General features: G+C 40.5%; 3 protein-coding genes across 6 annotated transcripts; 1 reads left to right on the plus strand and 2 right to left on the minus strand.

Moving 5' to 3' along the window:
- Positions 1-1905: 1905 nt before the first annotated feature.
- LOC106093733 (uncharacterized) lies at positions 1906-44554 on the minus strand. Of its 3 annotated transcripts, none has more exons than XM_013260878.2 (15): positions 44296-44554; positions 23190-23815; positions 19234-19400; positions 18904-19164; positions 14258-14445; positions 13893-14161; positions 13650-13815; positions 10020-10202; positions 9572-9925; positions 9315-9501; positions 8834-9060; positions 8448-8769; positions 8128-8389; positions 4389-4509; positions 1906-4327 (listed from the first exon to the last, which is right to left on the minus strand). In XM_013260878.2, the coding sequence occupies exons 2-15, from the start codon at positions 23751-23753 to the stop codon at positions 2211-2213; spliced, it is 5388 nt and encodes a 1795-aa protein (XP_013116332.2). In that variant the 5' UTR covers positions 23754-23815; positions 44296-44554; the 3' UTR covers positions 1906-2210. The 3 variants fall into 3 exon arrangements, with proteins under 3 accessions (XP_013116332.2, XP_013116340.2, XP_013116324.2); XM_013260886.2 differs by having other exon boundaries at positions 14267-14445; positions 44270-44554; XM_013260870.2 differs by having other exon boundaries at positions 44270-44554.
- A 14784-nt stretch (positions 44555-59338) lies between these two features.
- On the plus strand, positions 59339-62952 carry LOC106093801 (large ribosomal subunit protein uL1m). The gene is made up of 3 exons (XM_013260962.2): positions 59339-59651; positions 59723-60032; positions 61967-62952. Exons 1-3 carry the CDS (start codon positions 59455-59457, stop codon positions 62549-62551), a joined length of 1092 nt encoding a protein of 363 aa, XP_013116416.2. The 5' UTR covers positions 59339-59454; the 3' UTR covers positions 62552-62952.
- LOC106093793 (uncharacterized) lies at positions 62938-70742 on the minus strand. Of its 2 annotated transcripts, XM_059362902.1 has the most exons (5): positions 70616-70742; positions 69961-70534; positions 68193-68346; positions 63291-63495; positions 62938-63211 (listed from the first exon to the last, which is right to left on the minus strand). In XM_059362902.1, exons 2-5 carry the CDS (start codon positions 70502-70504, stop codon positions 63002-63004), a joined length of 1113 nt encoding a protein of 370 aa, XP_059218885.1. In that variant the 5' UTR covers positions 70505-70534; positions 70616-70742; the 3' UTR covers positions 62938-63001. The 2 variants fall into 2 exon arrangements, with proteins under 2 accessions (XP_059218885.1, XP_013116405.2); XM_013260951.2 differs by lacking the exon at positions 70616-70742 and having other exon boundaries at positions 69961-70609.
- Positions 70743-72089: the final 1347 nt, after the last annotated feature.

A 72089-nucleotide genomic window follows, 5' to 3' on the forward strand; every position in this document is an offset into this window, starting at 1 on the left:
CGATTTTACTTCTTGAGCCCCTAAAGGAGGCTACCTTGGTGCATGTCTGTATATGATGCCGAATGCCTGGGTTCAAATCCCGGTGAGAACATGATAACAATTTTCAGCGGTGGTTATACCCTTACTAATGCTGGCTACATTTGTGAGGTGTCCTGGCATGTTAAAACTTCTCGACCAAGTGGTGGCGCTATGCGGCACGCCGTTCGGACTTGGCATTAATAAGGAGGCCTCTTAACATTGAGCTTAAACCTTAAACGAACTGCACCCATTGGGAGGTATGAAATAAGGCCCCAATGTAATAAAGCCCCAAACGAAAAATTAAATAAGACCCCAAACTTTTATACATGAAACAAAAACAACGATAATTCGGGCTTTATTTCTTTTTATGAGGCTTTATTTCATTTTAAAAATTAGGGCTTAATGTCGTATGAAATAAGATCCCGAATTTGGAAATGACATTAAGCCCCAATCTTATTTTTAGGGCTGTATTTTATTTTACCAGCATTTAAAAGAAAACGGAGAGCAGCTCATTTCCAAAGACTTCCCGAACATTAGTCAATCGTCAACTTATTGGGGCACTATTTAATTTTGAAACTGGGAAAAATCTCCCAAGTTTTCGGGCCTTATTTCGTTTTAGTTCAGGATGTTTTTTTTTCATTTCGTTAAGGCCTTATTTCATTTTTACAGTTTTTGGGTTTTTATTGCATTTCCCGTTTGGTGCTTTATTGCATTGAGGCCTTATTTCATACCGCCCACTCATTGATACGAGAGAAGTATCCCCTGTTCCTAAATGGAATGGCCATGGGAAATTAGTAAAGTACTTAGTAGGGCAAAGAGCACGACAAATGCGATCCACGATGAAGGGTATCTAAGATTCGGCCCGGCCAAACTTAGTACCCTTTTACTTGTTTTTACTTTATATGTCCCCCAAACACATGCAAAAAATATTTTGCACCAAACAATATTTGAAGCATCCACAGCCAATTTACTACAAAATGACGTCTTTAAAATCATCTTTGCCTGGCATGGGTATTTTGGGGATTTTTTTGAGAAAATTCTGTTAGAATTCTGTCTGCAAAATTTTTAATTTGAATTTTTGTTTTCAGAAAAAAGGCTCTGGAGTTCTGTAGAGGCCTGAATTGGAGAACTGGATTATACTCTCGACGGTGAGTTTTGCTTCTAGTATTATGCTTTAGTTTCGTTTTTCTGTCCTTATTTGCTGTCTTTTATCGATCTGTGGTGTATGTTTATTTATTTTGCGAATAACACAATGGACCTAAGGTCTCCGAGTGAAGCGGCTAGTAACCGAGGTTGCTAGTCCCTCCGATATAGCTTAACCTAAATATGTAAAAGTAAATATTAGAAATTAAGTATAAATAGCTATGGAAATGAAAAGAAAAAGATTAGACACTCTAAGATCTTATGGCGATTTGTGGAGAATTTCGTGGTAATTGGATCCGAATCCGAACGGCGTGCCGCACAGTGCGACATCTCTTTATGGGAGAAGTATTTCACAAATATCGCCAGCACTAGAAGGGTATAACCACAGCTGACAATTTTGTTGATATTTTCCCCAGGCGTTCAGGGTTACAGGCGAACATACTAACCTATGCGCTACGGTACACAACTTACTGTCCGTAAAGATATAAAATCTCGACGTCCTCAGGTTAATACCGTACGACCTTATGAATTCTGTGATTGCCCGGATTATCGCCAGCAAGCGAAAATCTGGGTTAGAATGCAAGGTCTTACGGTGTATAGGGTACAAGTCAAGATAAGAGAGACAAAGCTTGGGTGAAAAATCTTACCTAATATGCTCAGTGAAATCGATTCATATGGGACCTAAATTCGTCAATAGACCACGCGAAGCATATCTTTTCTTGGTATGAATTCAAAAGACAAAACTTAAAACCGTATGTTTTGCGTTTATTCCTGTTTTTTTTTATAAAAATATTCAATAAATTAACAACAGATTACAAAATTTACAGAATAAAAATCTTTGGACCGTTTTTGTTGATTTGGTTTTGTATTATGGGGTTTATGGGGTATGTGGAACAATAGTTTTTGTAAAATTTTACAGACTATATTAAAAAAAATCATTATATATTTTTATACATATATATGGGTGTATGTATGTATGTTTGCATGTAAATGTGGTAAGAGATACATAAATAATAAATATTTCGAAACACTGAGTTGACTTGACTAGACTATACATAACTCTCTTTGTGACGTTTCACATACTGCTCACTCTGTGATTTGTTCAGACGCTCGGTGTTTGCTTGCAAACGCGCCATTTCATTGGGTGCCCCTCTAAAAATGGCATGTGGTGAGGACTGGGACTTCATGACATTATCACCCAAGGGTCCTGGTCTGCCATATGGGGGTTTACTCTCGTCTCCAGCTGCCAATTGCTGAGGTACAGCAATAATATCGGCAAATAGACTTTGTCTACAAAGTGCACTGAGGGCACTGCCCCCAACTGCACCGCCCATGGCTGTTGCCACTGCTCTTTTGGGCTCTTTGGGCTTTTTACCCTTCACCCTTCGCAATTTGGAGGCTAAGGTGGCAAAACCCAGTTTGCTGGATATTTTGCCGGAACGCGTCACTTGTCGCGGCAATGAGTCATAAATGCCTCCAAAATCTTGATCGGTGCCAGTATCCGATTGAGTGGGTGGTGATTCAGCGCGTATGGTGTCGGCACTAAGACTCTTCTGTACATCCGAGTCCAAGTGATCCAAATGCATACCTCTCATGGAACTCTCATCGGCGGTGGTCGAACTCAAACTCAAATCGCTTTGGCGATTTTCAAACCATTTCTCTGTTTTGGGAACGCTTTCTCTTAGTTTCACCACCGCTTTGGGACAAGGCTTGGAACGCAGGAATTCTTCTTTGGCCTTTTGCAAACGCAGCGCTCTTTGCGTTAGTGGGGTCAAAGGTCGATTATATTGTTCAAATACTGGGGTAGTGGGTTCGGATACATTGGGTGGTGGGAAGTCGAATTTGATGTGCTGTGTAGTGGGCGTTAGGGATTTGCGCTCCAATTTGCGCGCTATGCGTGGCATGGTATTGTCAAATTTGTCCGGAGACAAGAATGCTGATTCACTGACTTGAGAACTCGATTGGGTTTTGGCAATTCTGCTTGATTCGATTTTCTTAAAAGTGGCGCCTTTGTTTACAAAGCTGTGAGGTACGAATGGCTTTTCGGGATGTTTCTTAAAGAGATGATCCTTTTTCTTGGCGGTTCCCAAAAGGGATTGTATTCGAGATATGTTCGAAAGCCGGGAGGTGCTTTCTGCGCTGCAAGCGATTTTCCGAAAACTATCCGAAGCCAGTGGGGCACGTGGCTCTTTGGAACTCCACTTTTTATCGCCCTGTTTCAGGCTTTCCATGCTGTGCGATTTTCGCTTTGTATCTTCAGAGTCCATTTCTGCCCTCATATCTTCCAGACTTATGGACTTGTGCACCAGTAGAATACGAGGCTTTATATCATTTATAAGATTGTTTATTAAATTCTCCGAATCAGAGGCTTTGAGCGTATCTTCACGCTGCAGAGTTCCCCTTCGGGGATTTTGAGACATTTGAAACTCCTGAAATTTCCCGGAGTCTTCTTCAATACTTTTGTGGGGTGATTTACCATCAGTTTCTGTGGGCGAGTGAATGACTTCCTGCTCAATTACGGCTAGACCATCTATTGCTGAAGGCTTTTGAACGGTGGTGAATAATTTTCGCTTGGTCTTCACAAAAACACTGGGCAAGGAAGTCGAAGTAGCCAAAGGGAGGTTCATTGGGCGCGTCATTTTGGTTTCGGTATCCTTGAGAACACATTCGCCTACCTCTTCGGCAATTGTGGCAGAACTGGGATCCTCGTCAAAGGATCTTTGCTTCAGGCGATAATTTTTACGCTTCAAACGTCTTGGTGTCTCTAAGACATTCAAATTATCCTCATCACTGCTGTCGCTTTCCGTCTTGCTATTCTGCCTTGATCCCATTTTACGCAAACGCACCTTCTTTTTGGTACCACAGCCACCGCTGCTGCCACCATTACTATTACCATTCGCGCTAGTAGCAACAAAGCGTATTGTTGCTGTAGTTGTTGCTACTGCATCTGCAGTGGCATTGGCATTAGTAGGTGCAACGGGCTCCATTCCCTCTGTATCATTTTCAACCATGGATGTGCTTAATTCATCGGTGGCCTCCAATGTGGTGGACAAGTTATCGTTGCGATTATTGTCACTGGACTGTACAAAGGAGGAATTGAAACCTTCATCGGTGATTATATTGATATCGGGTACAATATCCTTGGAGTAACGCGGCATACCACCTTCTGCAATGCAAAGATCACAAGCTGTTAGACTTAATTCTATGTAGCTGGATGACAAACTTACGTATATTTTGCTTTAAAATATCCAAAGTCTCGTGCAATCCTTCGAACTCCTCGTTATATTCGGTATTACGTTCCTCCATGACTTCCTGACAGCAGGCCTCGTCCAGAGGGCTTTTCTCACACTGCAATCAAAGAAAATTCTAAATTTAGGGTTTCAAACAGAATGTCGAAATTAGTACACCCCCATTCTATGGGGAGGGTTAAATCTCTCATGACTTTATGAAGGTGCAACTGATAAAACATATTGTCTCTGAGGAAATACTCCAAGCACTGCACTTGAGATTTCGCTCAAGTAGCAGAAGGCGAGAGGAAAAACAAAAACGGTAGGCATGCTTTAAGGGCTCGTTGCAGCTTTTTCATCACAATTATGAATGATTTTTTTTTTTTTAATTTTCAATTAAAAAATTAATTGAATCAATCATTTAATTGAATCGACAAATGTTCGAATTACCAATTATCCCTTCTTTTATAATATCTGCAATATAGCCTTCGATTGATTTTATTTAAGCATCTTATAACATATTGTTCCCCACGATATAACTAGAAGCAGATTTCAAAGGTCCATACGACCCACATTTAGGTAAATTTATAGCAATCCCATGGCAGTCTATTCTACGAACCCGATTTAAAAAATAAGTTTCAAAATATTTTAATAGTTTTTGTTATTTGGATCAATCATAAAATCAAAAAAAAAATATTTTTCTATTATTTTTTAAATGAATCAATTCAAAAATTAATTGAAAATTTAAACATCTTAAATCATTTTATTTTAATATTTTTTTATATTTTTTTAATGTTTTTTAAGTGATTTATTTTTCAATGACTTCTTCCAAAACGGCGATTGATATTATCTTTTTCGTGATTGAAGCAGATTTTTATTTTTTCGGTGTACCTTAACGCTAAAGAATTTGAATATGACAGAAGTCGAATTCCTGAATAAAGTCCCAAATCTGTATTTGGGCACTCTTAAAGCTCCCTGTGTCTCAAAATGGGAAGAGTGATACTGTTACCGGGAGGCCTACGTGGCGCAGAGGTTAGCATGTCCGCCTAAGACAGCGAACGCCTGGGTTCAAATCCAGGCGTATACCTCAGCAACATTTTCAGAGGTAGTGATCCCCTTACTAATGCTAATGCGCTATGCGACACGCCGTTCAGATTCGGCATAAAAAAGAAGGCCACTTGTCATTGAGCTAAAACTTTAATCGGACTGCACTTTTTAATATGAGATAACTATCCCCTGTTCCGTAATGAAATGTTCATGGGATATTTAGAAGTAGTAGTTGACACCGCTATTAAAGCTAGGAAAAGTTTCTTAAAAGAATGAGGAATCTGTCAAGATTGGCTACGAGTAATGGGAAGACGCAGCTAGGGCTCTCCACTGAAATTCCAGACTGCCCAGTCTTTGGACGGGCAATCTGTAGTTGTCGAATGAGGCGAAATAACTAGGCCTAGTCCTTGTTTTGAAACGGTACTGAAAGAGAAATATGAACGAAAAATGCCGGAAGGCGCTATGCGCCTGTGGTTAGGTTAGGTTGAAAAGAGAGTCCGGATATTTATCATCCACTATGGACATACACCTAAGCCAGCGATCGGCTTTTTGTGCGATCCAAATATTTTCAAGTGACCTCGAAAAATAAAATAATGTTAGGAATTCTGTGCTTCTATTAAAATCCCTAATTGTTTTTCATACCTCGCCCCTAAGTTGGTTCATATCTAGTATTGTGTTCCCACCTAAGTACCAGTGTTATGTTAGCCGCGAAAGCCGGGCAAGGACATAGAAAATGTGCCAACGTCTCATCATCTTCCCCACATGCCCTACACATGCTAAAACTTGGCGCATTTTACATAAGTGAGCTCGTAGTCCTATGTATCCTGTTATTGTTGTTGTTATACCACAAGCAATAGTGACCTCCTTCTTACTTCCTTTCAGTAATAAACTCAATCCATATAATCCCCATTTCGCCGTTCCACAGTCTAACATGGGCATTTGCATCCCACGCCCTTAACATGGACTGCGCCGACCCGAAAGACTTCGGATTAACCAAATTTATTGATGCCAGTCCTCTGGCCTTCACTTCCAATTCGTCGTCTCTTTCATTTCCCCTTACTTCGCTATGGCCCGGCACTCAAACAAGGCAGATCGTGGCATCTTCAGATAAGGCGTTAATCTCCTTCTTATACTCCAAGTATGTTCGTAAACTTACCGTCCTGGTTGTTATAGCCCTGATGGCCAGTTTACTGTCCGCAAAGATGTTCACAATGCAGGCCATCGTAGCGCAGAGTTTAGGGTGTCCGCCTATGACGCTGAACCCCTGGATTCGAGTCCTGGCAATAACATCTGAAAAAATGTTCAGCGGTGGTTATCCCCTCCTAATGCTGGCGACATTTGTGAGGTACTCTACCATTTGGTATAACAGCCATGTAATAACTTCTCCACAAGGAGTATCGCACCGAGGCACGCCCTTCCGACTCGGGTATAAAAAGGAGGTCCCTTAAGCTCTATGTCTAAACTTGAGTCGGACGGCTCTCATTACTATGTGAGAAGTTTGCCCCTGTTCCTCAATGTAATGTTCATGCGCAAATTTCCATTTGCAACTTGGTACATGGACAAATAAACATTTGACCTGCCATTGGAGAGATTAACCGAATTTCTAACTTACCGAGCTGGAATCTTCCTCCAAGGTATATCAGGCAGCGACCTTAACGTTCTACTTGCAACCTCCGCATACAGATAGGGCTTGCAGAATATACACCACTATCGTGTGGTCAATTCCATGCCATCATGGACGCCCCCACCCGTTAGAGAAAGAATATCTGGATGCTTAGAAAAGTGATGCGACAACACCTTACCGATCTGCTTACAATTTCCTCATACAGGAAGTGCTTGCTGTGAGCAATTTCATTTCATCATACCAACCGTATATATACCTTAGTAGATGCCCCCATCCGTTGGTCTGGAGGTTTAGAATAGCGACTCGAAAACGCGTCACGATCTGCCAAAAACCTTCTTATAGTGGAAGTGCTTGCAGAATATTCACCACGATCCTGTAGCCAACTCCATTTCATATACCAACCGAATATAGTCCTTAGTGTACGCCCCCAACCATTGGAGGTGATGAGAAAGCCCTACCTAGAAAAATCATTTCCGACTCGGATTGTGTAGCAAACATAACCCTTATCGATCTAAATAAGACGATACCATCCCAGATATCTGCCGCTGCATGCACGGAATCTGACTGCAGAATAACTATGGACCGCATCAATTGAAGTTGCCTGATTGCTGGATCAAGATCTGGAGACTATAGCCGAGTCCCGGCTTGGGATAGCTGTGAGCACCACACAAGCTGCAACATTGAGGTTCGATCTGTGTGGTGTTCATTGCTGTTACGAGAAGCTTAACTGCGAGCTATCGGGCAGGTTGCGCAGCTATCGGACAGGTCCGCAGGTTGCGGATAGCAGAATGCTCCATACGGAGTAGCTGCAAGGGCCGTCGCGGACAATCAGCGGTATCGAGCGGAGGGTCTCAGTGAAAGGCCGGGCGGCACCAGCTCTTGCACAAATACTGAGTGCCTATGATGCTCGATATGACAAGGAGGGTTATTGGCGCCTTTAAATAACCAATGGCCATCTTATTCCCGCGGAACGAGCTTGCTCATCTACAGGAGCTTGACGAGGATCACCGCCTCTCAGAATAATCTCAAACTCTTACAAATACAACAAAATAAAGTTCAGATACTCACCAAAACTCTTAGACGACTTAATTCATTTTGCACATCCGAAATGGCATTCAAAACATTTGGTTTCATTAAATTCGACGAATAATAGGAATAACTGCTTCGTATCAAGGCCAAAGTACTTTCGCAAAAACGCAAAGCTGTGTTTTCAGCTATTTCGGGGGATTTCTTCTTCAACAACTTCAGGAGCTCTTCGGAATTTTTCAAAACATTCAAGAGTGGAGCCAAATTTGTGTGAGATTCAAAACTTTGTATTTTTCTTGTATTGCTGCAATGAAAATTATAAAAAATTAGAAACTACAAACATATCCAACGGGACAACATACCAAAAATCTTTACAAGCTTTTTCCTCATATTTATAAACGGGTGTTTGTTTCTTCACTATGGGATTGGCCATTACCAGCGGTGAGGCTGTCTCTACTATGTGATCCTCAACTTCAACCATAACTGCCTCGGGCTCATCGTATTTCTTGTAGTCGCTATCGATGGCCAAAGCATCGGTACTACTGACAACACCTTCCATTTCCTTCAGATCATTGACATCATTCAATGAGAGACTGGAAGCTTGCTGTGATATCACCGGCAAGGCAATGCTAGGCGATATGCTGTCCAATGATAGAGAGCGACTTAGCGTAGGAGAATTTTCATCTGTCAAAGAAAATTTAGATGTTTTTCGACTTTGTTATTTGTATAGGTATTGATGTGGACTTACGATTATGTGTCTCTTTGGAAATTCTTTTGACATCAATGGGACAGTAACCAGGGTGTAGGAGAGCAAAAGTTGATGATTCCGGTCCTATGCCACGGGCTTTTTCCCATTCATAAAGTTTACGTGTAAACTTGCGGGAAATACCCTCAAACTTCATAACGCCCGCAGATGTTTTCACTTCGATTTCTTTGGCCGGATGATCACTGACAATTGCCTTAAGCTTGGCCAATCTGAGAAAAAGAAGAATAAAAAAATATCAACAAATAAATCAAAGTTGAGCGTGGAAAACAATTTTTTTTTTGAAAAAAAAGAAAGAATGCCCAATTTTGACGTGCTCACATAAAACGACCTCAGTACATTTGCGAACATGATGTTTAATGTACGTGCCGTATGAGCCATCAAAACGGCTACCTATTCCAACCAATCGCAATGAAATTACCGATTTCGGTACCATTATTGGCCAATCGACTAACTTGTACCTCACCTTTCTGATTTCTCTTTATCATGGTGTTTGTGCTTATCCAAACGCTTATCTTTATCACTGCTGCCCCCACCACCGCCACGATCATCATCCGATTCGCCTTTTTTAGCAAGACCGCCTTGTTTATTACGCTTCATGGAATCGGTACAATTTGTGGCAGAACCTCCACGCTTAATTTTATTCCATTCTTCTGCAAAGTTACAAAAATACCTTCCCTTCAAAAATCTTTCCTTGACGTTTTATTCCACTGCCATTCTCACCCAATTTCTTCTGAAACTCCTCCGGCAAATCTTTTTGATCTGGCAGAGGTTTTAAGCCTTGACCTTCTAATTTCAATTGTCCAGTTTTCCAAAGATTCCAATCGATTTTAGCATCTTTGGGCACATTAGAACACGAAGCATTTGTCTCCTTCGGGGAGAGTGGCGAAACAGGTGCACCATGTATGCCACCTATAGAGGCCTGTTTCTTAACACGCCATTTCTGTAATTTCTTCTTGAAATCGGGTGTAAGATTTTCCTCTAAAAGCTTTGCTGAAAAATTGCTACCCATGCTGGTGGTAGTATGGCTGGGCGATAAAGGTTCCGGAGGTTTGGGTGCGGAAACTAAAGCCAAAGCTGAAATGAAAAGTAAAGCAATTAGAAAAAAAAGGAGAAAGCATAAGTCCTATTTTTAACGCCGTTTTGCATAAACTTTAAATGCGTAATATACCTTTTTTAGACTTTAATTTCTCCCATTCCTTGCGCTTGGACTCGAATTCTTCATCTAATTTGGCTCTTAACACTTGATAGCGACGATTTATCTCCTCCTGCTGTCGTTCAAAACTTTGGCGCGAAGTAAGATGGTTGGGTGAATTGGGTTCTGAAAAATCGCCACTAGACAATTCTTCACTCTCTGTAAGAGTATAAAGACATTATGAGACTAAGGGCGGGTTTCTGGTAGAAAAACTAAAGTTCATGTTATCTAACCGCAATCTTAATTTATCGTGGGTATAAATCTCCGGTTAACAAATTTGGGTTTCTCATACACTTTTAAGGTAAATTAAAAGATATGGCAACACTACGCACCAATCAGCAATTATGGTGTTAGCGTATTCAATAATGTTCGCAAACTTTGGCACCTGCGAGGTCTAAGAGTGAATGCAACACGTCTACCAGTGCCCCGTATGAACCTACATAAGAGTAGAAATTCGACTCCACATAGTTGGACATGTTCACCTCCTTGTTTAGGAGAGGAGTACTATATAGAACTCCGTCCGACATCCGGTTGAAAATTTAGCTTCATGCTTAGTTCAGCGCTATCTATGATTTGGGTCAGTACGTACTCACAATATATGCACAAAGAAAATATTATTCCTGCACGCCAGCAAGAAAGTGACAGAAACAAAAGAATATCAAATTACATCAACATGGGCACAAGTCAATGTCACGGCGACAGCGAGCTATGCTTGAAATACATTTCTGTTATTAATAAACACATTCCACAATTGTGGCCACAGAACTCCCTGTTGACATTGCTACATTTCTTATACACTTTTCGGGAGAATGCAAAGACATTGAGCCTACAATGTAATGGACTTTATAAATGCATTAAATGTATATTTTGTACAAAGAACTAGATGTAAGAAGTATGTGTATGTTTTATGTATAAAAGTATTGAAAATATTGATTTTGGGGAACCATCGACTGGCGCCGGCAGAGCCGATTATTTATTATAAATTCGATGGCTTTTCTCCAAGAAAAACATTCAATAGAGAACCAAGTTGAGCCTTACATCGGCTCCTTCAAACATCATTGAATTTTTACTAGAAGGCACATCTTACAGGTCCTAGTTTCAGCCATATGTGGCCTCACCATTGTCGGAAAAGACTACTATCATTTGGACTCCAAACCGTCCCGAAATGGTCACATGTAAACAGAGAAAAGTGGCCTAAGCCGACCAGCTTACGACAAACAAAACACTAAACAGGATACGGCAGCTTTCACAAGCCATACAATGGAAACCGGCACTGAACTTAAGGTTGATTTATTACGAGTTAGGTTTTCCAAACATGATATGTGAAAGTGAGGAGGCCGCCGTAGCGCAGAGGTTGGGATTACGCCTATGACGCTGAACGTCTGGGTTCAAATCCTGGTGAAAACATCGGAAATTTTTTTCAGCTGTGGTTATCCTAATGTTGGCCACATTTCTGAGGTACTTTGCCATGTAAAAACTTCTCCTCAAGGAGGCGTCGCACTGAGGCCCCTTTTCTATGAGCTTAAAATTGAATCGGACAGCACTCATTGATATGTGAGAAGTTTGCCCCTGTTCCTTAATGGAATGTACATAGGCAAACTGGCATTAGCATCTGTGAAAGTTTTAGTATACAGTGGAGAAACTCACAAACGAGGAACGACTAAAAATCGTTGAAATTTATTATTTATCAAAATTCGTCTGTGACAACAGCTCGATGGAAATCCACTGTTTTATCACAAAACTGTGTTCAACGATGAGGCTCAATTTCGGGATAAGAAAGCAAGCAAAACTGTCACATCTGCCACAAGCCCGATGCATCGCGAAAAAAATGATAGTTTGGTGTGGTTTAGGGCCTGATGGCATCAGCGATCCATTTTTCTTCAAAGACGAGAGTGGAAAAAACTTTTCCGTCTAAGAAATCGCAAAATACCTGGGTGTTTTGCTGGACAGGAAATTGATCTTCAAATCCAACATTTTGTAAACTGCAAGAAAGGCAACTCTTGCCCTGTACATCTGCAAGAGAGCCATTGTCAAAAGTTGGGGGTTTAGACCGCGTGTCATGCATTGGTTATATACTGTAGTTGTCAGACCTATAATGCTATATGGTGTTGTGGTCTAGTGGACGGCGCCTCAAAAGTCCACCTACTACTCAATGCTTAACCGGATCCAATGGATGGCTTGTTTGTGCATCTCAGCCGCACTGAGGACGACACCATCTGATGCACTGAATTTAATGCTACATCTTATGCCTCTGGACATTGTGGCTAGACAAATTGCTGAGACCACTACGGTGAGGTCCGGCTACGGACACTGTGTTATCCTTGAAACATTACATTATTGATAGTGTGCTCAGGATGTGGAAAGTTCATTGCAAGCTGTTGGCTGGTGACAGTTTACCGCCTAGTCACAGTAAGATCAACGTACCAATAACACGGCTGGAGAACAACAGAAAACCAGAAGCCGATGGGTTTGTAGCTGAACGATTTAAGACCGAAGTGTACCCGCTGATTGGTGACATTCATCAGCTCTTCCGCGAGATATATGCCAGAAGAACTCATACCCAATAATGGAAGCCTCACTATATGTTACTATGTTCCGTACACAAAAATAGTATGTGCTAACTACTGAGAAATAAGTCTCCTTCCTATATCATACCATATACATTCGAGCGTACTGTGAGAGATACACTTAAGTATTTCAAGCCATATCAATACTTGACGCTAGCTGACACACGACCCTCGAATAAAATATGAAAGAACTTATCCGCACCGTTTAATAATAAACGATGTATCAGACAAGGAAACAGCTTATCTTATAATCTTTTTAATATTCAGTTGGGGAAGATTATCGGAAATGGAAGTATGAAGTACTAGTACGAAGCACTGTTCGGAGTGTTTGAGAGAAAAATTATTCTTTAAATTTAGAAACCAATGTGCGTTTATGGAGAATATTGGCGTCATGTGAACCATAGAGACCACTGTATCGCAGAGTTTAGCAAGTCGCTTAAGACTCTGAACACTAAAAAAAATGTTCAGCGGTAGTTTTCCTCTAGGTTGGCTAGGTCATACCTACTTGAAAACGCAGAAGGGGAAGAACTAAAACCCGGAGACTTTTCCAAACTAGATGTCAGAAATTGGAAAGAAGCGCACAAGATTACGGTCGGAAATCTATTGTGAATTCGGATAGCGGAACAACAGTTATGTGATAGCAAACTATTGCTCGCAAATAACCCGATTTGACGACTTGAGCCTCAAGAAAACTAATTCACTGCACAACCGTTGGTTATTGGTATAAAAAATACGGTAAAGAAACATAAACTGGACCTTCAACAACTCACAACCCAATACAACTTTGAGGCTCCATGGCATGTTGAATTGCACATATACTCTCGGTAAAATAGATAGAATTAAAATTTTGGTGATTGTACTTGAGAAGTGCAAGACCGACATTCCATGGATTAACTACGATCCGCTTAACAGCCGAATATATGAACATCAGTCTAAAAGGATTCTATTAGCACCCAAAAAGTGCATAGGACGTTGCCTTTGCTCCAAATCTTAACCGAAATTCGTGAATTTTTCTAACATTCCACCAAAAGTTACTTACCGAACTCTGCAAAAAAATCTGAATGTCTGGAGGGACTGGAGGGCACCGAGGAATTAACCGGTGAGCTGACCTTTTTAAGAGCTCGATTCAATGACTGGGTCCCTTCTTGAGGACTGGCCTTTAGCAAATGCGTCGACATGTAATAGTTCTCAGAGTCGTTTAGATCCTACAGCGATATAACCATAAGAACAGACAAATAGAAATGCGGAAGATTAGAAGTATTACATACTTCTCTATACTTACCTGTCTTAGGTTCAAATCCAGTGGTCGTGGAGGATTCTTTCTCTTCGCTTGGGTCTTTATGACAGCCTCCACATCCTCGGGCACCACCTCAAAATCCGATACCAATTTGCTGCGTCTTATAGATTTACTTGACGAGGATTTTGGGGGCATGGTATATTTGGAATCATCCACATTCAAGGTGTCGGCTGATTTGGATTCTTGCACTGTGGACTGTGGCATGGATTTTTCGGTTTGAGTTTCCAATGTTTCACTCTTCGAAGAGTCTCGCCCTGGCACAAGGGAAAAAAATATAATTAACATTTGCAATAATTAGTGGGTATCCATGCGTTTATGTGTATGTAAAAAATAAAAAGCATAATAAATACTCATATTACTGAGGCCTCCGCCACCACCACTAACGCCGCAGCCACTGGTGTTATCAATATCGTCTATTGAACTGGCCGAGCTGATGGTACCAGGAGTACCGGTTTCACTTAGCAAATGACCGGACGATGAACTTAGGATGCTGTCGGCGGAACTGTTGCCGCACGGTGCGGAGGGTACGCGTAAATATCTGCAATGAAATCGATTCGAACAATCAATAAATAAAGGATTTTGGCGGATGCATGCCCATAAAAAATGCATGCATTCACTAACAAAGAACAAATATTGTGTTGTTGTTTTTAATCGACATCACCTCATCTGCTTTGGGTGCCCCATTAACTTTGTCTAAATAAATGATAAAGTATACAATTTAAATTTTGTATGAGATCAACGGAAGTTCGTTTGTTCTCTCGAATGATTGAAGAAGATTTTCGCGTTGGAGTGGTTAAGTTAAACTATTTAGAGTGGGAATCAGCAATGCACATTACCGGTACTTTATCAAAGCAAGTAAATATAGCAGTATATGTAAGAAATATCACGTTAGCAGAGAGACTCAACCCATTTTAGTATATCTAAATATGTACTTACAAACTATCACACTTCTGTAGGAAATTAAGTAACCTTAATAGTAACAAGTAAAAGCGTGATAAGTTCGGCCGGGCCGAATCTTGTATACGCACCATGGAGCGCATTTGTCAAGTTCTTTGAATGACTTGCCATGGCTGTTAGGAGTCATAGAAAAGCACCACCTCGAAAATTTCAGGCAAATCAAGTAATAATTGCGCCCTCCAGATGCTAAGATCTCCCTCAAATTGGGAGATCGGTTTATATGGCAGCTATTTCAGGTTATCAACCGATTTAGACCATATTTGGAACAGCTGGTGAAGGTCATACCAAAACGACTTATGCAAAATCTCAATCAAATTGGATAAGAATTGCGCCCTGTAGAAGCCCAAGAAATCTAATCAGGAGATCGTTTTATATGGCGGCTATATCAGGAAATAGACTGTTTTAGACCATACTTGACACAGTTGTTGGAAGTCGAAATAAAACACTTCATGTTAAATTTCGGCCAAATCGGATAGGAATTGCGTCCTCTAGGAGCATAAGGAGTCAAGATCCAAGATCGGTGTATATGGCAGATATATCAGGATATCAACCGATTTAGACCATACTTGGAACAGTTACTGAAGGTCATACCAAAACGACATATGCACAATCTCAACCAAATTGGTTAAAAATTGCGCCCTGTAGAGGCCCAAGAAGTCTAATCAGGAGATCGGTGAATATGGCGGCTATATCAGAAAATGGACTGATTTAGACCATACTTGACATAGTTGTTGGAAGTCAAAATAAAACACTTCATGCAAAATTTTAGCTAAATCGGATAAGAATTGCACGCTCTAGAGTTCAAGAAGTCAAGACTCAAGATTGGTGTACATGGCAGCTATGTTAGGTTATCAACCGGTTTAGACCATACTTGAAACATTTGCTGGACGTCATACCAAAACAGCATATGCAAAATTTCAACCATATTGAATAAGAATTGCGCCCTCTAGAAGCCCAAGAAGTCTAATCAGGAGATCGGTTTATATGGTGGCTATATCTGGTTATGGACTGATTTAGAACATACTACTCACAGTTGTTGAGAGTCATACCAAAACACTTCACGTAAAATGTCAGCCAAATCGGATATGAATTGCGCCCTCTAAAAGCTCTAAAAGTTAGGACCCAAGGTCGGTTTATATGGCAGCTTTATAAGGTTATCAACCGATTTAGACCATACTTGGCACAGTTGTTGGAAAACAGCACGTGCAAAATTTCAGCCAAATCGGATAAGAATTGCGCCCTCTAGAAGCTCTAATCGGGAGATCGGTTTATATGGTGCCTATGTCAGGTTATGGACTGACTTACAACATACTAGTCGCAGTTGTTGAGAGTTATACCAAAACACTTCACGTGAAATTTCAGCCAAATTGGATAAGAATTGCGCTCTCTAAAAATCGGTTAAATGGCTGCTATATTAAAACATGGACCGATTTGGCTCATTCACAATCCCAACCAACCTACACTAATAAGAAGTATTTGTGCAAAATTTCGAGCGGCTGGCTATACTCCTTCGAAAAGTTAGAGTGTTTTCGACAGACAGACGGACGGACATGGCTAGATCGACTTAAAATGTCATGACCTGCGATCTTGACTTCTTGAGCCTCTAGAGGGCGCAATTATTATCCGATTTGGGTGACATTTTAAACAGCGGCTTACCATGACCTTTAACATATTGTCTGAATCGGTGTCGAATTTGGTCTGAATCGGTCTATAGCCTGCTAAAGCTCCCCTATAAACTGATCTCCCGATTATTCTTCGTGACCCTATAGAGGGAGCTATTCGATTTGGCTGAAATTTTATTTAATGAATTCTACCTTGGGTCTCCAACAGCCAAAACAAGTATGGCCCCAATCGGTTCATAACTTGGTATAGATGAAAAAGCATAGCAATTCTTATCCATTATTCTTTGTTTGCCTAAAAAGAGATACCGGGAAAAGAACTCCACAAATGCGATCCATAGTGGAGAGTATATAAGTTTCGATCTGGCCGAACCTAGTACGCTTTTACTTGTTCACAACTTCACTATCACGACAAGAGTGCATTGATGAACTTCAATCTTTGCATGGCGATGAAGCACCATACTATAGCACTGTGAAAAACTGGTTTAATGAGTTCAGTCGTGGTCGGCGCTCGCTCAAAGTTGAATTCCGTGGCCCAAAAACGGCCGTTAAACCAGAGAACATGCCGTGCGTGAAGTTATAGCGCAAAATCGGCATGGCATATACCGTGAGATCGAGGCATCCTTAGGCATTTTTCCCACCAGCATACATCCGATACACCTTGCTGTAAATAAGGTTTGTTTTCGTTTGATTCCACACAATGGCTCAAAAAAAAGGCACGTCTGAACCTGTTGTATGGTCCGTATGTTGCACTTTTTCTCCATAGCAGTCCACCAAACTACTGAGGCGTAAGTAAGTAATGGTCTCAGTAGTTTGGTGGACTGCTATAGAGAAAAAAAAAACAAAATACGGACCATACAACAGGTGCAGAAAACATATTGTCTTGGCATGGGCAGAGCGATGAGGACCACGACCACAATAATATATTGTTAATAGTTAGATTCCACATGAAGCATTTTTGTCCACAGATCCCAGGCCTGACGTAATGCATCTTTTTGTGGGTAATTTTAATAAAATTTCTGTTGGTAGTATTGATACCTAGAAACTCCAGCACCATCACGACTAGGTCATAAAGGTGTGTTTCTGTGAACCTATCCCTGCTATAGGCGCACTGTTATGGAGAGAAAGGCGATCTACAGGAAGATTCGACCTAAGATATGTATCTACCAACCTTTCGGGAGTCCTTAGCCCAAAGAATTATAGAAAATAAGACTATTTACAGTTTTCTTTCTTTTGGAATGAAAAAAGACCTTTTATATCATCGCACCCATCAGAAATATACGACACTCCGATACAAACAGAGTAAATCTCTTTAAGCCAGGGAGCCAGCCTATAGAACACAGTTTGTTGTTCAACCGATCATACATGATCAGGTCTTGCAGATATGATGGCGTCGCAACGTTTGATCGCACGAAGGATAATTGACTCACGACACAATTTTCTCGATAAAACATGACAAACACATATCATTGACAACCCTTTCGGCACCACATTGTTCATTGAAGTGTTTCCCGGGAAGTCTTTATCCACTAGCAAATCAAGTTTTTCTTATTTGACATAGTTCTCTGAATATACTCTACGGCAAAAGGTGTGGAGAATAGGATCGGACTCGATAAATTCGAAGCCTGTAAAAGATACAGGCTTCGAATGTATCTTTTACGGAGCTTCCCCAACTTTTTATACCCTCCACCATAAGATGGGGGTATACTAATTTCGTCATTCTGTTTGTAACACCTCGAAATATGCGTCGAAGACCCCATAAAGTATATATATTCTTGATCGTCGTGACATTTTAAGTCGAACTAGCCAAGTCGTCCGTTTGTCTAAAGCACGCTAACTTTTGAAGGAGTAAAACTAGCCGCTTGAAATTTTGTACAAATACTTCTTATTAGTGTAGATCGGTTGAGATTTCAAATGGACCAAATCGGTCCATGTTTTGATATAGCTGCCATATAAACTGATATTGTGTATTGACTTCTTGAGCCTCTAGAGGGCGCAATTCTCGTCCGATTTGACTGAAATTTTGCACGTAGTGTTTCGATATCACTTCCAACAACTGTGCTAATTATGGTTCAAATCGGTTCATAACCTGGTATAGGTGCCATATAAACCGATCTTGGATCTTAACTTATTGAGCCGCTAGAGGGCGCAATTCTCATCCGATTTAAAATTTTGTACAACGGCTTCTCCCATGGCCTTCAACATACGTATGCAATATGGTCTGAATCGATCTACAGCTTGATACAGCTCCCATATAAACCGATCTCCCGATTTTGCTTCTTGAGCCCCGAATCGGACTATAACCTGTTTTCCATACAGATGGCCTAACTGCGATCAACATAGTATTTGCCACAAAAAGGAACTGAAAAGCTTTTGCGGATTTAAGAAAATTGAAATATATTGATTTATTAAACACTTACCTTGCTACTTCGGTATTGTTTGGCTGCAGTCCAATATGGGCGCCATCTTTGTGTGTCTCATACATAATTGGTACATTGGCCTTTTCCCATTTGAAGGCCGCCTTGACTTTAGTCCATTTGGAGACTTTCGACTTGCTATCACAATATGTGCTCTGACGACGCAGTAGATGAGGAATGCCAACGTGACTTTTGGAAGCCTCACGATCAGCTTTTAAACTTGGCATATCTTCGATTATGAAAGATTTGCTGCGCTCACGTTGTCTGCAATAAAAAAAAGCCAAAATATTAATGAAGATTTTCCTCTAAGCGGAAGTCTGAAAATATTCTTACAATTTGTAATCATGAGATTTGTAGCGTGCCAACAGCTCTGGGCTTAATATGGTTTCCAATAGAGCAATGGATTTTTCCATATCCTGAGGGTCGATTTCATTGTCAGTTAATGGAGTACCAGCCAAATCTTGAGATTTTTCTGTAGCTCCTTTAAGTGATTCTGCAGCCTATAAAGAAGGAAAACGACACATACAATTTCACAAATAACATGTTAGATTAAATGCTTAATAATGGCTAGTTCTATTTTCGGTTTTAGCTATATTTTTTCGCTACTCTATTGTTTAGATAAAAGATTTTGAAGCAAAAAAACTTTTTGAATTCTTTCAGCAGGACATTCCCTCATTACTTTTGATAAAAATTTCGCCCAATCTGGATATTCAACAAAAAGGTTTAGGGGGATACCAAAGCTCACTGTTTCAAATTTCATCAAAATCGGATGAAAATGCTCCTTTAATGGGCTCAATACTCTATATCGAGAGATCGGTCTATATGACAGCTATATCTAACGATGGTCCCATCTGGACGATGTTTGACACAAAGGTGTAGGTGTCTATCAAAACTCACTGTTTCAAATTTCATCAAAATCGGATGAAAAATGCTCCTTTTATGGGCTCAATACTCTATATCGAGAGATCGGTCTATATGGCAGCTATATCCAAATATGGTCCGATCTGGACTCTATTTGACGTGAATGGGTAGAGGTCTAGCAGAATACACTGTGCAAAATTGTATCAAATTCGGGTTCTTTTATGGCCCCACTACCCTATATCGGGAGATCGAGCTGTCTATCTATAGGGTAGCTATATCCAAATATAGTCCGATATGAACCACACTTCATAGAAATGGGTAGGGGTCTTCCAGCACTCACTGTGCCAAATTTCTTCGAAATCGGATGGAAAATGACCAATTCATTGCCTCAAGACTTTAAGTCTGGAAATCGGCGATAGGGGTATCAATTCGCAATAGGTCCTTAATAATTATGTTTTTCAAACTTACAAACGACATCCTTACAATAGGAGTGAATGGAAATTGCGAGTAGAAATCGAGAAAATATTATTATTAGGAATTTTGGTAAGAGATAAGAATTGACAAATTATGGTATTCAGGCTTTTCGACAGAAATTAATAACTTCGAAAATTTCATTTCAAAAAAATATTAATTTTAATCAAATGTAAATTCCACACTGATTTTCGACACGAGATGACTATGAGCACTACAGTAGGTGTGAATAGAAATTGCTAGTTGTACAATAAGTGAATTGAATGTTGATGACCATAGTAGAAGTCATTGGGTTATATTTCAGTCCATTCGGCTAAGAATTGTGCCTTGTAGGGGAACAATCGGGGATCGGTTTATGTGGGAGCTGTATGAGGCTATAGATCGACTAAGACCAAATTAGACACATATGTTGAAGGTCATTGGATAAGCCGTTACACAAAATTTCAACAACATCGGATAAGAATTGCACCCTCTAGAGGCCCAAGAAGTCCAGAACACTGTTGGTTTATATGGCAGCTGCATCAGGTTATGTGCCGATTTGACCCACATTTATTACAGTTGTTGGAAGTCATAACAAACTACTTCATGCTTAATTTCAGCCAAATCGAAAGAGAAATGCGTCATCTTGTGCCTCATGAAATCAATATCCAAGAACGGTATATATGGCAGCTACAAAATGTTATGAAACGATTTCAACAAAACTTAGCACAGTTGTTGGAAATGGTATCAAACACACTTCATGCAAAATTTCAGCCAAATCGGATAAGAATTGCGCCCTCTATTGGCTCAAGAAGTCAAGACCCAAGATCGGTTTATATGGCAGCTATATCAGGTTATAGACCGATTTAAACCATACTTAACACGGTTGTTGAAAGTGATACCAAAACACTACGTGCAAAATTTAGCCAAATCGGATAAGAATTGCACCCTCTAGTTGCTCAACAATTTAAGACCCAAGATCGGTTTATATGGCAGCTATATCAGGTTATGATCCCATTTGAACCATACTTAGCACAGTTGATGGAAGTGATGCCAAAAAAATTCATGCAAAATTTCGGATAAGAATTGCGCCCTCTAGATTTACAATCCCAACCGACCTACACTATTAAGATATATTTGTGCAAAATTTCAAGTGCCTAGCTTTACTCCTTTGGAAGTTAGCGTGTTTACGACAGATGAATGAACATGGCTAGATTGACTTAAAATATCATGACGGTCAAAAATATATATACTTTATAAGGTAGGCGCATATTTCGAGGTGTTACCCCCCATCCTATGGTGGAGGGTATAAAAATATTGTTATTATGGATTTTGATAAGGGATATCAGTGGCGGTAAGTATGTCAATCTCGATAGGGATTTCCATTGCGATAGGAATGTCAATCGCCATAGGGATGTCAATCGCCATAGGGATGTCAATCGTGATAGTGATGCCAATCGTGATAGTGATGCCAATCGTGATAGTGATGCCAATTGTGATAGTGATGCCAATCGTGATAGTGATGCCAATCGCTATAGTAATATCAACCGCGATAGGTATTGAAAAATGTTTGTATTAAGGCTTTACGACAGAAATTAATAAGACTATGAGCACTACACGGGTTGAGCATCGATTTGTATAGTAGTCATCATCATCAGGAGAAGTTCAGTTGGATGCTACCGGGCGCGTCCACAGGTTGCAGATTGCTTAGTATACGAAGTAGCTGCAATTGGCAAAATTCAAAAAATTAAAGTCTAATATTTGGTACCGTATATGCAAATCGGTCCATGTTTTGATATAGCTGCCTTGAGCATCTAGAGGGCGCAATTCTTATCCGATTTGGCCGAAATTTTGCATGAATCACTTCCATCAACTGTGTTAAGTATGGTTTTAATCGGTCTATAATCTGATATAGCTCCCATATAAACCGACCTCCCGATTTGACTTCTTTAGTCCTTACAGTCCGCATTTTTATCCGATTTGACTGAAATGGTGCATTTAGTGTTCTGTTATAACTTTCAACAAATGTACTAAGTCCAAATCGGTCTTAAACCTGGTTTAGCTCTCATATAAACTTTCTTGAGTCCTTACAAGCCGAAATTTTTGTCCGATTTGGTTGAAATTTTGCATGCGATGTTCTGTTACGACTTCCAACAACTGTGCCAAATACGGTCCAAATTAGTATATAATCTGATATAGCTCCTATGTAAACCGGTCTCAACTAAATTTATTTTGTATACATTTTTAGCAGAATTCATGGTGGTGGGTTTCCATAATTCGGCCCGGTCGAACATAGCACGTTTTTACTTGTTGTGGATACTTTGGCCTATAACAGCCAAATCATTGTGATTTTCGATACAATACTGGGACAAACAAATTATAAATGGCAGCTATATCAAAATATAGTCAGATTTGGACCATATTCGGTTCGGATATCGGCGGGCATGGTACAATTCACCGTTCCAAATTTCAGCGATATCGTATAATTAATGCGGCAATTATGGGCTCAAGACTAAAAATTGGCAAAATGGTCTATATGACAGCTAAATCGAAATAAGGTCTGGTTGGGACCGTAGTCGGTTCGGACATCGGTGGGCATAGTACAACTTTTGGATGTGGATTTTATGCATTTTTGGCCGCTCCTTCCATACAAGTCCTACCACTGTGGGCCGGGCAGCACCGGCTCTTACTTAAATACTGAGTGCCTCGATATGACAGGGCGAGTTATTGCCGCCTTTAAGTAGCCGATGTCCATACCGTTCCCTCGGCGATCGGACCGGAACGAGCTTGCTCACATAAGTATCTTTTGGATTTGTGAAAGTGCAAATCGCTACCTCCACATACCGAGTATCGCTACCTCCACATGCCAATGTGGCTACAACAACAACAATTGATCTTTGTCTTTGACGAATTTTTAGGTTAGAATTCAATATTTTTTGGATCCGAATCCCTTTTATATCCCATACTTCTATACTTACTTTTTTCTCCAAAAGCTTTATATAGCGCAAACACTCTTTACGCTCTCGCATTTCTCTTTCCTTGGTAATGTATTGCTCCCACATCGAGTATAGATGATTCAATTGCTCTATGGCACCATAGGCAGCCAATGCGGCTGTTACCGCCCCGTTTAGGCGAAACTGCAAGGGTTCCATAAATTCACAACATTCTTTGCGAACTTTATCACAATATGTACACTTGTGTTGCTTATCATCTTGGCCGGTATTTGAAGAGTCTTCACCGGGGTTCTGGTGCAAATTGCGGCAATCGCTGGCAATTTTCTTCTGTAATGTCTGCTGATATTCCTCTTGCCGTTCGGCATAGCGCAATAGGCCATGCAACTCTGACGGTAGATCCTTCTCCGTTGGTGGATATATGAAAAAGTTATCACTTTGACTGCTACATCGGGGATCGGGTGGAGGTGTTGGCAGCGAATCGCGCGGAATGATAGTTGAGGTACGTCGCGAAGATGGACGTGATGTGGGCGTGGTCGCCGTCGAAGTTGGAGTGCTAAGTTGAGATTTGTCAATTTGTAATTTTTCCATTGTGTGATTATAGTCTAACGACGAGATATATGCACGTTTTGATGTTGATTAAAACATTTGAACTGTGAAAAAAAAAAAAAAAACAAAAATGTTACAATTATTTACATAAATCTGAAGCAAAATAATACTAGGCTGTGAAGCAACAGTTTTTATTAAGTATACATATTAGGGTTTTTAGAAAATTATTAACGAAAATAAATCTTGGGGTTTCTTTCCCCATATTCTAATATCTGATTTTCAAAAAATTACATCTGGGTTTCTGCAGCATAATATTAAATATTATGCAACCAGCAGACACGGCTCTTCTAATTACAGAGGAGCTAACTCTGTTCTTGACAGAACAAATGCCGACAGCATTAGAGATTGCTTATGTAGTTTGTGGATTAAGAGTCTCTGGATGTAAGTTGCTTCATGGATATGGATTAAAGATAATATTAATGTAATCTTAGCTGAATAGATAAGAGGTACTACATGTCCCCATTTTATTTATGTCTACAAAAATGAATTTAAAGCAATCAACATAAAAAGACATTTAGTTCGTTCGCGCCGAACTTAAGATATCCACCCATCACGGATATACATGTATATGAGTGTCCGATTTTTATCAAAATTCATAGCGTTCGTCTTTGAGCTAAACAAGTGATATGTGGAAAATTTTGTGATTATTGGGTTACAAATGGGATCTCCACCTGATTAAAAAAAAGAAACAAGTAAAAGCGGGCTAAGTTCGGCTGGGCCGAATCTTAAATACCCTCCACCATGGATCGCATTTTTCAAATTCTTTAAATGACTTTTTTTCAAATATATATGAGCTATATCAAGTTATTAACCAATATGGACCGTACTTGTCGTGGCTGTTAGTAGTCATAGAAAAAAACCACCTCCAAAATTTCAGGTAAATCGTGTAATAATTGCGCTCTCCAGATGCTCACAAGGTCAAATTGGAAGATCGGTTTACATGGCAGCTATATCCGGTTATTAACCGACTTAGACCATACTTTGAACAGTTGTTGAAACGACATATGCAAAATTTCAACAAAACTGGATAAGAATCGTGCCCTCTAGAAGCTCAAGAAGTCTAATCGGGAGATCGGCTTATATGGCAGCTATATTAGGTTATGAACCATACTTGGCACAATAGTTGGAAGTGACACCAATCGTATCGTATAAGAATTGCGGCCTCTAAAGCTCAAGAAGTCTAATCGGGAGATCGGTTTATACGGCAGCTATATCAGGTTATGAACTGATTTAAACCATAATTGGTACAGTTGTTGGATACCAAACCACCACTTACAAAATTTCAGCCAAATCGGATGAGAATTGTGCCCTCTAGAAGTCAAGACCCAAGATCGGTTTATATGGCAGTTATATCAAAACATGGGCCGATGTGGCCCATTTACAATCCCAACCCACCTACGCTAATAAGAAGTATTCAAGCTCCTAGCTTTACTCCTTCGAAAGTTAGCGTGCTTTCGACAAACGGACGGACGGACGGACATGAAAAGATCGACTTAAAATGTCATGGTGATCAAGAACATAAATACTTTATGGGGACTAAGACGCATATTTCGAGGTGTTATAAAACAAAAGGCGAAATTAGTATACCCCCATCCTATGGCGCAGGGTATAATAAGTAAAAACGTGCTACGATCGGCCGCCCCGAATTTTGGGCACCCACCACCATGGATTCTGATAAAAATTTGCGTTTATTTACTCAGTTCGTATTTGAATTGTTTTAGAACAATCTATTGGCTACGGCTTCCATGTCCTCAAGTATTCATATCGGGTAATTTATATATATATATATATAAAGGGTTATTTTTTTTGAGGTTAGGATTTTCATGCATTAGTATTTGACAGATCACGTGGGATTTCAGACATGGTGTCAAAGAGAAAGATGCTCAGTATGCTTTGACATTTCATCATGAATAGACTTACTAACGAGCAACGCTTGCAAATCATTGAATTTTATTACCAAAATCAGTGTTCGGTTCGAAATGTGTTCATTCACCGTAACGTTGCGTCCAACAGCATCTTTGAAAAAATACGGTCCAATGATTCCACCAGCGTACAAACCACACCAAACAGTGCATTTTTCGGGATGCATGGGCAGTTCTTGAACGGCTTCTGGTTGCTCTTCACTCCAAATGCGGCAATTTTGCTTATTTACGTAGCCATTCAACCAGAAATGAGCCTCATCGCTGAACAAAATTTGAACACATTTCGAACCGAACACTGATTTTGGTAATAAAATTCAATGATTTGCAAGCGTTGCTCGTTAGTAAGTCTATTCATGATGAAATGTCAAAGCATACTGAGCATCTTTCTCTTTGACACCATGTCCGAAATCCCACGTGATCTGTCAAATACTAATGCATGAAAATCCTAACCTCAAAAAAATCACCCTTTACTACCTGACCCAGGCCCGCTCCGCTGCGCCTTCTTTACAATATATCGAAAAAAATTTTACCTTGCATATTTATTGGGTTGCCCAAAAAGTAATTGCGGATTTTTTAAAAGAAAGTAAATGCATTTTTAATAAAACTTAGAATGAACTTTAATCAAATATACTTTTTTTTACACTTTTTTTCTAAAGCAAGCTAAAAGTAACAGCTGATAACTGACAGAAGAAAGAATACAATTACAGAGTCACAAGCTGTGACTCAAGTATTCATATCGGGTAATTTATATATATATATATATATATATATATATATATATATATATATATATATATATATATATATATATATATATATATATATATATATATATATATATATATATATATATATATATATATATATATATATATATACTACCTGACCCAGGCCCGCTCCGCTGCGCCTTCTTTACAATATATCGAAAAAAAATTTTACCTTGCATATTTATTGGGTTGCCCAAAAAGTAATTGCGGATTTTTTAAAAGAAAGTAAAAGCATTTTTAATAAAACTTAGAACGAACTTTAATCAAATATACTTTTTTTTACACTTTTTTTCTAAAGCAAGCTAAAAGTAACAGCTGATAACTGACAGAAGAAAGAATACAATTACAGAGTCACAAGCTGTGAAAAAATTTTTCAACGCCGACTATATTAAAAATCCGCAAATAGTTTCGACAATTAAAGAGCTTTTAGTGAAATACCATTCTATGTATATGTCGCTTGTCGGTATATGTATATCGCTAGACTAACAATATAACAATATACATAAATGCATTTATTTAAATTCCATATGATCTTAATTGGTCTATGAGTTCGCTTGAAGGGTTTAGGGTCATTTAAGTTTGGATGATAGATGTACTCCATTCTTAAAAGTCTTTATTTGAGCCCAATATTCTCATGGGGATTTGATTTTATTTGAGCCTAATATTGCCAAGATATGTGTATGTCCGATTTAGGGGTGTTTTAGGAGGTGGGGGGGGTCCCCCAAACACTTAGCTCTGAAAAAATATCATCATAGTGCTCTACTCTCAAATACCATTTATTTAAACCCCATATTGTCATTGGTAAATGGGGGGGGGGGGTTATAAAATGAGGCATCCCCAAACACTTGTCTCCTAAATTGGATATCAATTTAGTTTTCTTATCTCAAATAACTTATATTATCGCAATAGTCAACAAATATGTCCGATTTAGGGGGTGGGTCCTAAAAACTATCATCATCGTGCTTCACTCTCTTTGAGCCCCAAATTGTCATGGTTAGAAAATACATCTTATTTGGTGGTTGTCATGGCGGTGGGACATCCTCTAGACAGTTGGTACCGTATGTTGATTCGTGCTCTGCTCCTAAATGGTTTTGGGGATTGGCGGCCCGCCAAACACTTGGTCCAACATTTGGATATAAGATTCTTATTCTACACTCAAATACCTTTTATATGAGCCCCATATTGCCATGGTCAGTAAATAAGTCCTATTTGGTTGGTTTTTTTGGAGAAGCCATGGACCCCCAGAAGCTTGGTCCCGAAAGTGGATATCAAATTCGTGCTCTACTCTAAAATAGCTTTCATTTGAGCCCCATATTACCATTGTTAGATATGTATGTCCGATTTAGAATTTTTTTTTTGGGTGGGGTGGTCCCCCACACACTTGTCCCCTCAAGGTACACCATCCAAAATTTGAATACCAAACTTTTGTTTTTAGGTGGCTGTAAGAAAGCATACAAATTTTTCTCCTAAATCGCACCACCCATCTCGGGAGGCTCCGCCATTGAGCCAAAAATGAGGTTCGTTGTGAAATGGAAGAAGCGCCCAATGAACTCTCTTAACAGAGCACGCATTTTGATCATAAAATTCAATTATTTGCAAGCGTTATTCGTTTGTAAGACGTTTCGTGGTTAAACTATAGACAAAACTGAAGATGTTTGTCAGTGAAACAAAACACGAAACGTGCGTGAGTTGTTTAAACCAGTGTTGCCAGAAAGATAATAGCTAAAAAATCACCCTTTATAAAATGTATATGGCCTAGTAAGAATGAGATCTACGTATCAGCAACCCGCCTGAAGAACAACAAGGCAGCAGGAGCCTATAGATTGACTGATGAACTGAAAACCGGAGACAATGCGTTGACGGTTTCCATGTCGTTTTCCCGAAACGGGTTCCCCGTCTTTCCCGGGACCTTCTGTATACTAAGGTGGGTCTAAATTGGATGAAAATGCCGGGGCAGGAGTCTTCATTGAGTTCCTTGGAATCTGATAATCATATAGGTTTCTGCTAAAGGGTTTTGCTTTCCTGAAGGAACCTACACTATTTCGAGCGGAAGCGTCTGACCAATTGGGCTGTCACAATATGCGTGCAAAGTAAGGCGGCGCTGAAGAGTCAGGCATCGGGACGTATGAGCTCAAGACTGATTAAAAGATGCAAGGAGCTTTTACGAATAATGGGGACGACTGTTAGGCTCAGCTGGGTTTTAGGTATACATGCTTGTTTGGCAAAAAGAAAGCATACCCGGACAGACATGACAGTAAGTGCTTACTACAGAGGAAAAAGTTTCGAGAGTACTGTAAGTGAGATAAAATCGAAAGTCAATGAGATAGTAGGGTCTATCAACTCTATTTTTATATTTGGTAAATTCGCCTCGTTTCTTCGAATGCAAAGCTCTATACATTTAAAGGTATTTCAATACATGACTGTGTAGCCCTGCAAAAGTTAAAAGGCTGCAGAATGTCGCTAGCGGACACACATTACTCAGTTTGAATATGGAATGAGGTCAATGCCAAACGAGATTTCAGACAGGGAGACAGCTTATCGTGTAATCACGGAGTGACTATGAGCACCACACAATCTGGTACTTTTAGCTACGGTCTGTGTGGTGTTCATCGTCATCATAAAAAGCACAGCTGAGTGCTACTGGTCGCCTCCGAAGGTTGCGGCCACCCGGCCACTGAGTGGCCGGGTGGCACCCGCTCTTGCTTAGGTGCTGAGTGCCTATGATGCTCGATATGACAAGACGAGTTATTGGCGCCTTTAAATAACCAATGGCCATACTGTTCCCGCGGCAATCTGTCCCATGGACCGGAACGAGCTTGCTCACCTATAAAAGCTTGACGATGATCGCTACTTCCACAGTGGCTACAACGCGAACAACAACTATTCACAAAAGACCACATGCTGCTCACCTATGTCAACGATATCGGTCGGTAATCGGAAGCCGTAACTGCAGCCTTTAAAAAGTTCAAAGAAGTGGCAGATAAAGTGAATCTGGCAGTAAATAAAGATAATACAAAGTGGATGATAACAACGTTCGGAAAGCTCTGTAAACCCGGGCAAGCAGAAAATCTTGGTACCTATAATTTTATGGGAGGCGACCGCAGTGCAGAGGTTAGCATGTCCGCCTTTGACATTAGAAAAAGTTTCATGTAAAAATTTCTCCCCAAAGAGGTGTTTCACTGGATAGTTATCGATATCATACGATAACAGATAATAACAACCGATAAATCGTGATTTTCACTTTATAGAACTAAAACAAAACACAGTAAATATTACCCCGGTAACTGAGTTAGTAGCGTGCTCGGATTGCCAGAGCAGGATTCGTGGTTTCGATTCCCACCAGAGGCCTTAGTCTGTCGCTACAGTCGTATGACAATGGACTTAAAATTGTCAAAGTGTGTCTTTAAAAGACTGACACTTTTACCTAACATAACCTAACTTAACCTAAATATTGGCTAATAGCTACGACTTAGGGAGTTCACGAGCAGGCACTTCAGGAATAAGTCACTCTCGTTATACGTTATACTATATATGTTTTTGGCCTAGGCAACATCAAGTGTTGCCAGGTGCAATCTGACATTTCCATTGGAAAGTTTGACATTTTCTAGCATATTCGTACTCAGAACGTTTTCACGTACGACCATCAGTAGTGTTGTTTACAGAGACTTAAAAAAATTAATTTGACAAAAAAAATGGTAAAGGGTGATTTTTTAGCAACATTGGTTTAAACAGCTCACGCACGTTTCGTGATTTGTTTCACTGTCAAACATCTTCAGTTTGGTGTATAATTGTCTTACAATCGAACAACGTTTGAATTTTTTTATCAAAATGCGTGCTCTGTTAAGAAAGTTCGTCGCACGTTCCTTCCATTTTACGACGAAACTCATTTTTGGCGCAATGGGTACTTAAATTAGCAGATTTATTGTGGATTTAAGAGTGAATATCAGCCAGAAGCATTGCAAGAGCTACCAATGCATACAGAAAAAGTCACCGTTTGGTGCGGTTTATGGGCTGGTGGCATCATTGGACCGTACTTCTTCAAAAATGATTCGAATCCTTATGTAACTGTGATTGGTGAGCGCTATCGTGAGATTATATCCAACTTTTTTTTGTCCAAAATACAATAGCTTGACTTGCATGACATGTGGTTTCAACAAGGCGGTGCCACATGTACTATCGATTCAAATAAAGATTTCATGCATTTTAAGAGCTTTCCTATAGCTCTTAACATATTATCCATTATTAACTCTTGAATATTTTTGTGCAACCATTTTCACAACATTCGGCATGGATTATCACTACAAGAGAGCATCTTTGTATGGCAATCAAGCACCATATTATATTGGGTTGCCCAAAAAGTAATTGCGGATTTTTTAAAAGAAAGTAAATGCATTTTTAATAAAACTTAGAATAAACTTTAATCAAATATACTTTTATTGCACTTTTTTTCTAAAGCAAGCTAAAAGTAACAGCTGGTAACTGACAGAAGAAAGAATGCAATTACAGAGTTAGAAGCTGTGAAAAAATTTGTCAACGCCGACTATATGAAATCGCAATTACTTTTTGGGCAACCCATAGCATTGTGAAAAACTGATATAGTGAATTCAGTCGTAACCGACGCCTGCTCAAAGTCGAAATCCTTGAATGTGGTCCAAAAACGGCCATTGTACCACAGAACGTTGATGCCGTGCGTGAACTTCTAATGCAAGATCGTCATGTAGCATACCCTAAGAAAGAGGCATCTGTGGGCATTTCTTCCACCAGCATATATTCGATATAGCATGGACACCTTGTCGTAAAAAAGGTTTATTTTCGTTGGATTCCGCACAATTTGAAAATCGAAGAAATGTTGATAAAATCTATCGCGGTGCTTCATAATACGTTTACAAGATTCTATGCATATGAGGCCAAAACAAAACAACAATCCACCATGAGGGTCTTCGAAGACGAGCCAAATCCAACGAAAGTTGCTTGTAAAAGAAGAACTTCGCCTGTTTCTTTGGCAAAACTGGTCATGAGGCGACGGTTCCGCTTGAGCAACGTAGGACGGTCAATTCTGAATGCTACATCACAATTTAATTGCCTGAAGTCTTGGGAGAAATTTGAAAAACGAACAAGAGAAGATGAATTATTGTTCATCATGACAATGCGAGCTCTCACACATCGGCTCAAACCAGCGCCTTTTTGACCGACCAAAAACATCGAATTAATGGGTCATACGCTGTACAGCCCTAATGTGGAAGCCAATGACTTCCTTTTATTTCTGCATAATAAGATAACAAGTAAAAGCGAGCTAAGTTCGGCCGGGCCGAATCTTGGGAACCCACCACCATGGAGTCTACTAAAAATTTATACAAAATAAATTAAGTTGTAGGGCATAATTTTACTCTACATACCAAAAATTTCAGCCTAATCGGACAAAAATTGCGGCTTGTAAGGACTTAAGGAGTCGAATCGGGCGATCGGTTTATATGGGAGCTATATCAGGTAAAAGACCGATTTGGACCGAACTTGGCACAGTTATTGGAAGTCATAACAGAACATCACCTGCAAATTTTCAGCCAAATCGGACACAAAATTGCGGAAGATCGGTTTATATGGGAGCTATATCAGGTTTTTGACCGATTTGTACCGTACTTGGCACACTTAATGCAAGTCGTAACAGAACACCACACGCAAAATTTCAGCCAAATCGGAAGTCAAATCGGGAGATCGGTTTATGTGGGAACTATATCAGGTTCTTGATATAGTTCCCACATATAGGCAGAACACCACATGCAAAATGTCAACCAAATCGGACAAAAATTGCGGCTTCCAGGGGCTCATGAAATCAAATCGGGAGATTGGTTTATATGGGAGTTATATCTAAATCTGAACCGATATGGTCCATTTGCAATCCCCAAAGACCTACATCGATATTAAGTATCTGTGCAAAATTTCAAGCGTCTAGCTTTACGCTTCCGACCTCTATCGTGATTTCGACAGACGGACGGATGGACGGACACGACTAGATCGACTCAGAACGTCATGACGATCAAGAATATATATACTTTATTGCGTTTTAGACGAATATTTCGGGGTGTTACAAACGGAATGACTAGATAAGAATACCCCCATCCTATGATGGGGGGTATAAAAATCAGTGGGCGATGATTTTCGTCGCCAGAAAATGCTGTTGAAGCGTTCAATAACCATCTTTTGGAAGTGCATTAATCGTGGTGGAAAAAGTGCCTTCACAAATGGTTTAAGAGCATGCAAAAGTATATAAATCATGCTGGAGGATACTTTGAAAAACAACAAAACCATTTTTGATGATGAAAATTTGCATTTTCATTATTAGACCAGAGATTTATATAACAGCTTTCGTACATATGGTTCCAAAGCAAAAGTACTTGCGAAACTAGACGAGAGTGTATTTGGAGTGTTTGAGAGGAGGATTCTTCGTAAAATGTATGGACATATCCGTATTGAAGGAAAAATATCTGCGTCATATCAACCATGACGTTGGTATTGTAGGTTACAAAATATAATTGCGTTGGCTAGGTCATGTTATTATCAGAATGTATACAGAAACTCCAGCTATGAAGTCTTTTGATGATAAACGTTGAAGGGGAAGTCAAAACTCCGATTGAAATACCAAGCGGAAAAGACAGTTTGAAACTAAGTGTCAGAAATAGGTACAGGAACGCGGAATATAAAGGCGCTGGTAGATCTATGTTGAGTTTGGTTAATAGCACAGACGGTCTGTGATAGCCAATGGCAACACACACAAATACATGACATTATTTGGCATTAAAATCCGATTTCTACAAATCACTAACTTCAGAAGCTATTTAATCAATATCTTATCCTACGTTTTTCTAGTTTACATCATAATGACAATGCAAATTTATTCTAATATACAGATATTTATGACCACTCTAAACATATTTGATGACCCAGTTTAATGTGAAAAGCATCATCATCATCATCATTGCTACGTGTTCAGTAGTGTGAAGAACACTTAAGCAAAGAATGCGATGGTTCTGCGGGGGAAAGAAAACAATATGGTCCATATAAAACGGCTCATGGCTCGCAAAACCAACGTAAATAAATATTACGTCCAAAAAAGACCGATACACCGAGCACCACAAGTCGCTCCACAACGACGCACACATGTACCTATATGTCTTACAGGCATCGAAAATTAATTTCTTGGGAAAAAAGCACGTTTTTCCATTCGCTCACACACACACACACATCAATTTGCAGAAGAAAATATTCACATTTTCCGGCCAATGTGAAAACATTCCAAATTTGAATTTGGAATGGAAAAACTTAACGCATCATTAAAGTGAAGCGAAAAAAAAACCAAGTCAAAAAGTTGCTGTTAAAACCTTCTCATATTCTACTCAATTCATTGTGAACTGACGTACATGTGCGACTATGAATGTATGTAGGTATATATGGGCTACTTACAAGAAAATTTTAAGACATTTTTCCCATGGAAAATGTGGAATGAGGCTGGGGAAGAAAAAAAAACTAATACTTCATGGCCAAAATTAGGGCCACTCATGTAAATATTTCCACACCCGATGAGAGCATCATCACCCATTTAGGTCTTAATAATTTGAAACCTTTTAATAATAGAGTGCATATACCCCCTCCCCCTCAAAACGAAAGTAAACAAAATAATGTCATAATTGACGTAATTTTATGATGACTTCAGAAGGCCCTAAAAACTAAACAATTCAGTCGATAGCATAAAAGGGAAATCGTTTCTATACCGCTTTATAAGAACATGGTTTTGCCATTTGTCTGTCTGTTGAAAGCACGCTAACTTTCAAACGAAATCTAAATGTAGCCACTTAAAAAATACTCCTAAACTTATTGATGATAGAGGCAGAAAAGGAAATATAGAAATAGATACCGAAAATATGCTTAGGATATGGAAATAAATTTGTTCCCAATATCTGTTATTCGATAGTTGCGGTGACGAGGATGGTCTGATGGTCTATAATGTATACCGCTTACACATTATGAGGTATACATTGCTGTAATCCGGCTAAGGCACAACAAGGCAGGTGCAGCCGATGGTTGGCAAATGCAAATTGCAAATTTTGCCCATAAACATTCTACTAAGGAGCAGGGGCAAAATTCTCACATATCGATGAGTGCACTCTGATTCAAGTTTTAAGCTCAATGGTAAGGGGCCTCCATTTTATAGCCGAATCCGAACGGCGTGCCGCAGTGCGACACCTCTTTGGAGAGAAGTTTTACATGGCATAGTAACTCACAAATGTTGTCAGCATTGAAAGGGGAAAACCACCTGCCAGGATTCAATCATCTAGCGCAATCTGGCTAGATGACAGTATACCGATGATTGGAACCTCCTCGAACTATATCCCATACACAAGAAAGAAGACCAGACAGAATGTGCCAACCACATAGGAAAAATTCTCCCTTCCATAGCATACAAGATACTTTCGAGCGTACTGTGTGAGAGATTATACTCCAAGTCAATGAGATAATTGACCCCTATCACAGTGGTTTTAGGCCTTGTAAATCCAACACAGACAAAAATCACAAAACGCCACCCATGGCAGCCGGTTGTACGCACCGGACTGACCCTATGGAATCCTTCATCGGCAAGGGCTGCCGCCTCAGTGTACGTGTTCGTCCTTTTTTCGTCATGGGAGAGGCACATTCCGGAGTGCCTTCTCCGCACGCTTCTGGTCCGTGCCGAGATTGAAAAGAAGTCCGGACCCTGGTTTTGTTAGGTTTGCTAGAACCGCATCCATCATCGGTCGGTGTCGGTGAGATGTAACCGATGCATGGTGGCCTTACGTCACTGTGAGAGTATTGTCTCACTAAATATGTTGCAAGGTGCTGTGCGAACATAGAAAGCAATGTGTCACAACCGTCATCGTCGTCGTCTTCTGCGTCCTTGTCGTCGGACTATGTAATCACCCCGATCACTCCCGTGCAACAATATACGCAACAGTACCATCCCAGCCCCAATATTGCCGGCCCAGTGCCGGGAAGTGTATCATTTTTGCAATTGAATTGCAAAGTTCCCCGTGGCAAGATCGACGATATTGTGGATTTTATGAATCGAAAGAACATATTGTTTGCAGCGATGTAGGAGACAAAGCTGACCAGCACCTGCAGCTTGCACAATTATCACGGATACAATGTGCTACGTAAGGATCGAATTAAGAAATGGAGGTGGGGGACTGGCCTTCGTGATACACCATTCCGTGCAGTATAGACCCATCTCGCTTGCGCTTAGCGCTAGTGACCCCTACATGCAGTGCATGGGGATAGCAGTCAGGTCCGGTACTGCCGAGATAGAGCTTTGCAACGTGTATTGGGACACAGACACCGGTTGGTGGCTGTGTCCCAATTAACGGCCAAGCTACACATAAGTGGCCTACTATCTGGTCATAATCGTCTGGTTCTAGGAGACTTTAATGCGTATTCTCCCCTAGGTAACGACCTGCGGGACACAGCCTCGCTGAGCTGATTGAAGGCTCCTCGTTTTGCACGGTGAATGAGGATGACCCCACTAGGATTACGAGCAGGTGTAGCAGCTCGCCAGACATTTCCATTGCATTCCCCGATCTCCCGAGTGACATAACCTAGCAAGCCGTCATTTCTTTGGGGTCAGACCACCATAATTCTCCCCATCGACCGACCACCCGACTTCTTAACCTCTGAGCGCCGAAAGTTTATCAATCAAAAGAAGACCGATTGGGTCGGCTTCAGAGAGTACACCAAACACCGCTTGAGTGAACTGACACCTCCCTCAAATGTGCTAGTTGCCAGGAGGGAATTCCAAGACATCATTAACGCGGCAGCCGCTCGCTCTATACCAGCCGGTCAAATACCCTAAGTGCAGCCCAATTTCCCGGCGCAGGCAGTAGTAGTCGCAGATGAGCGTCATGGGTTCCATTGCACGGAACCCACTAACCCCAGAATTAGCGAGCTGAATCTGGAAGCTTACAGGGTAATCAACGAACATAAGCGAAATTTGTGGCTGGAACACTTGGAGCAATGTAACTTAGGTACTCTTAAACCCCGGTAGACGGGACGACAGGACCTCAGTCACTTTTGGCGACGTAACCGTGACTTATCCGAAGAGGTGCACCAGGTTGTTCAACCGTCAATTTATTGTGACAGGGCTAGGAGGAGAGCCATTCGTCGTATCAGTAGTCTCCGAGCCGAAGAACAGCCGTCACAGCTCACCATGGACGAGGTTACGAATGTCATCCGTGGCGCCAAGTCATCCAAGGCCTTGGGCCCCGACGGAATCATTACACTGATGCTGAAAAATCTGGATCAACATGGAGTCGAGTAACTTACTACTGTCCCCTGCCTGTCTTTGAACACTCTTATAGTACCAGATGTCTGGAAGATGGGCTGAGTGATCCACTATTAAAGCCTGAAAAGGATCCGAGTAAGGGGGAGTCGTACAGACCGACCTCTCTTCTCTCCCCAGTAGCCAAGACGCTTGAAGGGCTACTCCTCCCGTGCATCGCTGGAGAATTTCCATTCCGAGCATCAGCATGGATTTCGAAGACTGCTACCACAACAACTGATTTGCATGCCACCACCGCACACATTTGCCGTGGCTTCAATCAGCCGAGCACTGGACCTATCAAAGGCATTCGACACGGTCAGCCATGCCAAACTCTTTGAGGACATCGCTAATACGTCCCTCCACCCAGGATTGAAACGCTGGTTCGCGAATTGTCCGTGTGGTCGCCAGTCATTTGTGGAATTTAGTGATAAGAAATCGAATCACCGTAGAGTGAAACATGGAGTTCCCCAAAGCGGGGTTATATCTCCGGCACTGTTTAACCTTTATCTATCCTTTATTCCACCACCTCCAGACGGCATAGAGATCGCATCATATGCGGACGATTGTACGTTAGGTCAAACATCTACCTCAACGAACTTGCCTCTTATTTCGCTGCAAGAAAATTGAAGATGTCTTCCACCACATTGTTCACTACATACACGCATGAGGTGCGTTGGGAGCTTAAATTGATGGTAGACAAAATACTTGGTGTCACATTTGACAGCTCTTACAAATTCTCCTCGCATGCCACAGCAATTTGCGATAAAGTCAAATGTAGAAACAAGGTCCTCAAGTCGCTTGCAGGCTGCTAAAAAATAAACCTTGTCGACAACGTACAAAGCAATTCCCACGTGGACTCCATGCTATCTAAGCGATACCTTTTGGGCTGTTATCGCAGAGACCATCCAAATCATCAACTTTTGGAACCATCTCTAAGTTCGGCCACAGTATTAAACTCCATGTTACGGCACACTTGATTAGAACTAAGCTTGTGCGGCCCAAGCTGCATTGAATGAAGCCTTGATCTCTGTGACAGTATGCCATTGTCCTCTTAGGTCATGCCGTATAAAGTAACTAACAGACCACAGACCATCACAACCGAATACTATACACACAAACGCATACAGCCAAGCTCAAGAGCGGCATGGCATGCAATAACAGGGACAAGTACGTGACGATCATCTCAGATAGATTTAAAACAAGTAAAAGTGTTCTAAGTTCGGCAGGGCCAAATCTTATATACCCTCCACCAGGGATCGCATTTGTCAAGTTCTTTACGCGGTATCTCTTTTTGGGCAAACAAAGATTACCATAAGTGTACTGAATGTTGAAGACCATAGTAGAAGTCATTGGGTAATATCTCAGCCAAATCGGATAAGAATTGCGCCCTCTAGTGGCTCAAGAAGTCAAGATCCAAGATCGGTTTATATGGCAGCTATATCAGGTTATGAACCGATTTGAGCCATACTTAGAACAGTTGTTGCAAGTGATACCAAAACACCACGTGCCAAATTTCAGCCTAATCGGATGAGAATTGCGCCCCCGATAAGCCATGTCATGAGTAGTGTTGCCGTTTTTGGTAAGCTCCTACCAAAATTGGTAGATTTTTATTCTCTTGGTAGGTTGGTAGGCTGATCTCAATTTTTGGTAGGATTTTCCAAAATAATTGCGGATTTTTCAAATAGTCGGCGTTGACAAATTTTTTCACAGCTTGTGACTCTGTAATTGCAATCTTTCTTCTGTCAGTTATCAGCTGTTACTTTTAGCTTGCTTTAGAAAAAAAGTGTAAAAGAAGTATATTTGATTAAAGTTTATTCTAAGTTTTATTAAAAATGCATTTACTTTCTTTTAAAAAATCCGCAATTACTATTTGGGCAACCCAATATAATGGCAAAAGAGTCAATAGCAACGATCCATATGAAGGAGAGGTATCGGAAGAAAATGAGAGAGGAGAAACGTATATTCCGCAAGAAAAAGAAGGAAATGGAAAGACGTGAGTATAAGCAAATCGGGATGTTCGGGAGCTAGATGATCATTCTACCAAAGAATTAAACATCAAACCGATGGCTTTGGTATCGACACATCCTCCCGCAGAGACAAAGAAGGAAATCTGGTAACTAATACAGATAGTATGCTGAGAATGTGGAAATAATACTTTTCCCAGCTGCTGGTATTCGATGAAGGTGGCCATGAATATACCGCAGAACTAAACCCTGATGATGGCATAGCATGTATAGCACCTATACAAGACGAGGTCCACGTAGCAGTAACCCGGCTGAAAAACTTTAAGGGAACAGGAGCTGATGGGTTGCCGGTGGCGACACGCTGATAAGGCATATGCATCAGCTCGCCTGTGTCATTTTTCTATGATTTGCAGATGATTGGAATCTGAACATACTATTTCCCGCACAAGACGGTATGTCCCAACTTCTGAGGAATATGTCTCCTCTCCATCACATATAAGATACTGTCGAGAGTACTTTGTGAAAGATTAAAGCCTAAATTCAGCGCAATAATTGGGCCCTATCCGTGTGGCTTCAGACCTGGTAAATCCACCATAGACCAGATATTTACACTGCGCCAAATCCTGGAAAAAAAACCCCGAGAAGGACAAATTAAACCCTATCATCATTTTGTTGACTTCGAAAGCCGCCTTCGACAGCCCTTGCTTTCAAAGATATTTCAGGCCATGTCTGAGTTTGGTATACCTGCAAAATTAAAAGTTAAACAGTTTGGAAGTCTTTTTTTTGTCAAAATTTGTCATTGAACTGTCTTTATTGAAAAAACTTGCTCAAATACCTTGATTTTGTTTCTTTTGTGAAGAAGATATATTGTAGATGCATTATAAGTGCAATTAGAGCAAGATATGACGACACAAACGGGTGCTATATGTACTTAAAAATAGACATTTTTTTAATTGGAAAAACCCTCGAGTTCGGAAATTCCAAAGCCCAGATCTGCCTTTTGGGTTTATGTTTTTTAGTCCATATGTCCCCTAAAACCAAAAAGTTGTTTGTACCTAACAATATCCAAATGCAAAATGCAAATTTTGCCCATGAACGTTCCGCTAAGGAACAGGGGCAAACTTCTCACATATCAATGAGTGCAGTCCGATTTTAAGCTCAATGATAAGGGGCCTTCTTTTTATAGCCGAGTTCGAACGGCGTGCCGCAGTACGACACCTCTTTGGAGAAAAGTTTTACATGGCATCGTACCTCACAAATGTTGCCAGCATTAGGAGGGGAAAACCACCGCTGAAAATTTTTTCTGATGGTCTCGCCAGGATTCGAACCCAGGCGTTCAGCGTCATAGGCGGACATGTTTACCTCTGCTTTACGGTGGCCTCCACCTAACAATATCCATTACCTCCAAACAAGTTTACTAAAAAATGCCGATTTTGAAACCATCAAAATTTTCTACTAGTTTTTTTTTAACTTTTTGCCACTGTGCAATCATCTTCTCCACATGCTCTACAAATGTTATCACTTGCCGCAGCGATTTTGCATAAGTGTGGTCGCAGTCCTATGTATCCTGTTATGATACCGAAAGCTATACTGACCTTCTTTCTTCCTTTCAGTAATAGCCTCGTCCTCTCACGATCCGGATCTCCCCATAGGATTTTCGCCGTCCTACTAACCGTTTTGCTATTTCACAGTGGTAGCCCACCCCCCTAACCTGCAATACGTCGCTTCGAAAGGCTTCGGCTTAGCCAAGCCCACTGTCCTTCATTGCCAAATCATCTGCTCTTTCATTCCTTCTTACTCGTCTATGGCTCGGCACGCAAATAATGTGGATCCTGCCATCCTCAAAGAAAGCGTTAATCTTCTTCCTACCAAGACTGTTTGTCGCCTTAACGTCCTGGTTGTTATTTCCCTAATGATCAATGTAGAGTCCATAAAAATATAAGCACTCAACGTCCCCGCATTAACACCATACCACACCACGCATTCCATATTCTCCCAGATCTACGCCTGGAGGGCGTTATTATGGTCAGGCAGTCGTAAACGGATTTTAGTCCCTGGTCTGGTCCATTCATGTAGCATGAACTTCCAGAGTTCCCTCAAACCCTCCAGCCTGTGCAGTGCCTGGCGGCATTCGACCTCAAGTGTCGTCTCAGGTATCTGTCCAAAAACCTTTTACATTCTTTCCAGGTTTCCTTTCGTCACCCCTATTATACCGCGATGGTGTGACCAGCTCCTATCCTCTATCCATTTTCCCGTCGCCTTAAGTTTTATATCCTCAGTGGCTGCCTTATACCTAATCATCGGATATCTAGAAAAGTCTCCACTGCCCAAGTGGGCGTGGTCCTCATCGCCTCGCCTATGCTAAGACAACATGTTCTGTTGCATTATACCTATGTTGCACTCTTTCTCTATCGCAGTCCCCCAAACAACTGAGGGCGTAAGTAAGTATTGGCTCCATTTGACTATCCTCGGATTCGGAACCCATTTCTAGTCTACGGTCCGCCTACACAGTGCCCAAATTAAGTGAGCCTTCTCGGTACGCTCCTGAATGGGACATATCCAGTTCAGTTTCCTGTCCTGTTCTGTCCTAAGTATTCGACTTTGAAATCGTTCTGTTGAGGAAACGTAGTACGTCATATTGACCCACCTTCGCCTTCCTCGTGAGCAGGCAGATTTCAGTCTTTTCTGGGTTAACATTCATACCCCTAGGTATAGCCTAGTCGTATGCCATCTCCAAGATTCTTTTGGCATTTGTGCATAACTGTTCCCGTTAGATGTATTGTAACAAGTACTAGTCAGCATCCATAATAGGTTATTTATGATGGTCACCCATAGGAGTGGCGATAAAGGTCCCCCACCCCCTATGGTGTTCTACCTTTTCTCTTATGTAGGTTAGATTAGGTAAGAGTGGCAGTCCTTAACAGACTCACTTAGACAATTTTAAGTCCATTGTGATACCACAGTAGCGAGAAGCCAAGGCTTCTGGCGACAATCAAACCCACCACCCCTGCACTGGTAAACCAAGTACGCTACCAACTCGGCTACCGGCCCATATATCCTTATGTAATGGGACCCAGAATTTATCCGCTTGTTCCTTAGCATAGGGTTTATCCAATCCCGCGTAGACCGGGTACGCGGTACTGATCTTATGAATGGATCAGTGTGTCGGTCTGCACATTGTTAAAAGCCCCCTCGATGTCAATGCATACCGCCAATATGTACGTCTTGGAATCGAAGAATCCTTCTATTTTATGCACAAACTCGTGCAGGGCAGTCTCCACCGACCTTTCCTTGACATAGACATGCTGTTTGTATTTGAGCATTTCGCTGGATGTCCTACTCTTTATCATTGTATTGACAATACATTCCATGGTTTTGAGTAGAAAGGACGCAAGGCTTGGCCGGGCCGGGCCGGGCTTGGATATAAACACCACCCTCCTGCCAGGCTTTCGGAGTATATGCAAGTCCTAGGTACGCTGTAAAAATATTGGCCATATGAGGCGCCAGATAGTCCGCCTCTTTCTGTAGTAACGCCGGAAATATCCCATCAGGTACGTGTGACTTTGAACTGAAGGGTGGCAACTTCCTTATGACCAGGTTTTACGCAGAGCACAACGTTACTTATTCTATGGCTGAGTAGGCATGACTTCGAACTACTGAGTATCCTGAAAGTCCTGTCTGGTTATTGCACCTTCCGAGCCTGCATTCACGTCAGACATTTAGTCCCCTCGTCATGCTGGTGTTCTGTACAGGCCTGAATTGGCTGCATGGCTTGGTCTATGTTGTATCTCTATCTTTTTTCCATCTTCCATTCCATATTTTTCTCTTCTAACTTCCTCTAGGGAGAACCCAATGAATCCAAAATCTTCGAGTGAAGCGGCTTGCAATCGAAGTTGCAAGTAACGTGCCCTCCAATATAATCTTATCTAAGAACACTTTACAAATCATTATTTCAATCAATAACCGCCATCCAATACTACAATAGTTGTTGTTGTTGCAGTTACATTTTCATGTGGAGGTGACGATCCTCGTCAAGCTCCTATATGTGAACAAGCTCGTTCCGGTCCAAAAGACCGATCGTCGTGGGAATAGTGTGGCCAGTATTTGTGCAAGAGCTGGTGCCGCCCGACCACTCACTGAGACTCTCCGCTCGATACTGGTGATTGTCCGCGGCTGCCGTTGCAGCAACTCCGTATGGAGCATTCCACTATCCGCAGCTAAGCTTCTCTTGACAGCAATGAACACGCGGTAGCTCGCAGCGGAGCTTCTTGTGACAGCAATGAACACCACACAGAACTGACCTCAATGTTCCGACCTGTGTGGTGCCCACAGCTATCCCGTGCCGGGCCTATACTACAATAGTAGTTATCGTATGAAAACCTGAACCATCGATGCCTTTGCAAGATGGGTAAATCAGTCTAAGTCCATTAAAATCTTGTTTTTTGCAATTTTTAACTTACGACGAGTATAGCGACGCCACACAGATAAGTAGGCTATAATTAATGGAGTGCGATTGGCAAACTTATTGCGATTGCTTGACCTATTTTACCCCAATAGCGAAACAATCCATTGGCCCATATATAAACATAGCCATGAAGGAAGGCAGTACTCACAGTAAGTCGAGGGCACAGAAAACAAAAAATTAAGATTTATTGAGAATTTTCATAGAATTATATATTTATTTTTGCTACCTTTTTTCTTCTTTTTTTGGTTTGTTTATATACACAAAAACTTATTGTTTGCTCATTTATTGAATAAAATCGGAGGCTATTATTTCCACAAACAAAACAGAAAAAAAACTTAAAATTTTTAGAATCACTCCATAAACACAAATTCTGAATCAGAAATGCCGAGAGGCAGAGCACCACCACCACCATCATCTACAATATAATATTTTAATTGTTGTTCTTTCGTTTAGAATAGAGAAAAGAGAGAAGGGGAGATCGCCTCCCCACGGGTGAAAAACACTTTCACTCTTTGTTGCCAATTTTCGTTAGGGGCGAGCCGTGTATGACTTTTCCTCAGATGTCGTTGTTGTTTTTCTTCGTTTTTAGTGAATGAGTCTGCACCACAGCAGCATTTCTTTGAAATATTTGAAAGCTAGAAAAAAAACCGAAATAAGAGGGGTTTCTCTTGAGAAAACCTGCCGTTGCTGGCGTTTCGTTTCTTAGGCGACCGCTGATGGTACCAACGAACGTATACACATTTTTATTTTAATGGCCACTTTTTTCACAAATTCTTTTCTTCTTCGTAAGATGAAGATATTTTCCTCCAATTTTCACCAAACTTGTTTGTATTAATTTACTTTTGGTTTTTTTTCTTTATTTCACTCTTTGTTGCCCCCAAGGAGAGAGGGAATTTGAATTTTTTATATAACTTTATTTTTGCCTTGTAAGATATACATATACGAGTTCATATATATATATATAGGTAGGCATACTTGTAAATATCTATATATGTCATTTATTTTTTGCCAAGGTTCTTGTTTAAATGTAAATCTCACATTTTATTCTTTTATGGAATATTCACATCTACTATTTGAGACACCACCGTCGTAGCCGCCGCCATAAAATTCTTGTTGTAGGCTTCGCAATAGCTTTTCTTTGGGTTTTCCTACAATTCTTGTGATAACGAAACGAACGAAATCGCCTTCGAAGTCAATACGCACGATAATTGATCGATCCACTCCGCACCGCACCGCACTGCTGCCGCACATACAGACGTAAAGAGGTGTTCTTCTTGCAAAAAACACGTCCGCCACGTTAAACGTTCAATACTAATCTATTCGGGAAAATCCAATAATTTTCCGATCTCTCAACGCAGTCACAACCACAACCTGCTGCTGTGAGTAAATGCCACTGAAAAGCTCTCCTCTCATTTGAAAACATCGGCAAGGAATTTTAAGCGATCGTTTGTTTGGAACGAAGTTGTTAATCGTGGCAGGCGATCTCTATCATTCGGCTCTCTGGCGCTCTCTGCATAAGCTTAGGGATGTCGATTTGTATAAGTTCGTGAAAATCTTGTATATAAAATTCAATTTGTTTGTTTGTTTGTTTGTTCCGTATAGACTTAAAAACGGCTGAACCGATTACCTTGAAATGTTCACAGATTGTGTAGGTTGGTCTGAAAGGAAACATAGGCTATATAGGGGGGGCGGACCCTACCCCTTACCCAAAAATAATAGTGGACCGATCGGGACAATATGGGATTCAAATGAAAGGTATTCAAGAGTAGAGTACGAATTTCATAATAAAAGTTCGGTCCAAGTACCTGGGGGACCGCCCCAGCCCCAAAACCCCTTTAAAAAGGTTTATTTGTCGATCATGGCATTATCATTATCGATTATCGATCATACCTTTCAAATGAAATGTATTCGGGAGTAGATTACGAATATGGTCAGGAAGTATAAATAGGCTTTATAATTTATTAATAACGGAAGGGGGCGGACTCTCCACCGTTACCCCAAATACAACACCCAATATCAAAAGTGGACCGATAAGCACAATATGGCATATAAAGGAAGGAAACATAGGCTATATAATTTTTGGATATCGGTGGGACCCTCCCCCTTATGCCAAAAACACAACCCAAATCAAAAGTGGACGATCGGGACAATATAGGTATTAAATAAAAGGTATTCGAGAGTAGAATAAGAAAATGTTATTAAAATTTGAGTTTAAGTACCCATCTGGCCGCCCCAACCCCAAAACTCCCCCCAAAAAAGACATATTGGACGTTCATTTCAATATGGGGCTAAAATGAAAGGTATTCGGAAGTAGATTTCGAATTGGGCATACAAAATCAGATCGAAGTACAGGGGGCCACCCCTCAAAAACGCTATAAGACCCATTATGACACTTGGCTGAACTGATTTTCTTAAAATTTTCATAGATTGTGTACGTTTGTCTGAAAGGAAACATGGGCTGTATAATTTTTAGATATCGGGTGGAGGCGGAACCTTACCCCAAAAACGCCACCCATATCCGAAAGTTGTCCCATGGGCACAATAAGGGTATCAAATGAAAGGTATTGGAGACCAGAAAACGAATATGGTATTAAAATTTTGGTCCAAGTACCTAGCGGGCCCCCAGCCCCAAAACTCCCCTAAACAGATATATTCAAAGTTCATTTCAATATGGGACTCAAACGAAAAGTATTAGGCAGTAGATTACAAATATGGCATAAAACATTAGGTCCAAGTAATGGGAGGTCGCCCACCCCCAAATGGGCATATTAGCCGACCATGGCTAAATGGGACTCAAATGAAACGTATTAGGAAGTAGACAACGAATATGAAATTAAAATTTGTGTTCAAGTCTAGGTGGCACTTTTCCTTTCCTTCCAAAAATAAATCAAATAGGTAGATTGACCCATTATGACAATATGGGACTCAAATGAAAGGTATTTGAGATTAGAAAACGAATTTGATAGCCAAACTGAACTTCATTTCCGATTATGGCAATATGGAGATCTATTTTCAGGGCAAAGTGCCGGGGGCCGCCCCATCCCCAAAACACACTTCAAACAGTTCATATTTACCGACCATGGCAATATGGGGCTAACATTAAATTGATTTGGGAGTGCAGCACGAATTTGATATCCATATTTGAGTCGAATTGTATGACTCAAAAAGCACTTCTCATTACTCTACTTTACAAAACCACCAGATCTCGGAGATTGGTAATGCGATTCGTTCGAAGTTTTTTTTTTTGCACACTCACAGTCAAAACAAAATATGGTTCTATTGTTAGGTTCGGGTGCCTCGGGGGCCGTCCAAAACCCGCCAAATGGGTATATATACAACTCACGACATTATAGAGCTCAAACGAAAGGTGCTTGAAAGAAAAAAACGAATTTGATATCCAATTGAAGAGCCATGTGTTTGGGGAACTGCCCCATCCGAAAACACCTCCCCATTATGTAAAAGCTATTTGATGTTTAAATTGATCGATTTTCGGGAAATTTATACTCATTTTCTGGACAAAGTCCCTGCGTTCCATCCCACCCTCAAACAGAATTTATTTACCGAGCATGCCATTATGGGGCTCATATAAAATGTATTCGTAAGTAGAACACAAAGCGTGTCTCCAAGGCCAAGTGTCTCTCCAAACAGGAAATATTTACCAATACGATAATAGAGGATTCAAAAGAAAGGTATTTGGGAGTGGAGTAAAAATTTACCCAGGAACGGAGAAGGGGCACACTTTTCACACATCAATGAAAGCTTTCCGATTCAAGTCTAAACTCAATGATAAGGGACTTTTTTTATAGCCAAGTCCGAATGACGTGCCGCAGAGCGACACCTCTTTGGGGAGAATTTGGATTTGAACGCAGGAACGCAGCGTTATAGGCGGACATAGACTACTCTGGCACGAATTCCATATATAAATTCAGGGCGAAGTGTCCCAAGCCTAAAAAGATACTGGAGAGTTAAAGAAGACGCAGCGGAGCGGGCCGGTTAAGCTAGTTTTTTATATTTGTAAAACACAATGGGCCGGCGTGGTGTAAACTACATATGTATATGTGTACGTGGTCTGTTATGCAGAGAAGATAAAATTTAATTATTTTATAAAACCCAACTACCATAGGAATGGGGGTATACTTATCTATTATTTATTCCGTTTGTGGCACGTCGGTATATTGATCTGCGACCCCATAAATAAGGTTTAGTAGAGATGGACACAACATTGTCCAGACTTCAATCAGGTGCTGTAATGGGAAAGACCTAAGCTGGCGCATGGCAGACTCTTGTGGTTAAAACGCATCTTACGAGTGCATAGCCCGGGAATCGAATTGATCTATCTCTGGGTATAGTTTTTGTCTTAATTTTAAGACCTTGCCGTTTGAGAATAGGCTTTCTGCAGCCAAGAAACCAAATTGTTGTTTGAATATGGTTAGAAATTTTCGAGCTCACATAATTTCATCCTGACTATGGTCAGGTTTCTGCAGATAAATATCCACCATTGTAAGTCCGCTTCGGCGGCGGTAAAGGTCCCCCTGATGGTTCGTGGACAAGGAATTCCGAGATTTAAACTATTCAAGAGTACTGAGAATGGGAGACTCAGAGCCTGCATTCTTGCAAAGAGTAGTCTAAATGTTGTTCTTCTTCCGTCGCTAAGCACTGAAGATTCAATAGTAGTCAGCCTTGAAATAAATAAGTCTCATTACTGGCTGATTCACTATATATGGCATACGATTCAGAGATGCCAACTTCAAACCTTAAGTTGCTGGTTGAAGCCGCTTCTGCAGGAAAAAAGAGACTCGGAAGTTAGGATGGCAACAAAAGGGGTGAGCTGCCTATCGAATATATTATAAGTTGCAATCTGGCGATTTGTAATAAACGGGATAAACCGACCTCTATTACCCATAACAGGCAGAAGGTATTAGATATTACCTTTGTATCGGAAGATATTCACGCAAGAATATGCGACTGGGAAGTGTTGGACGACCACAGTTTCTCTGATCATCGTTATATTAGTTTCAGCCTTGGAGAATACGAGGGTTGCCTTTTACATTTTGGGATTAGAGAACACAAAAACAAATATTAATCATAAATGATCGCTTTATTGTTTTTCAAAATATGTTAACTTTTGGGCTCATACGCGTAAATCCACGATTCATCACTTGTCACGATATCATAGACGTGTTTTGAAGCACCGCAATCGTATTTTTGGAGCATTTCTTTCGACCAATCGACACGAGCCTTTTTTTAAGCGATTGACACATTGTATGGGATCCAGCGCGAACACATTTTTTTGGCGGTCAAATGTTCATGCATTATTGAATGTATGCTGGTCCTACAATGCCTAAGGTTATATTAATCTCACGATAGGTCACACGACAATTTTGCAATATCAGTTGGCGTACAGCATCAATGGTTTTTGGAACAACAACTGATTTTGGACGACCTTCACGAAATTCGTCTTGAAGTGAACCACGACCTCGATTGAATTTACCATACCATCGATAAACTCTGGTCCTTGATGGAGCTTCATCACCAAAAACTGAATTAAGTTGAGCTAATCCATGTCAAAAGTTGAAAAATAATCACACGAATTTTGTTCACGATTTAATACCACTATTTTGGCAAGATAAATCGTTTAAGTTAATGTAAGCAACACAAATAGCGCTCATATGTTAAAACATTCTGAGTACGTATAAACTCAAAAATGTCAAGCTTTACGATAGAGCTGTCATTTGACAGATTGCAACACAAGGATTGTCCAATCCCGAAATATAAAAGGCACCCCTTGTATACTTCAGAAGTAGGCCCTTGACTAAACGGAAGAAAGGCGGATTGGAATATCCCTGTTAACGGAAGTAACATAGACTTCTATAGGGATGGTTCCAAACTAGACGATCAGGTGGGCTTTGGGTGTACTCTATAGATCTAGAACTGGTCATATCGAAAAGATAACCGACCACTGCAGTGTGTATCAAGCGGAAATCCTTGCAACTAAGGAAGTGGTGGAATGGCTAAGATATAATGTAATAACGACGATTGGCATAAATATGTTCTCAGACAGCCAGGCAGCCATTAAATCCCTGGAGAACGTATTTCTGAACACAAAAACCGCCCTCGACTGTCGCAGATCTCTCAACGAGATGGCTGAATAGGTCAAAATTCACCTGTTCTGATTGCTGGGCCACAGAGATATCCCAGGAAATTGTAAAGCGGGCGAGCTTGCGAGACTAGGAACTAAAGGGTGATTTTTTTGAGGTTAGGATTTTCATGCATTAGTATTTGACAGATCACGTGGGATTTCAGACATGGTGTCAAAGAGAAAGATGCTCAGTATGCTTTGACATTTCATCATGAATAGACTTACTAACGAGCAACGCTTGCAAATCATTGAATTTTATTACCAAAATCAGTGTTTGGTTCGAAATGTGTTCAAATTTTGTTCAGCGATGAGGCTCATTTCTGGTTGAATGGCTACGTAAATAAGCAAAATTGCCGCATTTGGAGTGAAGAGCAACCAGAAGCCGTTCAAGAACTGCCCATGCATCCCGAAAAATGCACTGTTTGGTGTGGTTTGTACGCTGGTGGAATCATTGGACCGTATTATTTCAAAGATGCTGTTGGACGCAACGTTACGGTGAATGAACACATTTCGAACCGAACACTGATTTTGGTAATAAAATTCAATGATTTGCAAGCGTTGCTCGTTAGTAAGTCTATTCATGATGAAATGTCAAAGCATACTGAGCATCTTTCTCTTTGACACCATGTCTGAAATCCCACGTGATCTGTCAAATACTAATGCATGAAAATCCTAACCTCAAAAAAATCACCCTTTACCTTACACATTCCAGGGAAACTAGAATGCATGGGTGGGTATGCCTCTAGCGCCATGTAAGCTAAATCTTCAGGATCAGGCCCGAAGAACAACGAAAGATAGATGGTCACAAAGAGGACGCTGTGAGCATTCCAAAACTATGTGGCCTAATCTAGACTTGAAGAGGTCTACCACAGACGTCTCAGTCATTGTGATCGTCATAACAGGTCACTGTCTAATCGTAAAACATGCTGACAGACTGAAGTAACGGCCTTTGCGGAAGCTGTGAGGACATCGGAGAAGGAGAGTCTATAGAACACCTTCTGTGTGTGTGTCCCGCACTAGCAGTCAGAAGGAGTTCCACTTTAGGTTCTCATTTCTTTGCGAACCGGTCTGATTTAGCGGATGTGAACATTCGCAAGTTGTTGGGCTTTTTAAAGCGATATAATACGCTACACCTGCCCTATAAGTGGAAATTGGGAGCTATATCTTATTCTGAACTGAATTTAGAGGACTTCGGTGGAAGTTTTCAGATGGGTTATAAAATAATCCGCATACAATTTCGAGCAAATGTGTTCAAAGTTATAACTACGGCCTATACGTGCGGTACGGTATATATGTATATGGAAGCTACATAAAACTTTTAACGGATAAAACTTATAATGATAAAATTTAACAAAAATGTGTATTATCATAAGAGTTACATATATCCCTGCCCGATCCGCTGCGCCTTCACTCCCAAACACTATATCCTTTATTTATACCCAATATACCCATGATTAGCAAATATTTCCATTTGGGGAAGGGTTTTGGAGTCCCATATTGTCATGACTTCCCCCTTCCGATATCAACAAATTATGTAGCCTATCGCTCCTTCCCGACCATATTCACAATCTACTCCCTAATAGCTTTAATTTGAATCATATATTGGCATTATCATCCAAAAGGTTATTTGAGGGGTTTTGGGTCGGGGCGGCACCCTCAGTACCTGGACCCAATGTTTATTATCAATTTAATACTCTACTCCCGAATACTTTTCATTTGAGATGCATATTGTCCCGATGGGTCCACTTTTATTTTTGGGTGATGCTTTGGGGTAAGGGGAAGCTCCGCCCCCTTACGATATCAACAAATTCTATAGCCTATTGCTACTTCAAGACCAAATTCGTTAGCTACTCCCTAATACCTTTCATTGTCATAATCGTTCAATATGCCTATATGATATGGTTTTGGGGTCGGGGCAGTCCCCTAGGTATCTGGACCCAATTTTTAATAGCAAGTTAGTACTTTCAGACCATATTCGTAATCTACTCCCTAATACCTTTCATTTGGGTCCCATATTGCCCGAACACCGGTCCACTTTTATTTTTGTGTGGTGCTTTTGGAGTTAGGGGGAGAGTCCGCCCCCTTACGATATCAAAAAATTCTAAAGCCTATTGCTCCTTCCAGACCATATTCGTAATCTAATTCCCAATACCTTTCATTTGAGTCCTATTTGTCATTATCATCCAAAATGCTTATTTGAGGAGGTTTTGAGATATCTGGACTCAAGTTTTAATATCAAGTTAGTACTCTACTCTCGAATACCTTTCACTTGAGTCACATTTTCCCGATTGGTCTACTTTTATTTGATTTAGGAAGCGGTGCTATTGGCGTAAGGGCCATATATCAAAAAATTGTATAGCCTATTATTTCTTAGAAAACATGTAATAATATCTTCGCACGGGTAGTATCTTTGTCTCCTAATGAAGGTGGTCCACGTGAGATCTGAGGAGACAGCCCGTCGTAGTTCGAAGAGTGTTTTTCTGACAGATATATGAATATTATTCCACCGCCTGCCACATAGCTGACAAGACTTTGTCAGCATCCTTGACTTGAGGACCTTATTTCTACTTTTGACTTCACCTCACACGTATTTGTAGTGAACAATGTGGCTTGATTTTGCCCGTAGCAGAGCGTTGCATAGACGTTTCCGATGTTCGATTACCTCTATAGTTTCGTTGCTTATCCTTGGTTTTTGGGATCGTCTAGCAATGACTATGGTAGAAGTGGCCGTCTCCGCACATGCTGCTGTTATGTCGGCCCATATTTGGGTGTTATTTTGCAGCTTCTGCGTTAATGTTGTCTTGTATTCGCGCGCTGTTTCGTGTTCTTTTAGGCTTAAGAGGTTGAACTTTGTGATTTTTCTTTGAGTCCTTTTCACGACGGCTGGGCGGAGACGTAGTGTGCCCACTAAGAGCATGTGGTCACTATCGATGTCGGCTCCTCGTTTAGTTTTTGCATCCATCATCGAACCCAGAAAGAGTTTGCTGATAAGTACGTGGTCGACTTGATTACGGGTGTTTCCATCTGGTGATTCCCAAGTATATTTGCGTATATTTTTATATCCACCACCGAAGGATGGGGGTATATTCATTTTGTCATTCCCTTTGCAACACATCGGTGTATCCATTCCCGACCCTATAAAGTATATATATTCTTAATCGTTTTAAAAATCAAAGACGATCTAGCCATGTCCGTACGTCTGTCTGTTAAAATCACGCAACAGTTTTTCAAAATAGGGTTATTGAGCTGAAACATTACATGGTTTATTTTTTTGTCCATAGGCAGATTAAGTTCGAAGATGAGCTATATCGGACTATATCTTGATATAGCCCCCATATAGACCGATCCGCCGATTTAAGGTCCTAAGCCCAAAAAGCCACATTTATTATCCGATGTTGCTGAAATTTGGGACAGTGTGTTAGGTCACTTAGGACATCCTTCTTCAATATGGCCCCGATCCGTTCAGATTTCGATATAGCTGCCATATAGACCGATCTCTCGATTTAAAGTCTTGCCCCATAAAAGGCGCATATATTGTCCGATTTCGCTGAAACTTTACACAGTGACTTATATTAGGCTTTTCGACATCCGTGCCGTATGTGGTTCAGATCAGTCTATATGTGGGTATAGCTTTGAACAATGATTTGTACTTTTTAGACCACTTAATGTCAGTGCCGAATTTGGTCCAAATCGGACCATATTTCGATATACATAGCTGCTATGGGGGCATACATTATGCATTTTTCACCGGATTATCATGAAAGGTGGTATACACATATACCCGATGTGGTGGGTATCCAAAATTCGACCCGGCCGAACATAATGCCTTTTTACTTGTTATGGGATAATTTTGTGTCCCCCATAAAGAGCCGGTCTCTTCTGCAGAAATCAAGCAATATGTAGCCATTGCCATTCCTGGCATCGCAAAGTCCTTGCATAGTTGTTAATGCCCACCTTGGCATTGAAATCTCCCATAACAAGTTTAATGTCTCCTTTTTATAGAGTCTAGTCATTGAGTCGAGTTGGGAATAGAATTGATCCTTTGTTTCGTCTTTATCGGATTCGGTTGGCGCGTAGCATTGTACAATGGATATTTTGCGGAATTTAGAATTTAATCTTGCCGTCACAATGCGTTCGGATATAATATTGTATGATAGAAAAGCTCGCTTGCTTTCGGCGACAATAAAAAACTGACCCCATTTATTGGGTGGATTTCATTTCCCGAAAAAAGAAGTGGTATCCACCTTGAGGATCTACAGTCCCGGATTTCGTCCATCGTACTTCGCTTAAACCGAGGATGTCTAGCTCGTCGTTTGACATCTCGTTTTGAAGCAATAGCAGAGTAAAAATCCCCTTAACGCTAGCCAAGCCCAATAACAACAAAACACGTCGTGCAAAATTTCATTCCAATCGGATAACAATTGCGCACTCTGGAGGCTCAAGAAATCAAGACCCCCAGATCGGTATATATGGCAGCTTTATCAGGTTATGGTCCGATTTGAACCATACTTGGCACAGTTGTTGCATATCATAACAAAACACGTCGTGCAAATTTTCAGTCAAATCGGACCAGAATTGCGCCCTCTAGAGACTCAAGAAGTCGAGACCCAAGATCGGTTTATATGGTAGCTATATCAAAACATGGACCGATTTGGCCTATTTACAATCTCAACGGACCTACATTAGTAAGAAGTATTTGTGCAAAATTTCAAGCGGCTAGCTATACTCCTTCGAAAGTTAGCGTGGTTTCGACAGACAGACGGACGGACGGACGGACAAACGTGCGGATATGGCTAGATCGACATAAAATGTCACGACGATCAAGAATATATATACTTTATGGGGTCTCAGACGAATATTTCGAGTAGTTACAAACAGATTGACGAAATTAGTATACCCCCATTCTATGGTGGAGGGTATAAAAATAAATACATTTTGTTTTTGACAACCCTGTTTGTTGCAGTAGATCTACGAGTATATTCGCTGCTCTCAACAAAGATTTTCTTAGTCTCCTCTCAATGCAGTTATATCTCGATGCCACCTTTTTTCTTCGTACTCGCACTCGTACCATCTCATGCTCAGTAATGTTCGCCAACGAGCGTCCTGTGTTTAAAAATATCTCTTGTGTTTATTTTCAATTTTTAATGTTTTCAATGTTCCACTTAAGAAGAACGTTGTTTGTGTTCTTCGTCCCTCCTCGGTTCTACTCACATATTCCCGTGCCTTATGTCTGCACTTGGTATGTCGCACTTTGTTTCTTTCAGCAGCGGGCTTCATTTGGGATTTCGCTCTTATTTTGTTGTTATTTTCCCAAAAAAGAATTATTGCGTTATCGCTTAAACAACTTGTATGATTTACGAAAGTGCAACCGATATGCCTCACGTTCCATTCCAATTTTCGAAAACAAAAGTCGATGATAAATGTGCTGCGATTCGTTCGACTGCTGCATGCGAATCTGGTCCAAATGAATGGACAAAAATTTCATCTCATAAACAAAAGTTTAAATTTTTTTAACTTACATTTACATTTTTCATCTTTGGCAAACAAATTTTCTATATACACACAGAAAAAAAATAAAAATCGGTTTCAATCACGCAATTAATTGATCCAACAAATTTTTGAATTGAAACAACTTCAATCACGAAAATGATAATATCAATCACAGTTTTTAAAAAAGGTGATCACAAAAATTGGGTATTTAATAAATAAAAACCTGATGGAATATTTCCGGAGTTACTACAAAAAGAGACAGACTATCTGGCGCCTCATCTGGCCAAATTTTTCACAGCGTGACTAGGGCTTGCATATACTTCGAAAGCCTGGCAGGATGCAAGGGTTGTGTTTATACCCAATCCCAGCAAGGCAAGTTATGCGACACCAAAGGCCTACAGACCCATAAGCCTTACGTCCTTTCTACTCAAAATCATGGAACGTATCGTGGACACCATGATAAAGGGTAGGACATCCAGCGAACTGCTCAAATACAAACAGCATGCCTATGTCAAGGGAAGGTAGGTGGAGACTGCCCTGCACGAGGTTGTGCATAAAATAGAAGAATCCTTCGATGCCAAAACATACATACTGGCGGTATGTATTGACATCGAGGGGGCTTTTAACAATGTGCGGACCGACACACTGATCCAGGTCATTAGAGACTGGATAAACCATATGCAATGGAACAGGTGGATAAATAGTGTCTGCAATGGCATAAATATAAGGGAGAAAGTGGCACAGGGCACGCCACAGGGGGGCATTTTATCGGCACTCCTATGGGTGACCATAATAAATGACCTATTACGGATGCTAACTGGGGAGGGATTTGAACCCTTCTGCCACGCAGACGATGTTATCATACTTCTAAGGGGTAATGATCCGAACGAGCTATGTAGAATGGCCGAAAAGGTCTTGCATATGGCATATGACTGGGCTAAACCCAGTGATCTCAATGTTAACCCAAAGAAGACTGAAATATGCTGTTCACGAGGAAGACGAAGTTGGGCCAATTTGACGCACCACGTTTCCGCAATTAGATGATTTCGATATCTGACAGGGTCAAATACTTAGGTGTGATCTTGGACAGGAAACCGAATTGGGAGTATCACATTCAGGAGCGTACTGAGAAGGCTCACAGATGTTGGGCACAATGTAGACGGGCCGTAGGCTCGAAATAGGGCTTGAATCCGAGGATAGTCCACTGGCTCTACAGGACCGTAATTAGACAAATACTTACTTACGCCTCAGTAGTTTTGTGGACTACTATGGAGAAAAAGTGCAACATAAGGACCATACAACAGTTTCAGAGAACATGTTGTCTTGGCATAGGCGGAGCGATGAGGGCCATGCCCACTAGGGCACTGGAGACTATTCTAGATATCCGACCCATTGACATACAGATTAAGTGTGAGGCAGCCACTGCGGCAATGAGACATAAGACGATGGGAGAATGGATTGAGGATAGGTGCAGCTCCTACCATCGCTGTATAATTGAGGCGACGATAGAATACATAGAAGGAAGGGAAGAGGTTTCCGATCGGATACCTGAGATGAACCTTGAAGTCAATTGCGAGGCACTACTGCCATCGGCACAGTCTTGGATTGGCGGAACCCTAGTATTGCCATCTGGAAGATCATGTTACACGGATGAATCAAAGCTAGAGGACAGAGTGGGCCTGGGGGTCTATATTGAGAATCCAGAGACTGAGATCTGTTTTAGACTGCCTGACCATAATACGGTCCTGCAGGCGGAGATCCGGGCGATCACGGAATGCGTGAAGTGGTGTGGTGCTAACGCGAGGACTTCGAGTGTGAACATTCCTGTGCCTCTGGCAGCAGTGCCTCGTACTCGACTTCAAGGTTCATCTCATGTATCCGACCGGAAACCTCTTCCCTTCCTTCCAGGTTTCCTATCGTCGCCACGATTATACCGCGATGGTATGAGCTGCTCCCATTCTCAATCCATTCTCCCTGTCTCACACTTAATCTGCATGTCAATGGGTCGGATATCTAGAATAGTCTCCAGTGCCCTAGTGGGCGTTGTTCTCATCGCTCCGCAACATGTTCTCTGAAACTGTTGTATGGTCCTTATGTTGCACTTTTTCTCCATAGCAGTCCACCAAACTACTAAGGCGTAAGTAAGTATTGGTCTACTGGTCAGTGGACTATCCCCGGATTCAGGCCCCATTTTGAGCCTACGGCCCTTCTACATAGTGCCCTACGTCTGTGAGCCTTTTCAGTACGCTCCTGAATGTGAGACTTACATTTCAGTTTCCTGTCCAAGATCACACCTAAGTATTTGACCTTGTCAGATATCGAAATCGTCTAATTGAAGAAATGTGGTACGATAAATTGGCCCAGCTTCGTCTTCCTCGTGAACAGGCATATTTCAGTCTTCTCTGGGTTAACATTAAGAACTCTGGGTCTAGCCCAGTCATATGCCATACGTTAGACCGTTTCGGCCCTTTTGCATCGGATCCTTACCCCTTAGAAGTATCATAATATCGTATGCGTAGCAGACTAGTTTAAATCCCTCCTCTGCCAGCATCCGTAATAGGTTATTTATGGTGGTCACCCATAGGAGTGGCGATAAAATGCTCATCATCAAAAACAATAGGTGCAGATAAAAAAAAAACATGTTTTGGTATGGAAACAAAAACATTTAACTGCTGTCGAATTCCGCTTGCGGAACAATTAAAAATTTCCGTGACTATTCCGAAAGCAGAATAGAATTCCAACTCTTCAACTGAGGGACTCAGGCGACATGCTATGGTTTGCCCACCTGAGACCTTATTAATAAACGGATGGGTCTAAATTCGAAGGGGCAACAGCGTAAGAGTCTAAATTGAGTGCCTTGAAATCGCGGAATCATTAAGACTTCTGGTTGGGTGTAGGGTCTTTGAGGTGTTCGCTCCTCTGAAGGCAATTTCGATTCGATGCCCGATCGGAATGGCATGATATACTTTGCTCTGAACGCTTTGGCTTCGGGTCATTTGAGATTGGTTAGAAGTTGTAATAAACTACTTCCAATAATGGGGAAAGGTTAGGTTAGCTTGGATGAGGATAATACCAGACAGAGACTCCAGGTATACGTTGGGGCCATATTGTGGCCAATTGAGTTCCTCAAACTATTGGGAAACGTGACAGGCTCTGCTGGATCAGGAACATCAAGGTGTGGCGGGCAACACGACGGCCGATGAATGGCTAGGGATGGATCGTTGCTAAGCGCAGATCATGCTACGGAATCCGTGAAAGGGTGGACGTCTTTTACAATGACCACGCAAATGAGGTAGACCAGGATGCACTTATAAGGTGAGGTCATGCGAACTGGTGAGTAAAATTTTTTTATTTTTGTTTTGACTTTGCAATAAATCTATATGTGAAATGCTTGATAACACAGCTGTGTGTTTTTTCTTATATCTTAGAAAGATGTTCTATTTGATACGATATTCCACACATAAACAACTAAACAGTGTTATAATGATGAAAATGCAAATATAAAACACATTTGAAGAAGATAAATTGTAAAACAAAGTTTATTTCTAAAAACATTTTGACGTGACAATTTACGACATTTGCCGCTCAAAGTCGTTTCTTTGGGGGTACTTTCTTGTTGTTGTGCTAACGACGCTACCTCTCAATTGTACCATGGAGGTAGACAAAGGCCGAGTCTCCGCAGAGCAGGACACCACCTCTCTTGATTTTGAGGTAGCATGACCTCGGACTGCAGATAGCAGTTCTGAATGGTCATTGCAATTGCCGGTATTTGACTTCGCGCCGGACCCAACAAGAGACGGACCTCTGCATGATGTGTGATAACGAGGAGTTAGAGACGGCCTTGTACTTTTTGTGTCATTGCCCCTCACAGGATAATAAGGTGAACACCTCTTTCCGTGCATGGATCCAGGCACAGACCAGTTGTCATTCCTTTTTTATTTGTGGACTTTTTGCTTGTGAACAACAAAATATTGAGTGCATTATCCAAAATCAGTGGTTAGTGCAACTCTGATTTTGTGTATGTTACTAGTTCCCGCCATTTTTCATTGTTTGTGTGTGTTAACTATAATCGACACACCCAACCAAAACTATTGGGTTTCCCAAAAAGTAATTGCGGATTTTTCATATAGTCGGCGTTGACAAATTTTTTCACAGCTTGTGACTCTGTAATTGCATTCTTTCTTCTGTCAGCTGTTACTTTTAGCTTGCTTTAAAAAAAATTGTAAAAAAGTATATTTGATTAAAGTTCATTCTAAGTTTCATTAAAAATACATTTACTTTCTTTTAAAAAATCCGCAATTACTTTTTGGGCAACCAAATAGTTGACAGGTAGTTGCACTTAGCGAGAAAAAAATTTACTCAGTTGTTTATGGTACAATACCTAGTAGTTGTGTCATGGGTTCACCGTTATTTTATATATAACATCATTGTGATTGAAATTTCTATTGCAATTGATTGTATGTGGCATCTCTGCCGTAAACAGCTGTTCATATCAGCCGGTGTTATGTAGTTCGCCTGGCTCGCCTTCTTAAAAGCGAAGAAAATCTTCTTTTTGTATTAAATAACAAAGAATTAAACTAATTAATTTAAAAAAATGTGGTCAGTACTTAATTCTTCAATGCGGACTTTGGTGTTACGTCAGAAATTCACTATTGACGCTATACGAAGCTTGCATACTACCGCTGTATGTGAAGCTGCAAGGAAAGGTACACGCGAAAAAGCACGCAAGAAGAAAGTCAAAGTGGAAGTGAAAAAAGTCGGATTTATACCACACAATGAAAGAGATAATAAGTATGCCTATGGTTCTTCAGACAAAATGGACTAATTCAAGGGTTTTGGTAAAATTTTTAATATATTTTCAGATTGAATCTACAGCGGGAGAATAAACATGTTGATGACTCGTGGAAGCAAATTTCCACGGACAATTGTTATGTAGGCAAATACTATCGTTGGCCCGTCTATTCGGTGGCCGATGCCATACAATGCCATCGTGAAACCCACCATCCCAGCATGTACAATGAACCCAATGCCCCACTAATTGCCCATGTTGAAATGAATATGAAAGGAGAAAAGGCTACACGTTTTGTGGATAATTTCCAACGCATGGCTATGATGCCGCATAAATTCGATCATGGGGAAGAGAGGCGGATACTTGTATTCACCAAAGGCAATGTGAGTAGGAAATTACTATTTTTGGAGAAAGATTGCAAAAATTTCTAATAGGGTGGTATGAACTGTTAAGAAGGTGTCAAAATATGGTGTGGAGTAATCCAAATTTACCGTTTTACATGGAAAAAGAAGATAAGTCAATATACAACAGGTCAGCTATTAGGTAGTGATGTTATTATTCTAACCACATTTTTATGTGGAGGTCTCGATCCACGCCAAAGAAGCAATCGCCGCGGGAACAGGGTGGCCATTGGTTATTTAAAGGCGCCAATAACTCGCCTTGTTATCGATATCGTGCCGCCGGCGTCTCACTCTCCGCTCGATACCGCTGATTGTCCGCGACTGCCGTTGCAGCTACTCCGTATGGAGTATTCCACTATCCGCAACTTGTGGAGGCGCCCAGTAGCTTGCAGCTAAGCTTCTCTTGACAGCAATGAACACCACGCAGATCTGACCTCAATGTTCCAGCCTGGGTGGTGCTCACAGCTATCCCGGGCCGGGCGTGATCTTATATAAGAGCGCACGGACAAAGTTTATAATGATGTGCAACATATAGAAGAGCCACAGGCTCGAAATGGGGATTAATCTCCAAAGGATCTACAGGAGCCTACTTAATCATTTAAATTTAGCGCCGATTCCGAAGGCAGGAGTTCGGGCAAACACAAAATGAGTAATGCATATTATTAGCGCCAATTAGAAAGGACTACACGTCTTTACGTATTTTAAAATGCTTATTATAGCGATTAAAACTAAAGCTTGGCATATTTTGGATGCCAATCCATAGCGGTGTAATATTTCACTAGAAGGCAAACCGCTGAACCCCGCAATTGCCATCAATGAATTTGAGGAGTGCGAGGCAATTCATAACAACGCAGTATGTATTAGGTATTGGGCAGAAAACACGTAGTAGGGCAGTAAAAACATTGAAAGGATGCCAAAATCGCTATGGGTGGGTTCGAACTAATGCTCAGGGAATGGAAGATGAAGCTCAATACGTCCACGACAGACAAGGTTATAAGCTCATTTATACAAACAGGTGCGCTATGGTTTTGTTGTAGTGCTAGGAATATTGCGGCCGCATCTACCGCAACGCAATTCAGAGTCAGAACTACTCCGATATGCTGATGGAGGCTAACTTCTACAGGTGCAATGGTTGACTGTCGACTTCAAGGGCTGCGTTCACTTGTTAACTGTTCACCGTTTCTCTTACCGTATCTGCATGAAGGCTATCTAGACCCGCCTGAAACACCTTCTGATCTGAATGTTTTCTTTTATTGCGCTGAACCTCTCGCTCATGATCATGAAGATCCAACCTGATGGCTCTGGGTTGTGGTTGCCTATTCAAAATATTGCGATTTTGATGGTATCTGTGATAGCATCACAGTATATACTGCATAGAGAGTATGTAGTTTGCCTTCGTTCACCTAGAATCGTTGTCTCCTGATGGAGGTGGCAGCATTCTGACTGGTCTGAATGTTATTCCATTGCGTGTCGCCCAGCTGGCCCGCCAATGGATTTGTATGTAATCATCACGCTTTTTTTTTGTCAGAAAGTGCTACCGGCTTGTGAACCTTGTTTCTACTTTTGAGCTTATCAAAAAGACCTAAAGACCAAAAAAAAATTTTGGTTTTTTCAGTCATTGTTACGATCAGTCATTCAGATCAGTCATTGTTACGAGGAAAACAGACTCTGAGCTCGTGTCTTACCTCTTGCAGGGGTTCAAAAGTGACCCAACAGTAGAACACAACTTGCCAATGCCGGCGCCTAAGTTTCTTTAAGTCCTCTGTCCATAAATTCCTACCTACCTGCTAATTACCAATTTCAGTTCCCGTTTCGAAATCCCGTTCGATTTTGAGTACCACTGCCTTCGTTGGGAAATTGAGCGACACTGCAGCCATTGATCATTAAGAAATTAATTTTTTCTCTTATTTTTTCAGGACGAAATAGCAGAAGCCAGACAGGCTGGTGCCACTCTTGTCGGTGGTGTTGAACTTATCAAGGACATTACAAACGGCGAACTTTTACTCACCGATTACCAATATGTTATAGCACATCCAAATATATTACCCGAATTAGTGGCATTGCGTGGTCTAATGAAACGTAAATTTCCCAATCCCAAATCTGAGACTTTGGGCACAAATCTAGCTGAAATGATACAGCGTTTCGCCGATGGTGTCAGTTATATGGCAAACAAAGATGAACACCAACAAGATTTTGGTTTAATAACAACGACTATTGGTACACTAAATATGGATGCCAAACATTTGGAGGACAATTTGTGTTCCTTACTCAAGGACATAAATAGCGTGAGGCCTAAACGTGAGGGCAGATTTATAACGCGAGTTCTTCTCAAAAGTCCTCCCAGTCGGGAGCAATTGAAAATTGATGCATTTTTATATGTGCCAGAAATGTTTGTAAAATCTAGTGGTGGCAGCCAGCAAAAATCAGTCAAAAATACAAAAGTTGAAAAGGATGATGACGACGAAGTCGAAAAGAAACAAGCAGAGGCAGCTGTTAATTAGTTACTAAGGAGCCATGCTTTATTTTTACATATATTAAAGCATAATGGTTATTAAAATTAATTTTAATAAAAAAAATACCTTACCATTCTTTGCCGACGGCGTAGTCGAAGGCGAATTTCACATTTCATGGTATTCTGTAACTTATTCGCCTTCGACAGTTTGATAAAAAAAAAACATTGAGGTATATAAAAAAAAATAATATAAAAGTAGGTTCCATACTCTTTCGACAAACAGGCGCGATGTAGTTTAGAACGCAATATACTTATATACGATCGTTTTCGTCAAATTTGACAGTCGAATTCGACTTATATATGTGATACCAAAAATGTTTGTAAAAATTTCGACATTCGACTACGCCATCGCCAACCAGCATAAGGGGGTATATATAAAAATACATCGAATTTCATACAAATTTTATTCGTATAAAAAAAACTGCTGAGCTTGAGTTATTCATTCTTGTATAAATTCGCCGTACTCATGAGGAATAAACGAATAGTCAGATTTTCCCTCATGAATTTGATAATAAACAGTTTTATATTTGGCATTAAAAGTGAATCTATAAACAGTGTCCAAAGAGTCAACATCGCTCATCAGGTTTTCGACTCTATTTAAAAATTCCAACAAGAATGATGTACAAACATTAGGTTTCCACGAGCATTTCTGTAATGATCGGCAAAGCAATAACAAAAACAAAACTTATTAATCATTTCTCTTAGGGCAATACGTTGTTCCTTCCTACCTTTGGTATATCAGATAATTTTTGATATTCAAGCGGCTCCCTGACAATGCCATCGCTATCTTTGTAAGCTATGTAGATTTCCTTGATATTGGATAAATATCCTTGAAGCCAATATTTAAGAAGTTTCAAATCGTCATTTCTAAGTTCGCTCAGCATTTGTTTTACAGCAACAAAACGTTGTCCATTCAGAGTTTCTAAGTCATTTCTGAAATGAAAAAAGATTTAGTGAACACTATTCTGTTAATTTAATGATAGAGAACAAATTCCAAAACTAGATCTAATTGAACCAAGAGCATTTCTTAGAACACATACTATGCGATTAGATAGATAAAGACACTCGATTTAGGGTAATAAAAACATAAACGAACCTACTAAAATGGAACGAACCGAAGAGAAAAATCTTCCGTGTAAAAAGCAAAAATGGTGGAGCACTGCTGACCTTCCATCCATTGCTTTAATGCTGTTTAGAACCATGGGAAAAAATTACCGCAATCTCTCTTTTGTGAATTTCGCTCTTTATCTCTTTATGGGAGGGGAATTTTTCAAATTTAGAAACGCGGTTGTTTAAATCGACCATTATTTATAAATATACTAGCTAAACCGGGCCCTTTCCGCTGCGCCTTCTTTTACTTTATATGGAGGAAAATTTTCCTTTGAATTTTTTCGACAATTAAAGAGCTTTTAGTAAAACACCATGCTACGGGAATAGTATATCGCTTGACTAACAGTTTAACATTATAAGTGCCTTTATCTGAATCCCATATGATCTTTATTGGTTTACGAATTTAAGTTTGGATGTAAGGTGTAGTCCATTGTTAAAATACTTTATTTCAGCCCGATATTCTCATGATATCTGATTTAGGGGTGTTTTCGGGGCTGAGGTGGTCCCCCAGACACTTGGCCCTGAAAAATATCAGCAACGTGCTCTTCTCTCAAAAACCATTTATTTAAAACCCATATTGCCATTAGCTTAAGGGGAGTTTACACGATGAGGCGTCCCCCAAACACATGGCCCCAATATTGGTTATCAAATTCGTTTTCTAATCTCAAATGCCTTTCATTTGAGCCACATATTGGCATGGTCGAAAAGTTTTTACACTTTGGGGGGTTTTTTGGGGAAGGGGTGATGCCCTAAATACATGGCCCTACATTTGGATATCAAATTCGTATTCTACTCCCAAATACCTTTATTTGAGCAGCATATTACGATAGTTAGTAAAAAATTGCTGTTTGTGGGATATTTTGGGCAAGGGGTTAACCCCCAAAAAATTGGTACCGAAAGTGGATATCAATTCTTGCTCTACCCCCAATACGTTTCATTTAATTTTGGGGTGTTTGGGGGGGCGGTAGTCCCTCTTATTGCAAAAGCCAGGTTTGTTTTGACGTATGGGCCCTAGAAACATTGAATATCGAGCACCAATACGTCCTATTTTGGGGTTGTAATGGTGGTGGGACGTCCCTCTAGACAGTTGGTCCCGAATCTTGATATCCGATTCATGGTCTACTACCAAATACCTTTCATTTGAGCAACATTTTTTCATAGTCGGCAAACATTAGTCTCACATTTGGATATCAGATTCGTATTTCACACTCAAATACCTTTTATTTAAGCCCCATATTGTCATGGTCAGTAAATAAGTCCTGTTTGGAGAAGGGATGGACCCTCAGAAACTTGGTACCACATTTGGATATCCGATTCGTATTTTACTCGCAAATACCTTTCATTTGAGCCCCACATTGCCATGGTCGGTATATGTGTCAAATTTTGGGGTATTTTGGGGGTTGGGTTGGACCCCCAAACACTTGGTCATACAATTGGATATCAGATTCGTTTTCTAATTTGAATACCTTTCATTTGAGTTCCATATTGTCGTTATTGGTGTATATATATATTTGGTCGGTTCAGCCGTTTCTGAGTCTATAAGGAATACACAAACAAACACAAATTGATTTTTATATATAAGATATATATATATATATATATATATATATATATATATATATATATTTATATATATATATATATATATATATATATATATATATATATATATATATATATATATATATATATATATATATATATATATATATATATATATATATATATATATATATATATATATATATATATATATATATATATATATATATATATATATATATATATATATATATATATATGTATATATATATATATATATATATATATATATATACATATATATGTATATATATATATATATATATATATATATATATATATATATATATATATATATATATATATATATATATATATATATATATATATATATATATATATATATATATATATATATATATATATATATATATATATATATATATATATATATATATATATATATATATATATATACATATATATATATTAAATTCGAGATCAAATTTCATTAGATACGAAAACGCACTTGATCACGTGTGCGATCCCATGGCAGCCGGTTGTACGTACCGGATTGACCCGATGGAGAAGGGCTGCCGTCTCAGTGTACAACACACTGCTACAACAACAACAACAACGCATGCGGTAATTCGGCTCCAGGTTCGTATAAAGGAAGTGCCTCATGTAGATGGAAATTTTCTGTTCAAAAAGGTGATTGAAAAATGTTTCAATTAAAAAAATTGCATACTCAATTAAAAATTTTATTGAAATTTCCTATATATCCAATTAATTATTTAATTGGATCTATTAAAAATTTATTGAAAATATGCAATTATTGTATTCAAATTTTTGCGAAAAGCTCGGTGTATAGGGCGCAAATTCCTGGAACACGATGTTGACGTTTATGTTTGAGTCCACGATCACTTCTTAGAAATACCTCCGGGGGGTTTTCCAAAAATGCAAAAAGCAAATATTGTTTTCCGAATTATAAAAGAAAGATTAGCGGGTTGGGTCTACCGACATCGACTAACAGTAATTAATTAACCCGATTCGGGTATAACCTTGGTTTCGTTGTTGTAGCGTTCTGTTGAGTGTCAAGACCCAGGAACTCTGCGACTAAGATGGGGTGCGTCCGCAGGTATCTGGGTCTGGGTCGAGTGGGTCTGGCTGGGCAGTTAAACAGGTGACGTGTATCGTGCGGTCCCTGGTTACAATCGTGACATACATCTAGCACGTCGGCATCAGGTGCAATGGGAGGCGGTCGTTCTCCAAGAACTAAATTTGCCCGGTAGCCATTTATCGCATCTGCTACCGTGTGTGCATGAATGAATTGTCTAGACCTGCTTGATATGCCGCTTGATCTAGAGGTTATCTCTTGTAGCGCTGAACCTCACCCTCTAGATCATGTAGATCTACCTTAAGGCTCCTGGGCGGTGGATATCTTTTCACAAGGTGATGATTTGGATGGTCTCTGCGATAACAGCCCAAAAGGTATTTGCTAAGACAGCATGTAGATATGTTTTCGCACTGGTAGGATCTTTGTCTACTGACGGAGGTGGTCCACATGAGAACTGAGGAGACAGCCCGTCGCAGTTCGGAGGGCGGGATTCTGGCAGATCTGAATATTATTCCACTACGTGTGACAAAGTTGGCGAGACCACACTGACGCTGCATAACTTACCACAGACCGGCCTATTGCTTTGTACGTGGTCAACAAGGTTTCTTTGTCTGCACCCCAAGTGCTGACAGGAAGTGACTTGAAGACCTTGTTTCTATTTTTGACTTTATCGCAAATTGCTGTAGCATGTGGAAATAATGTGTTAGAGCTTTCAAATGTGACAACAAGTAACAGCCCAAAAGTTATTTTTGCTTAGACAGCATGTAGATATGTTTTCGCACTGGTAGGATCTTTGTCTACTGACGGAGGTGGTCCACATGAGAACTGAGGAGACAGCCCGTCGCAGTTCGGAGGGCGGCATTCTGGCAGATCTGAATATTATTCCACTACGTGTGACAAAGTTGGCGAGACCACACTGACGCTGCATAACTTACCACAGACCGGCCTATTGCTTTGTACGTGGTCAACAAGGTTTCTTTGTCTGCACCCCAAGTGCTGACAGGAAGTGACTTGAAGACCTTGTTTCTACTTTTCACTTTATCGCAAATTGCTGTAGCATGTGGGAAGAATGTGTTAGAGCTTTCAAATGTGACGACAAGTATTTTGGGACACTTGATGGTCGGAATCAATTCTCCATCGACCATCACACTCAGCTCAGTATTCACCTCACGCGTATTTGTAGTTAACAATGTAGCTGAACATTTGGTGCCATATTTCTTGCAGCGAAATATGAGGCAAGTTCGTTGATCAGATCAGAGGATGCAATGGAAATGTCTGGTGGGCTGCTGCACCTCCTCGTAAACCTAGTGGGGGCATCCTCATTTACCGTGCAAGACGTGGAGCTTTCAATTTGCTCTGCCAAAGCCATGTCCCGCTGGTCGCTACCTAGGGGACAATGCAATGGAGTGTGATGCGCATTAAAGTCCCCTAGAAACAGACGATTATGGCCAGATAGTAACCCACTTATGTCGGGGTTGTAAGCTTGGTCATTAATCGGGACACAGCTACCAACCAGCGGTATGTACACGTTGACTGCTATCCCCATGCACTCCATGTAGGGGTCACTAGTGCTAGGCGCAGGCGAGATGGGTCTATATTGGGAACGGGTGGCTGTACCCTTGTTTATGCCAGAATATTTGTTAAGTATTACATTGTCTACAACTTTATTACAAGATGTGTCGCCTAGCGGACCTCCGTTTGGACTTGCCTATAAAAAAGCTCCCTTATCATTGAGGTATAATTTAAATCGTTCTGCACTTATTGTTATAAGAGAAGTCGCTCTGCACTTAGTGGGCAAACCTGCATTTCGTTTCCTTAAGAAATTCCTGCAAGCTAATAGTAAACATTGTTAAGATCTTACATTTTTTGCTCGGCTTTGTCTGGTATGATTCCTTGTGTTCTACCAACGTAATAAATATCAAATTTTCCCAATGACGTCTTATGAACTAAGACCTGGAATACGTTGTCATCATAGATCATTGAGCCTTTGCCATTTGAAGTTTTACCAGTAGGATCTTAAATAAAAAAAAAATCAAAATAAATAAATTAAAAATGTTTAAACAATTCTGCAAAAGTGTACATATTGCAATGGTCTCAAACACAAAAAAAGGATCAGAAATTGATGAATGTGTTGGCTATATTCAAAACTGGAACGAAAAATAAGCTGGAGATGAAATAAAAAAGGTCCAGGCTTCAGTTCGATTTATAGTAGACTAGAAATGAGGGTGGTGGCGGCAGACCCAAACCTCTTTTGGAAAATGAACTCAGGACCTCGCACATTCTACCAGTGTCCTCCTGCAACACCGATTATCCCAAACTTAGCTTTCTTTAATAATCAAAGAGCTTCACCGTTCGAAAGACTCCATAGTCTCGGAACGCCGGACGTATGTCATTCAAGAAAAGGCGAACTGGTCGAGCTTCGGGGACTATACTGAGAACCTTTTCAGACGAAGGCCAACCACATCAGCGACCGCTCGTCTCGTCCCAGGCGATTGAACAGAAAACCGGACCCTGGTTCTGTTCGGTTTGCCAGAACCGCATCCATCATCGGTCGGTGTCGGTGAGGTGTAAGCGGCCTCTGACCTTACGTCACTACGGGAGTATTGTCACATTCGGTATGTTGCTAGGTGCTGTGCGAACTAGATAGCAGTGGGTAACAAGCGTCGACGTCGTCGCCTTTTGCATCCTCTTCGTCGGACTATATGACAACTATATTTTCTTGGGGATCAGACTATCTCTCCCTATTTTTACCATAGACCGACCACCCGACCTCATATTCTTTGAGGTCGGACGTTTATCAATCAGAATAAGGCCGATTGGGTCAGCTTCAGAGAACACACCAATCACCGCTTCAGTGACAGCCCCCTCAAATGTGCTAGCTGCCGAGAGGAAATTCCCAGTCATCATTAACGCAGCAGCAGTTCGCTTTATACCAGCCGGGCGAGTACCCCAAATGCGGCTCGATTCCACGGCGAAGTTAGTGGAACTCGCAAACGGGCGTTGTGGGATTCGTTGCACGGACCCCATTCCCCATCCTGAAACAGGGAGATGAATCTGGAAATCAACTGGGTAGTCAACGAAAATAAGAGAATTTTGTGGATAGAACACTTGAAGCAGTGGTCTACTGTTAAGTCTCTCGAAACCCGGTAAGCGGGACGACAGGACCTCAGTCACCTTTGGCAACGCAACAGTGACCGATCCGAAGAAGTACGTCAGGTTGTTCAACCGTCAATTTGTTGTGCGTCCTGAGAGTGACAGGGCTAGGAGGAGGGCCATTTTTCCGACCAGACCGATCTCACTACTCTCACCTGAAACGCTGCGTCGCGAATTATCTTTGTGGTCGCCAGTCATTTGTGGAAACAGGAAGTTCCCCAAGACCGGGTTATATCTCCGGCACTGTTTAACGTCTACCAATACTCCATAAGGTAGGTCTAAATGATCTAGAACGTGAAGTGCAGCGCTACAAGAGAGAAACTCTAGATCAAGCGTTATATTAGCAGTTTTTTTCCCCGATGACTGCTGTGTGTGTGGCTACAATTACAACCATTTAACTATTTTTAGGGCACCATTGTTGCTTCTTTAAGGCATAAAAGAAACGAAAACTAATGTACTGTAGGTATTATACGTACCTCCAAATACCAGCTGAGATAAACGCATGTGGTGCACCGATTGGTTGTCATTGTAAACATTCTTCTTCGGCGCTTGTTGTACCATGAACAATTTTCCATTGCAGCGAGAGACACAAACCGTAAAACTATATTTTGTATAACAAAATTCCATAATTCGTTCCAGAATACCACGGCGAGTGTACACATTTGTACGTTCTATATCATCCGGTGTTGTTGGCGCCCTCTCTTCCTCAAGGGCCAACATTGACGTTCCACTGAATACTGCATGCAGAAGAGGGTGAAAAAGGTTAGTTTGTGTTTCATACTTTAGAAAACCAAACAAATCCTCGCTGGCATTCAAGTCCAATGGATACGACGATGGCTCTGGTTCTTTAAAGTGGTTCTTTATCCTATGGGCCGGATTGAATTTTATATGGTCAATGTTGTAGATGCCAACCAAACGGGGACGTTCAAAATAATTTCTCTTGTTTTCAAATCTTGTAAAAACTTTCACGGTTAGTAGATATATAGAATTCGAATGCGATTTCGTGGTCGAGGTCGACATTGTTTGATTGCTTGGACGGAGTCCTGAGGCCTAAATCAATTACAAACTCAAATTAAAACAAAAAAAAAAATAATATTGTAGTTAATAAAAACAATAACAATGTTACCGTACTTTTAATCGATTATCATAAATATAGGCAATGCGTCATCTTAAGGGCACTTTACACTATTTGTCTGCTGTTACAATGCCTTATTCTCTAACGGTAGTTATAGATGTACCATTTTTATAACCTTCATCCGTTAATTATTAGAAATATTGGGTTGCCCAAATAGTAATTGCGGATTTTTTAAAAGAAAGTAAATGCGTTTTAACAAAACTTAGAATGAACTTTAATCAAATATACTTTTTTACACTTTTTTTCTAAAGCAAGCTAAAATTAACAGCTGATAACTGACAGAAGAAAGAATGCAATTACAGATTCACAAGCTATAAAAAAAAATTTGTCAACGCCGACTATATGAAAAATCCGCAATTACTATTTGGGCAACCCAATATATGTATGTGTATCATTTGGTTATATGCTTTTCTAGGCGATAAAGGTAAACAATTTAGTTTCTAAATCAAAACAATGATTTCATTTCCCCGTGAATAGCATTCCCACTAAAGGTTCCCAAACATAGAAAAAAAAAATAATGTTGCTGACATATTGGGTTGCCCAAAAAGTAATTGCGGATTTTTCATATAGTCGGCGTTGACAAATTTTTTCACAGCTTGTGACTCTGTTATTGCATTCTTTCCTCTGTCAGTTATCAGCTGTTACTTTTAGCTTGCTTTAGAAAAAAAGTGTAAAAAAGTATATTTGATTAAAGTTTATTCTAAGTTTTATTAAAAATGCATTAACTTTCTTTTAAAAAATCCGCAATTACTTTTTGGGCAACCCAATATTACGCAAATTCAAAGTATTCCTGGAAATCCCCGGTATTGGCTTGAAAACAAAAATAACATGATGGTTAATAGAAATAACTTGTTAAAAAATTTCTATAAAGATAATGAATATGAGTGTATCTATCTATCTCTATTTAAGTTTATATAAATACATCTACATATCTCTATATACAAATATATGTATTAAATCGTTGCGTGTTTGACTGATTGGCTGACTGATCACCGCCCAGCTCAAAGCATGGCGAAACAATAGCTGTGTTCGGGAACTAAAAAGTTCCCTAAAGTTGTCCAACGAGAGGAGCGGGAGGAGTAGTCCCTCATGCGTCTTGGCTACTCATGAGAGAAGGGGGATCGGTCTGTACGACTCCCCCTTGCTCGTGTCCTTTTCAGGTTTCAGTATAATAGTGTTCAGATAGGCTGAGGACAGTTGTAAGATAATCGATTCCAGGCAGATCCAGATTCTTCAGCATCAGTGTAGAGGTTCTGTCTGGAAACAGGGCTTTGCGCGACTTGACGCCACGGATGACTTTCGTAACTTCGTGCACGGTTGTTGTTGTAGCAGTGAGTTGTGCACTGAAAGACTCCATCGGGCCAATGCGGTACGTACAACCGGCTGCCATGGGAATGCACGGTAAATTGAGATGGCTGTCCAGCCACAGGGAAATCACGGATATACGAATGGCTCCCCTTCTAGCCTTTT

This window comes from Stomoxys calcitrans, chromosome 2, assembly GCF_963082655.1.
Source record: "Stomoxys calcitrans chromosome 2, idStoCalc2.1, whole genome shotgun sequence".
Classification (NCBI taxonomy): Eukaryota; Metazoa; Arthropoda; class Insecta; order Diptera; family Muscidae; genus Stomoxys; species Stomoxys calcitrans.

Bases quoted from the DNA above. Each gene is read 5' to 3' on its own strand.
- LOC106093793 (XM_059362902.1), bottom strand. From the start codon at position 70,504: ATGTCGACCTCGACCACGAAATCGCATTCGAATTCTATATATCTACTA. The intron at 63,496-68,192 runs GTAAGATCTTAA...TTTTCATTTCAG, and splicing joins GACAAAGCCGAGCAAAAAAT to AAATGACTTAGAAACTCTGA. The intron at 63,212-63,290 runs GTAGGAAGGAAC...CGATCATTACAG, and splicing joins AATTATCTGATATACCAAAG to AAATGCTCGTGGAAACCTAA.
- LOC106093733 (XM_013260878.2), bottom strand. From the start codon at position 23,753: ATGGAAAAATTACAAATTGACAAATCTCAACTTAGCACTCCAACTTCG. The intron at 10,203-13,649 runs GTAAGTAACTTT...ATACTCTTACAG, and splicing joins AGATTTTTTTGCAGAGTTCG to AGAGTGAAGAATTGTCTAGT. The intron at 9,061-9,314 runs GTGAGGTACAAG...TCTTTTTCTCAG, and splicing joins GATAAAGAGAAATCAGAAAG to ATTGGCCAAGCTTAAGGCAA.
- LOC106093801 (XM_013260962.2), top strand. From the start codon at position 59,455: ATGTGGTCAGTACTTAATTCTTCAATGCGGACTTTGGTGTTACGTCAG. The intron at 59,652-59,722 runs GTATGCCTATGG...ATATATTTTCAG, and splicing joins CACAATGAAAGAGATAATAA to ATTGAATCTACAGCGGGAGA. The intron at 60,033-61,966 runs GTGAGTAGGAAA...TTATTTTTTCAG, and splicing joins TTGTATTCACCAAAGGCAAT to GACGAAATAGCAGAAGCCAG.